The sequence below is a fragment of the Spea bombifrons genome, chromosome 5 (assembly GCF_027358695.1).
Source record: "Spea bombifrons isolate aSpeBom1 chromosome 5, aSpeBom1.2.pri, whole genome shotgun sequence".
In the NCBI taxonomy this organism is placed as follows: Eukaryota; Metazoa; Chordata; class Amphibia; order Anura; family Pelobatidae; genus Spea; species Spea bombifrons.
Window position 1 is genome coordinate 23,109,320 of NC_071091.1, and position 72,089 is coordinate 23,181,408.

The 72,089-nt window shown below is 36.6% G+C and overlaps 1 protein-coding gene and 1 long non-coding RNA gene across 3 annotated transcripts; both read left to right on the forward strand.

The window, feature by feature from the left end:
• Positions 1 to 581: 581 nt before the first annotated feature.
• On the forward strand, positions 582 to 16,357 carry LOC128497613 (uncharacterized). 2 transcript variants are annotated; one of them, XR_008354335.1, is made up of 4 exons: positions 582 to 699; positions 1,273 to 1,430; positions 4,228 to 4,357; positions 16,283 to 16,357. It is a non-coding gene; the product is annotated as an uncharacterized LOC128497613 (long non-coding RNA). The 2 variants fall into 2 exon arrangements; XR_008354334.1 differs by having other exon boundaries at positions 16,286 to 16,356.
• A 20,782-nt stretch (positions 16,358 to 37,139) lies between these two features.
• Positions 37,140 to 42,345, forward strand: EVX1 (even-skipped homeobox 1). The gene is made up of 3 exons (XM_053466919.1): positions 37,140 to 38,028; positions 40,081 to 40,319; positions 40,684 to 42,345. Exons 1-3 carry the CDS (start codon positions 37,422 to 37,424, stop codon positions 41,209 to 41,211), a joined length of 1,374 nt encoding a protein of 457 aa, XP_053322894.1. The 5' UTR covers positions 37,140 to 37,421; the 3' UTR covers positions 41,212 to 42,345.
• Positions 42,346 to 72,089: the final 29,744 nt, after the last annotated feature.

The following is a 72,089-nucleotide window of genomic DNA, read 5'->3' on the forward strand; positions in this document are numbered from 1 at the left end:
CAGAAATGTTTTATATTTAAAAAACATTGCTAATGTGCAATGAATCAAAGGTTAATTGTTTTTTCCTGATCGATCTTGACTTAATAATTGTGATTCTTTAAGAGACCTATATGCTATGACATTGAAAGCTCGTGTACTTTTTTTCAGAATATAGTTTTTTACAATACCATAATGGTGCGTAAGGTAAATGATACGATGGGTAACTTAAATAAAATAAATAATATCACTTAAAAAACAAAAAAACAAAAAGGCAACACAGTGGAAATATGAATTAGCAATGATAGATATAATCTAGACTGGGAGTGTTTCCAAGCACAGTGTAAAATGTATTGTTCAATACCTATATATTTTTAACATTCCGGCAGCCTAATTAATCGAAATACATATTTTCATGGTGCCATGAAAATGTAATGGGTCTGTCTTTAAATAAAAATTTCCATAATCATTGTGTTCCATGTTACTGGTTAAAAAATGTATATAATTAATGAATGCGAGGGAAATGCTCTTGTTTTGTACAAATGGTGTCTACACATAAGGTAATTAAACAGTGTGACACTTCCCTATAGCCTGAGACCAAAGATCCCACTAACGAAGATGTCTTTCCTTACAGGGTGACCACAGACAGACATGCTTCTTTTTGTTTGCAGTAGGTTTGGGCACTGGTGTCCATCTCTTTGGAAAGCAATATATGAGGTAAGCGTCCATACCATTATTTTTTCTTTAAAAGGGAATATATTTATTTTAGTCTATGATTTATATCTATATAAATCTATCCATATATATATATATATATATATATATATATATATATATATATATATATATATATATATATATATATATATCCATACACAAAAAATGCCCAATAGTACAATTAGCACAGTTATTCTAATATATATGAGCCGCATACTCAAACACACACATTATACATGTATATTTATAAACACTGTGTGTATAGAGACCTAATCAAGCAATCCTTGAAATGACAGCTATAAATACCCCAAAGCCAATAACTTATGACAAATAATTATAATAATAAACTGTGATTACAAATATATGTTACAGGTTGGCATTTCAGGAGTTAAGGGCATCATCTCAGTGTAACATTCAGAGAACTGAACCTTGTTTTCTTATATGCCATTCATAGACCACTCTCTTGTTTTTAATGTATCAAATCTATCTATCTATCTATCTATCTATCTATCTATCCATCTATCTATTACATCTGTGTAGCCTCCCTAAAACTGCCGCATATTAACTCTTCTTGCTAAGTTAAAGGTACATCAAGTGTTGGTGTGAGAAGCCGGTTTCTTCAAAGGCTTTCTCCAGTTCTGCAATTTGGGACTGGTTGTAAGAGATCTTTCTCTCTCTCGTCTGGTCTGGCCGCTTGTCTGAACCTTTGTTGCTGGGAACCTGTTTTTAGACAAAAGGTAATAAACACATATTCAGAACCCATTGTCATCTAGGGTTAATTCACAATATCTTGACCATTTAAACACAAATTAACTCATTCTCAGTAGAAAAAGTATAGCATAAACATGCAACCAAATAATAGTATTTCCCCATTTCCCCAATCTCTTTATATATATATATATATATATATATATATATATATATATAGATATATATTGCATCCTTTATAACATAGACATCGGTCGGACAAGCATATTCAGTATCTAGAATCACAATGTAACATTGTTGCAAGTCAAAACTGGAAAAAAAATATTTTGCTACATTTCGAAGGTTTTGTTTTGTTGCCAAAGCACTACCTCGTTTTTTTGGATCAGGTGCTCACCGATTTGTAGTATGTGCTTAGAGCTGTCCCTAATACAATTACAGTTTCTCAAACTATTATTTTATTATCAAATTATTGTTATTATTATTATTATTATTTTAGCGCCATCATATTCTGCAGCGCTGTGTAATGGGGAAACAGTATTTTAAAAGTAGTACATCTCATGATGGTTTGGACTTTCAGTAACAAAAGGTGAGGGGGGCTCTCCTCAAAATAATATTATGCTTATATAATTATATGAAGAAATAAGAAAGTCAGAAATAAATCTTGATTTCACTATTTTACCTGTGGTCCATGCGTGTAGCGTTCCCAGCCCTATCTGCTGTTGGAGAATGATAGTACAAAAGGCAATTTAGTCTTCAAACATGATTAAGTTTATCCTAAGGCAGAATGGAGGTACAGCAGACCTCTTTAAAATACAGGAACCAACCATTGCTGGTAGGAAAACCCAGCTCCCCTCTCAAACTAGCAGGTTTCTGGAAACTGCAGCTAGCTGATCCACTAATAGCTGCATCCCAGATGTCTGTTTTAGACTTATATAGTGTACAGTAATCATACTCGGATGTTAACACAATTATATTATTGAGGCACCAAATTGTCAGTTTGCCACCACTTCTGCACATAGAAATGCATTTTAGAAGCCTAGCCGAAGTGATAGAACAGATAGGATTTTGATGCCTCAGCACATGATTCTAAAGTTGGACATCAATAGCCTGTGAGTGTCAGTGGCACATTATTTGGTATGCTTCACTTGAAACCGAATCTGCAATTCAGCAAAGAGCAAAGACTGCGCTCTCACTTCTGGCCTGGTGTTAAATTCGTAATCATGCTGTGGAATAGAAGCTTTATGTATATATTAATAGTTACTATGGTTACTGGGCTGGAAATCAGCACTTTAATAATCAGAATAAAAAAAAACCAAAACAAAACATGAAATGGCTAAATGGTTCGAAAATGAATATGCACATTTGTAAAGTATTGTGTCATAAGTGCCATGTAATTTTACCCAGTAAAGTAAGGGAAAATCGAAACAGATTATATATATACTGATTTCTTAAATTTACAAGTAAATATTTAAATTACACTTATTTAAAATGTTATAATTGCATAGGGAACATTTTTCATTGGCAATGTGCCTTTTGTGTATATGTTTACATTTCCAAATCCGTTAGAACTAATGAAAAATAAAAAAAAACATATTCTTCAATCGATGAAATTACTGATGTTTTATTCTAAAGCATTTTTATGATTTATGACTTGTGGCACCTGGATTTGGAGATGTCGGAGATGAAGCATCCATTAATTAGTCGTTACATTAACCTGATGCGTATAGAGTTTACAGGTCAACTTCTTGACATAATCTGCCCGCGGTCCACCAGATACATAGGACATTAGAGTTTGGGGTCACTAAAATACGTTATGCCAGATTCTATTACTTGCGGCAATTATTCATGATAACAAAACACCTATAGAATACCTGCACTCCCACAGATCGAAATAAAAAGTGAGGCAAAAACAGTGATACTTGTTAAGTCGTGCACTAGGCATTTTGGATGTTATTTCACAACCCTGTGAGAGTGGAAGAAAACAGTTCAAGATTCACTAAATATATTTTAAGTAATTAATTTGATTATTTATTGTCTAACCACTTAGTAAGCATTTACTTTTTGTAGACCCTATAAAGGCAAAACTCGGTGAATCTGACCTTAATATGATATTTAGCAGAAGTAACGTCCTCTTTAAGGTTTCCACAAAATCCATAAAATATACTAGAGTATTAAACTACTGGAAAAAAAAACAACGAGTAATGCCTCCAACTTGTATTGTTGCACCCTTTAATGCTTATTGTTTATAGCCTAGGCAAGCCCTCCTCAGAACTGTATACATTTTTCGCATCATTTGTAAAGGCATGGAAAATTTTGCTTGGCTAGATGATGGCATTTAGTAGAAATATAATTTTAGTCCTTGTATCACAGCTGGTAGAGGTAACATAACTGCAATAAATAATTCCTTATGAACTTCTAGCACATATGACAAGTAATGGATTTGAATATAAGCAAATCCCCAGAGCTCTGAGCACATTGTATGCCACATATATGACATCACCAGGGATGCCACAAAATTTGAACAAGGTCCAACCAAAAATAAAAGTCTTGGGGGCAGATGGTGTTGAGAAACCTGTGCTTATGTACAGACTTTAGGTCTAAATTAAAACAGTTATATAAGCAATACGTGAAAATGCAACCAATGTGTGCTGCAAATCCCATCACACTCGACCATCTAAAACAGAGCATTAATCATATTTACAATGGTGAAGTCTATAGCAGCTGGGCATCCACAGATTAGGTATTCATGTGTTAGGGTGCAGAGCATCACCCTCCATCATTAACTTGAATTAGTCACCGTCTTTGCGTTTCTATTCTGTTTTCTAGTACACTGCAAACAAGTGAGTGTTTATATTTCCGAGAGAGGATGAAACATAACGTCGTTAGTGTTTGCTGTTTTCCAGACTTCATGGGAAAAAAGTTTCTAGAGCACCTAAAAGGTGGATTACATTAACCGGTAAGGAATCAAATCCACTTAATTTTATTTTAAAAAGGTAAAGTCCAGAGGCATGTTTTATGTGTATGGTTAAGCATGCAGGGAATGTCTTTAAACGATTATTTTGGATCACATGGTGCAGTTGCCAAAAGATTCCACTAGATGTCTTCAAAGATAATGGTATTAGAAGGTGCTCTGTCATTAGCTAGTTGTGGCCTGCAAGCGTGGAGAATGCTCTTCTTTCAAAGAGTCTTTGCGTAGATCCCCTAGGATATTTTTTGTTTCTTGTAATCTAAGGTGGTTAAGTAAGAAGTGGATAAAAATTGTATTCCTTAGAACAATACACAGCGTCTGGTCTCATTTTATGTATTTAAATGATATGGATGTGCATACTGACTTAGAGTTAATGTTTAAACCATGGCAGTCAAGGACACACTGGTGTTAAGTGCCTTTGACATTCATTCTGTTTTAACACGTTTTAAAGTCCAAGGTTTTGGGTATCCACATTAATCCAGAATTTGTCTGCTTGTTAGGCTAGACAGTCAGGTTGAATGCGGACCAGGAAGTGACCTTGAGGTACTACGAGATCCAATCATTAGTGGTTCTATGAATTGGAGGTTTAATTTTGCCCCTCACAAACCCTGATATTATTTTCTTAGGTGTTTGCTTATATGGTATGTAGTTACTTTGTCACTCACGAAAAGTAACCTAAGGCTGATCATAGAATTTGAATAGGGAATTTTATCTTTACCTAGTTTCTTATTGTGATTTATACTTAAATGTACTCAATATCTATCTATCTATATCTATCTATCTATCTGCCTATCTATCTATATGTCTGTATGTTGGTCCATACATATACATTTACACAGGTTTTCCATGTGTTATCTTTTAAAATTTCACGATTCTCCACTGACAACTAAAACGTTTCATTTATATTTTCAATAAATCATTTAGAAAACCATACCTATATTTAAAACATGTTTCACATCAGTAATATAATACACAAAACATGGCATCTAATCTATAAATTACATTTTAACAAACAATCATGGATAGACTTTGTTCCAATAGTACTTCTTAGTGGAAATAGTGTAGGCGTGTATATTTCAGAAAATATGTAGTCTTCCAGTAATAGTTAGAGATGTGACAGGTATGAAATATGCTGGGTGTGGTACAAAATTTAGTAATTAACATATTCCTTTCTATTAGCATTTGTAAAAAGTTGATTCATTTGGCTAATTTTCAGGATATTATCAGCATGCTTCTGCTTATCTTTCTCTGTTTTACGTATGGGACATTGAACAAAACATTTCATACGATTGCTGTTTGTTTAAATTGAAACATGGATAATTGCTGCAACAAATTCAGAAAATTCAAGTTAATTTGTAGCTTTTAATTTTGGTGCAGGTCACAGCAAAGTGTTTTATTAAATATTACATTTTAAATATGTCAGTCTGTAAACAATATATGTAAAAGCAGATAAATAAACTGTGCTTGCTTGATCACTATGGAATCCTGTTTTAGTTAGTTAAAAGACATGAAAACATGAAAACATCTATTGGTTGTCAATAACAAACTAAAAGAAAAAGACGGAATATAAATTCGAAATATAGTTTCGGATTCTGTTGATAGAATGTGCTTGCCCCATGGCCATATATACGCGGTAATTTACAGTAGTCGTTAACAACACACCAGAAATATAGCTTATACAGATAGTATCCCAGTACAACTGGATACTATTAAGTCCCATAACTCCCATAAATGAGGTCACTGTTCTGCTTATTGTATACATACTTTGCACTTTGGTGTATACAATATTTCTGATTATGCGTACATGATTTACTATAGAATAAATGGAAAGGATATTGGGATTACAATGAAATATCACTACTGTATTTACATAAATTCAAGATAATATTTAGCAGAATGTTAGCTAGAACAGGACTATCATTTTGTGAATCATGTTATATCTTCATGTAAAAAAATCAAAATATGTAATATATGTGACTTGTGAAATCAGATGAGATTTTAATGATTACTTTTTTAAAAAAAAGTGTTTGGCGTATAATAAGTGGGAAAATATTTATTTGCCATTCACAATTCTAGATTGATTGTAATTCCCGAGACTTCGGGATACTGTAAACGAAATCTGTATACCTTATTCCTTTAACTGGTCAGACAGAATTTTATCTCAATGTAACAGAAGGCGAAGTATCATGTATGTTTTATAGTAAAGTTCATGATGTGTTTCTTCCCTAGACTTGATTAATTCTATGCATTTATATTGTCATCATGTAATTGCTCATGCTTTTATGAATTATTAAGTATTATTATTATTATTAGTAGTATTAGTATTATTATTATCCACACCGTAAGAAAATATTAAAGCTGAGTCATTGAAAAGCTCCAAGTAGAAAATATACACATATTTAAAATAAGGATTTCTTATTAAAATATGATTTGATTAGAGGGACAATTCGGTAACAATGCGTTTTCAAAGTATCTTTTTATTTCAACATGTATTCACCCTAAACAGTTTTTTAAAAAATAAATAACCCATAGTCTACTAATCAAGTACAATAAGGGGGGAAAAAAACATGTATTATCTTGAAGTATTATTCACATCTTTACATGTGTACATAGTGAATTCATAACACACACATCTAGCACAGCATAGTGAACAAAACATGTGAATATAAAACTGAAACAAAGTAAACTAACAAAAAAAATAAATAAAGAGCAAATTGCTTGGAAGAATAGCTAAACTACATTAGAACATATTGAGAGAAATAATGCAAAAGCATTACACTTATTTATAAGCTGAACAGCCAACAGGTAATTTGTGAATAATTTTATTAAAATATTATCAAATGGTCAAAAGTTAGCTATAAATAATTTTAAGACAACACAAACCAAGACCTCATTACATTACATCTTATTTTTATTAGGGAGAAAACAAAATTATCAATAGCTTTAACATTAAAATCTTGAACAATGGTAGGACATACTGCAGTCCATTAGACTCCAGAATAGAAACAAAATTCAAGATTTTATATGAACAATCACTCACACAATATACTAATAAGAACAGAAATCTAAACATTATATTTAACTTATAATGTGCAAGTGCAAGTCCCTACAAATACAACTAAACCATGCCTCAAACATTATGCAGTCCATTTAATAAGTTATTATGTGCCTGAAAAATGAACTTTAGAACAATGTGTCCAGTTCTCAAGCACCTATATTTAATAAAGTAATGTTTTCATCAGAAGCTGAAATGGCACATGATCTAAATAAGAATTTTCTAAGTGAGGCCCATGGGCAAAGAGCATATAATAAAAAAAAACTGTTCTGTACCACAACATTAATTTTACAGCCATTATATAGCTTAATTAATAAGACATCTGTATAAATAATATAATTTGTTATAACAACTTTCATGATGTTTTGTGTATATTGCAACGAAAGAGGGGCAAAATTATAAAAAAATAATTAAAAAAATACTTAAAAGGATGTGCTGGTAATGAAGGTCAGAATTTACCATTTTGATTAAATTGAGCACTGGAACAAAAGCTGTGATTTAAAGCTAAAGGGTATAACACAAAAGGGTAATTTACAAAAGGACTGTTTCACAAAATGCGATATAGATGCATGGATTAACCTTAACAGCACACGTGGCTGTAAAACAACAGCAGAACATGAATTAATGGAATGTGTGGAACATGTAAAAGGTATTTCATGGGACAGTTAAAGAGGAACTGTTGCCATCAGTTATTACTGTAACTAAATTCATTAGGTAAAACTACTTATAGTCTGTTCTTTGTTTGCCAAACGGCCTAATTGTTTTGGTGATAATTAAAGGTTAATATCATGGAAGCAAAGATCTGTGTCTCATTGTGGCAGGGTATTCTTAAATTAACTTCATTGTCGGCCCCGATCAAAGCAATGTACTGGGGGCCCTACCCACCCCTTCAAAGAGCATGATGTGAAGTGAGGATTAATCAACAGAAATATGCATATATGTGTGTACATGTAAAGGAGAGCGGAAGAGGGCCAGCTGGTTTGAGTTTGACAGACAAACACACGCACATGGCATAGAAGAAGAGCCAGCCCTATCATGGGTCCAGATTGGTACACTGGACTCAGGCGGCACATAGTGGGCGGGATTGGTAGGAGAGCACTGCGCTCGTACGCTGATGCTGACCAAATAAAAAGTACATGAAAACATAGAGATCAACTGAATATCACATACAAATCCTGCATTACAGGTGTAGATCAACTGAAAAACATAAAAGTAATACCTATAACAATTTTTAATAAAGATTAACAAGATCTACAATTTAATTTAAACAAAATTATACATTTGCGTAAGAGAGGATGTGTATGTGTGCATGTATGTGTGTACTGTAATGTGTAAGTGTATAATGTTTAGAGAGGGTGTGTATGTGTGCATGTATGTACTGTATGTGTAAGTGGTGTTGGAGTGGCTGTGTGTATGTATAGACAAGCAAGTATATGATGTATGTATGTGCAAGCCAGTGGTATTGGAGTGGCTATGTGTCTGTATGTATGTACAAGCCTGTGGTTTTGGAATGGTTACGTGTATGTATGTATGTGTGAGGTGTGTATAGATGTATGAGATTGTGTGTGTGTGTGTGTTTATGTACTACCATTCAAAAGTTTGGGGTCACATAGAGATGTCCTTGTTTTTCAGAAAATCTAATTTTGTCGATTAAAAAACCATCAAATGGATTGGAAATACAGTTTTAATGTTGTTTTAGGGGCTCGGTGATGAATCACATTGCTGGCAGCAATGCAATTCACCATGGGACCTCTGGGCAACTGCCCAGTGTGCCCATTCATTAAGATGGCACTGGTCTGAACCAGTCAACATAAATCAGCAACTTAAAGATAGGCAAAAGATAAGTTATTGGGTGGAATACTTATGCAGATCTTGAGGACAAGTTAAGACCCTTAATATACATATCTATTAAGTATTCTGTATATTGCCATTTCATCATAGTTACCTTGGTTTATTTTTGAGTATAGAACTGCAAAATGTTTCATTAAGTGAAAGCTTTAGGTCAGATAGGAAAGTACAACACTTGGTATATGAGGTTGTTGGCCTTTCTGTATTATCAGATTCATTGTTTCTATGATTCTGTAGTCAAACATCCAGAACAGAATCAATGTTTAAATTATGCACTTAATAACAGCTATCCATAAATAATTACGTGCATACAAACATACATACATAAATGCTCCAAAAAGATGTCCAAAAATGGTTTAGGTTTGAATTGCTGTAAGATGTGTCACCAAAGTCAAATTAATACTATCATTAGGGAGCTGTTTTGTTTGTTTTGTTTTTTTTTTTGCTTATGTGTCATGAGGCACAAGTACCTTCCATATATACACCTGAAAATGCTTCTTTCAACTGTTCTCCCACATATTGTGCTACCTGCTTGTATGTATAAGTGTGTGCATGGATGTCTATGTATACGTGTATGTGGGCATGGACGTCTATGTAAAAGTGTATATGAGCATGGATGTCTATGTATAAGTGTGTGAGCATGGATGTGTGTTTATAAATGTGTGTGGTCATGGATGTCTATTGAGTTTTAAAACTGGGGACAACAGAGGGGACAACAGAGGACCAAATCAGATAAAGTGAACAAAGATTTCAGCAATGAAATAGAGACTATGTATTTGCAATGATGTAAGTATAGGGAAGTAATTGGTTTCTTTCTGGGTTATCTGCCCAAGCAGCAAGATTTGCACCTCCTGTTCTCTTGTTGTCCTACTTTGGACCACCTAAAAACCAAGGGTAATGGCCTGGCCCAAACTGGCCATCTGGCACACAGGGCAAAAAGCCAGTAGGCCATCAGTCGACAGCATCACACACTGGATATCTCCCAGCCACCCAGCAGTATGAAATGGGACTCTATGTAACACCTGTTCATAGGGCCAACAAGCACATTACCAATGGAAGTTCAGTTTGTGTTACGTTAGTGTTATGTTCAGTGATTTTAGTAATCTGAGGGCAGTTGTACTTTTCCGTTTAACTGGAAAAAAAGCTTTTAAAACCATTGTTCACTAGTTAAATTTGATGGTTTACCTTTATAAAATTAACCAAAATCCCAAATGAATATTTTATGAAGCATTCAAGCAACATACAAACAAATGTACTTGTACATAAGAAAGTACAATCAAATTTAAATTCAATTACAATCTTTACTGGTTTGTTAAACTTTATTAATCGCATATTAAAATTGCCAATGTGTCTGCTTTAAAGCAATAGACATAGAATTTATAAATGCTTTGGTATCGTTGGCAAATATCTTTGGCGATCTTTGTGCTAGGCAAGTCAGGCAGCTGCCCTTGGTGACTGAAAAGGGGGCACTGGCAGCTGGCATGGGACCCTTCACAATGAATGGCGTACACAAGACATCTATGTGACAAAGGGGGTTCTTGTCTAAGGTGCTATTTGGTTGAAGACCTGACCAGAGAATATCTTCATATACTACTGCTATCTTACAGTATCTCACACCCCTCACATTTTTGTAAATATTTTATTATATTTTTTCATGTGACAATACTGAAGAAATGACACTCTGCGACAAAGTAGTAAAGTAGTGAATGTACAGCCTGCATAACAGTGTAAATTTGCTGTTCTCTTAAAAATAACTCAACAGACAGCCATTAATGGCTAAATCATGGCAACAAAAGTGAGTACACCTCTAAGTGGAAATGTCTAAATTTGGCCCAATTAGCCATTTTGCCTCCCCGGTGTCATATCAAATACAAATCTTTCACCCCATACAAATGAAACCAGTTGTAGAACAGCAACGGCACGCTAATTGGAGTTTGTAGTTAGCTTTAATATATACCCTTGGAACCTGACCAAGGAACATGCATTGATTAGCATCATATTTCCACAATATCAAGTGCAATATAGTATTGAAATTCAATAATTAAACTGTGATTATTTAATACAACAGGTAAAAATGTTCATGCATGTGGCTTTTCACCATTATTCCCACAGTGTATAAAATATAAAACAAATGCATTTTGCAACATTGTTGCATTTGAACTAGCTAATCTAGGCACAAACTACGAGAATAAATAGAGGGCATTCAGGTATGAAACTGTTTGTAAACAAAATATGCTATCCTGAAAACATCCATTAAAGGTGTTGTTCCACTTATCCAAAACATTGGTAATTAATCAATGAAATATTTCTGGGAAAGGTTTGGACTTCACAGATTCGCCAGAATAGGTGAAATGACACTTTGAAATGTATGCAATATTTGAATGAGGTGCAATGTTTTTGGTATTAAAGAGACTGGGACGAATATAGGTGAAAAGTTCATCATAACTACCACAAGCCACTGTTGTCTTAATGTTCCAGAATAGGTTTGGGTCACAGTGAAGTTTGCTCAAGGCGGAGGACAATATCTTGTCACCTGTACACATACCATGACTTGTAAACATAGGAGTAAATGAACAGTCACTCCAAACAGTTCCTGAATACATCACAGTCTAAAAACCTAAAAACCCCACATAAAAAACATGACTTGCTAATATGTTCTAAGATCTTGGATGCTCAGAAATGTTCTCCTACATATACACTATATGACCAAATGTATGTGGATGCCACTCCTAATTACTGAGTTTAGGTGTTTCAGTCACAGCCACTGCTAAGGGCAGCTGCTCAGACTCTTCACTGGTTGATGCCAGATGAGCCCCCTGCCAGCGACCAATAGAGTCGCTCTTACGAATCCTGGTGCCGCCATATTTGTTTGCTCGTTATTTGGTTTGACATATGAAAACGTTACATCCGTGTTCATGTTCTCCCGAATACGAATGCACAAGTCTAAAAATTATGGTCTGGGGCTGTTTTTCACAATTTGTGCCTTTTAGTTCCAGCATAATATTAATGCTACAACATACAAAGACATTTTAGACACTGTATGCTTCCAACTTTTTGTGACCAGTTTGGGGAAAGCAAGGTCTATAAAGACATGGTTTGATGAGTCTGGTATGAAGTAACCCAACAACACTTTTAAACACCTTTGGGATGAGTTGGAAAGATGATTGTGAACCAGGCCTTCCAGTTCAACATCAGTGCCTGACCTCACAAATGCTCTTTTGTCCGAATGGAAACCCTGACAGACACCTTCCGAAATCTTGTGGAAAAGCTTCAGAGAGGAGTAGAGGCTGTTATAGCTGCAAAAGGGAGTGGAGTGTGTGGCGGAGTTAACTTCATGTTAACACCCATGGTTTTTAAATGTGCTGTCCAATAAGCTGATTGGCCAGGTGTGATGGTCGGGTGTCTACATACTTATTATAGAGTATATAGTTCTTATATAGCGTATATCTACAATCAGCAGAAAACCAATTTATTTTTCTGTTTTTAAAACATTAAAGACATTTGTGCTATGATTTTTCTTTCATTTTGTGAATATTAGTGAATGCGTGGATCTCACTTTGTATCATCTTGCCTACATGAATAAGAAATGTTCATAAAGGATTAAAAACAAAAGCCAATACTGAAGGCCATTTTGAGCTGTTCCCTGTGTGCCACGGACAAAATATGAACTAGCCGTGCTTCCATACATGCTTACCCTAAATGCTTAACCTTAAACATGGCTATATATTTGTGTATACACATTACAGCTACCATATACACCTGCAATAAAGACCTTTTACAGCATATGTATGATGTATAAACACTTGCAATATACACATATTGCTGCATGCAACTTTTATAAGCATTGCTTTTTATAAAGGGGCAGTAAAATAGCTTGTTGCACAAGGAAGGAGAGGGTGAAAGGTGAAGCTGGTGAGATAGTCCAATGTGGTGTCTGGTAATTGGGCTAGAAATGAAACCACGTAAGCTGCCAACAAGGAAGCTAGGATTTTACAAATGAATGTGTTATTTAAATACAAATTACATACATTGATGTTACAATTCAATTGAAAGAAGAATTCTGATTGTCATCTTTGTATGTTTTTATACAATTGAAATGGCTGCCCGGTGTAGCGATAACTGCCACTATTGTAATACTAATTATTACTTTTATATTTTCTTAAATATTTTAATAATTATTATTATTTTTACTACTACTACTACTACTATGTATTACATACAGGCCCGGACTGGGACAAAAAATAGGCCCGGGCATTTAAGCCTGAGCAGCACATTTTTATTTATTTATTTATTGTTAAAGCCCACCCTTCATGTACCATCTTTGCATTTACTCACTCACTCACACAAATCATTAACACATTCATTAATGCAGTCTCACAAATCATGCACCCCCCTCCCTCACCCTACTTACCTTGTTGCCGGAGCAAGCAGCAACTACGATCGGGCACGCAGCAGGGCCGGATTGACTTAGGGGCTGATAGAGCTGCAGCTCCAGGCCTTTACCTTAAAATAGGCCCAGTCAGGACCGGACTGACTGGGCCTATGCGGCCTCTACGGCCGCATTAACGCAGAGCCCCTTAAGCCCGCCGCAACTGCGACCGGGTCCGCCACTCTAAAGGGCCGGGAAGCCCCCACCAGGGCACAGGGCTTAAATTAAAACATTGGGGGTTTTTTTTTAACTTTATTTAACATCCTCCATGTTAAATAAAGTTAAAAAAAAACTTTATTTAACATGGAGGATGTTAAATAAAGTAAAAAAAAAAACCCCGATGTTTTAATTTAAACCTTGTGCGGCTGCACACACGTAAGGCCGGCCCTGGTGGGGGCTTCCCAGCCCCTTAGAGTGGCGGACCCGGTCAAAGTTTGGGGCAGGCGCCCCTTATGCCCTGCGTTAATGCGGCCGTAAAGTCCGCATAGGCCCAGTCAGTCCGGTCCTGACTGGGCCTATTTTAAGGTAAGGGCCTGGAGCTGCAGCTCCATTAGCCCCTAAATCAATCCGGCCCAGCCCACCGGGCAAATGCCCAGTGTGCCCGATGGCCAGTCCGTGCCTGATTACATACCATATTTGCTCAGTTATAAGACACAGGACCTGGATCCTCCTCTCTGTCAGTAGGTGAACGTCTGCGCGGTGTACGTAGACAACCTCCACTGCTGCTGGCCGTTACTTCCACCGGGGCTTCTGTGGTGGAGCACCGGAAGGTCATGTCATGCCAGCGTCCCGTCATAGAAACCCTGGCAGAAGTGCCAGCAGCAACGGAGGTTGCAGGCATATTGGCAAGTAGGGGGGAATAAGGCATATCTGGGGCAGAGTGGTAAATAGGGGGGTATAAGGCATGCCAGGGAGGCAGAATGGCATATGGGGGTATAAGACACATCAGGGGAGTCAGACTGGCATTTAGGGGGGAATAAGGCATATCTGGGGGGCAGAGTGGTAAATAGGGGGGTATAAGGCATACCATGGAGGCAGAATGGCATATAGGGGGTATAAGACATATCAGGGGAGTCAGAGTGGCATATAGGGGGGTATAAGGCATATCACAGGGGCAGAGTGGCATATCAGGCGCCTGAGTGGCATATAGGGGGTATAAGGCATATATGGGTGGCACAGTAGCAAGCCGTGGGACAGATGAGCAATCATCGTTTTAATTAAATATGAAAAAATAGTTTACATGTGAATTAATGTTAACAAGTAAAACCTTTTTCCTATAGGGTAGTTTTATATTCAGGCTTTTTCTTTTTTTTTTCTAAATTATTGTTAAAATTTATACATTAAACCAATTCTCTCCTCCTGATGGGAAGGTTCATGCTCTTCTTCTTTCCTCTTATACAACCACATGTCCCCTTGACCTGATACGTTCTCTTCCTAGCCCAAGTACTCATCATAATTCAATTATTCCATTCCCCTAGTAGCTCCTTTTGTCCTCTATCCAATTTCAAAACATCTTTCTTATGGATAGAGACCATAGTTGAGGTCTAACCAATGATCTAACCAGTGGTTTGTATAGTTACAAAATAACCTTTTCTGTTCTTGCTTCAATATACTTTTTATGCATGCCATATTTTGTTTGCTTTTGCAGCTGTTACTTGGTAGTGCACGTCATACGTAAGTTTACAGTCTACCAGCATCCCCAAATTTGCTGCACTTTTTGCTGCACTTGCTTTGTTTTCGGCCATTTTGTGGGGGATCTGGCCTCATTCTTGGAAATGAATTTGAATACACAAGTCTTCTTCCCACTCCCATGGTCATTCACAGAGAGGGAAAAGGACTACTCCCTAAAAGGAATCCAACAGTGTTATTCTGTTTTGGGGTCTGCATGTTGTTCATATGTTTGTGGAGACAGTTCAGAGGTTCATCAAGCTGGCTCAGGACCGAACCAGCCAATGGAATGCACCTATGGAGCCACATGAAAAACTATGTTCGGTAGTCTTAGTAAGAACATTGAGTATGCATCGTTTTTAAACTGGCAGAGAAATGAAAGGCAGTAGGATTCTCTAAGCTCCCCTAACCATGCATTACAGCCCTATACCAGTCTGATAGGAGGAGGACTGAGGTATATTACTGCATGTATGTGTCTGTGCTGGATGTCAAATCTGCCATCTCTACATATATATCCATATACCTGTCTAGTGGTCTGAGTTGGTTTCGGGATCTACCACCTGAAGCAACATTTGTAGCCATTTTGTTAATGCAACCCTCAAAACAGTGTTGACCAAAGATTTCTATTGCAACATAATACTAAAGGAAGAAACTGCAGTTACATTTCCCCAACACCATTATCTGTTGGAAGAGCCAACAGGTACAGAGTCATGCCATCTTTGTGGAGCGACCATGCAGGATACAAGGAGACAAAATAAAAAGACAGAATTTGACATTGTCCATAAAAAGTATGCCAAACTACACGCTCAGTGAGAATTGGTAAAGTGTTTTTCTATTACATAGATGTAAACAGAAAGTTTCATTGCAACCTCAGTATATGTGATATTTTAGAACTTGCTTTTTTTTCATCCAGCAGATGCCAACAAACTTGGTGAATTACCTGGCATGAAAGTCTTCTGCAAATGTCACAGACTGGTTTACCATGTGCGACTATAGTCTCTGTTGAAGCAAGAGGTCAAATGGTCAGAAATGAAGATTTTCCCATTCAAATAGATGAAACCAGTTTTGCCAGTCGATTGAAATACGATCGTGGGAGAACTTCAAGAAGCGATAAGAGGTGATTCAGAAGTTGAACATGCAGTAATTAACAACAGGAACCATGGGGCTACAGTTGATGGACCCTGGGTGTTCAAAACAGGAATCAGACAGCCTCTACTTAGTATTTTTATTTATTGTTTTATATCGCACTGTCATATTCCACACATTTTAAGGAAAATGAAAGGTGTAAGCTGACAACTCTTCCAATCGCATACAAAACATTTCTGCTGGAAAATTCAAGAAATAGTCAAAATCAAGATTTATTAATTTCATTTTTTACATGAAAATGGTATGTTGCTATTAAATAAATTTTGGTGTTGTTTGGTATTGTTGAAATTATATTGTTGAAACAAAACATGCATTTTCTTGTGTACATTATGATGAATGAGCTCGCAGAGCACAATCTGAGCAGGTGGATCACGTGTTAAAGTGTGAGCACACACTTAAGTGACGCCGAAATGTGTGTATCCGTGTCTCTGCATGGCAAATTTGTTTATATCTGTGTGTGTGTGTTTGTGATGGCTTGCAGGTTCTGTGTTAATGTACAACTATGTCTCTATGGTAGGTTTGACGAGTGTGTGCCAATGTTCATTTGTGTATCTCTGCACGTATGAAGGGTGAAGGTGAGTGTTTCATATATATATATATATATATATATATATACATGCTTCCGCTGACTCAACAGCATGTTTAAGCATAAAAATCCCTAAAACCATATATCTTCTTTTGTCACCCACAGCACTATACCAAGAGAAAAGAAGAAGGAAGGATATTTCAAAGGAGGAGAAATACAAATAGCAAAGGTCATAGTCTAAAACTAGAGAGTCAGAGGCATTCATGCAGTTTTACTTCACAGACAGGGCTGTAGATTCGCATAGTTTGGCATAGTGAGGGAAAGTAAAAAAATCCAAGGGACAGGCATGAGGTTGTCCTGAACTTAAGACCTAAGATCAAATGAGGTTTCAGTTGTTTAGATTAGGGGGAAATGGGAAATATAATTGGGCCAAATTATAATCCTCTGCAGTTAAATTGTATGTGTCTGTTACTTCCTAATGTTTTTTTCTGTTTTCCAGTCGCGCTGTTAAATATTCTTGTAACCTTACTCGTTCAGCACACAATGCCAGACTAGAGGGGTGTAGAGGGCATATCAGGGGTGTTATAAGGCATATCAGAGGGCACAGTGGCATATCAGGGGTTATTATGCATCAAGGGGATATAAGGAATATCTGGGGAGGGCGGAGTGGCAATTCTGGGGGTATAAGGCATACAGGGGGTATAAGGCATATCTGGGAGGCAGTGTGGCAAGACTGGGCTCAGATGTGCATAAATGGGGTGCAGGTTGGGAAATAAAAACAAGAAATGCATTTTTCACAAATGTTTAGTCATTCAATTATTTTAAATAAACCAAATATTTACATTTATTCTTTTATCCGATTAATGAATTAATCGAAAAAATAATCGGCCAACTAATCGGAGGAAGGAATGGGCCTTTTCAAAAGTGGAGGACACCTTGGATGATTATCATGATGGATCCTGGTGTGGTTGATACTGTTCTCTAAGAATTCAGTCACTTGTGTGCTTATATTTAGGAGTTTTTAAAATCAACCGACAGGACTCTTCCAATAATAACCATTTAATAGTCAATTTTATTGTAGTGTAATGTAGATATTTTGTAGCTAATGTGTGGTTCCTAATTATAACAAAGTGTTCTAATAATGAGTAGGGGACATGTTAGTTTATATGGCTTATGTTTTTGCATCTCATTTTCATCTGTCACCAAACAGTAGAAAAAATGCCCATTTCATTTTGTAACATGAATAGGCAAAATGCCTTATGGGGTAGCAAACTAGCTTTATTGCATGAAATGTTATTGTATTGTTTTGAATATTCTGATTAGATGCCAGAAGGAGCTTACTATAGCTATTCTTTTTTGTTGTGGAATATTATTCTCTTGGATATATTTAGTTTAACATCTACCTCAGGGCAGGTTATATCTGTGTCTTAATGCTGCAACTATTATCCAGGCACTTGACTCAGGCGCAGCTGCAAGGGGTGCACAGCTGCACGATCAGAAGCTGCAACCAGGGTTGGTTGGGGAGATCATGGATCTCCCTAACAAGCCCAACATTAAGGTAGCTTTCTAAATGCATGGGCACACTAGTCAGGTGCACAAGAGCACTGACAGCAATGTGATTCACCACAAAGCCCCTAAAAAACTGTAATGATTCTATAGGCGATGGGGTGAGTGGAGAGGCCGCCTCCCCTGGGCCAGTCTTCAGGGGAGTGCAGAGGCAGCTTCAAGATTGTGATCTCCTCAACCAGCTCCGCTCATCGGGCGCCCCTGTGGGCAGTGCTCACCCGGCCACCATAAGCGTTGGTCTGAGTAGGAGGTCTCCGATGAGCAGGGCTGGTTGGGGAGATCACATTCCCCCTCTAAGCGGCCCAACGTTAGGGACATAAGGTCTGTCACTTCAGACCTTGGCTTCCGTGCTCCCTAATCACTTTGCAAATTATGCCGTCAGGATATGACGTGGTATAGCCAGCGCATAGTGATAAGGGAGCACTAATGAGGAGGTCTGAAATGAGAGGCCTCGTGCTCCCACGACAGGATGGAGGATGAGAAAGGTAAGAGGTAGGGAGAAAGTGGTGTAAGGGCAGTGTATGTGTATATATCTGTGTGTGTTTGTAAGCTTGTGTGTGTATGGGCAGGTGTGTGTGTAAGAGCAGTGAAGGTATTTGTGTGTTTGTGCAGTGGTGTGCATATGTGCATATGTGTGTTTAAAGGCAGGTGTGTGTGAGGGCAGTGTATGTATATATGTGTGTTATGGAAAGGTGTGTGTAGGGGTAGTGTATGTGTATATGCGTGTTAATGAGCAGGTGTGTGTAAAGGCAGAGTATATAGGCAGGTGTCTGAAAGGGCAGTGTATGTGTATATATGCGTGTTAATGGGCGGTGTGTAAAGACAGGGGTGTGTAAGGGCAGTGTATGTATATATGTGTGTTATGGAAAGGTGTGTGTAAGGGTAGTGTGTGTCTATCTGCATGTTAATTAGCAGGTGTGTATAAAGGCAGCGTATATAGGCAGGTATGTGTTAGGGCAGTGTATGTGTGTTTATGGGCAGGTATGTGTAAAGGCAGCATGTGGGGGCAGTCATGTGCAAGGGAAGTGTGTGCATATGCATGTTAATGGGCCAGTATGTGTAAAGGCAGCGTGTATGGGCAGGTGTGTGTAAGGGCAGTGTAAATAAAATAGCATCTGTAAAAAAGTAGCTGGGGGGCACAATTTTTCATTCTTGCCTCGGGCGCAAAAGCAGCTAGCAAGGGTTCTGCTATTATCTAATCCATTTCCTGTCTTGATATTATCTCCTTTTACACACCCACACAGTGTTACAAATTAACAGTAGAGGTAACAAAACTTGAGGGGCAGGAACAATCATGCAGCTGAGAAACCTGTTCTCAATGTATATACGTAAGGTGTATTTTTTAATATATAAAAATACCATTACATAAGTTTATTGACTGTATACAGCCATAAAGATTATGATTTGGGAAAAAGTGACAAATCCACTTTGAAAAGGCTTGTGACAAGCACACTTCTTTACTTTCACCACTGGGTGGCAGTGTAATTGTCCAACCGCCCACAGATGACTCATTTGACAGCCCATTTGATGTATTTCACACTTTCTAAAATAAGTTATCTTGGCAGAATGGAAATGTATTTTCTGAGGTGCTTATGTTACATTTAAGTTGTTGTCTGTTGGCGCTATAATGTAGTGTCCAATATGTACCCCCAAAATATACTTCACTACACATATATCTACATACAAAAATATACAAAATGAAGAGTGTCGTGTAGTCCCAATACTAAGATTGTATCTAAAAAAACATATAAGCAAAAAGAAAGAGGTCAGTTTAAAGGATAAAGTAGCACATGAATCATTTAATTGACTAAAAGCTGAAAATTCACAAACTTAAAGAAGGACTGAAATTCTTTTCAATCCAATATTATTAAGGTAAAAAACAAAAATTGAAAACTTCCCACTTTCCTACACTTTTCAGCACTTCTTTTTTTACCTTTAGTTGAAGCTAACTTGGAAAAACTACATTTTTTTCCCAGCACCTTGTTTTATTTTCTGAACTTTGTGCAGTGGCGTAACTACAGAGGTCACAACTGCAACGAGACCTGTCTCTCTAGGGGCCCAGGTGACCTCTGGGATCGCTCGTTCCTGTCTCTCTGTGCCGGTACAGGTCAGAAGGGTCCTTTTTAAAAATTTTGAGCCGGCACAGGGAGACTGGAGCAACGTTATGTCATGTTACCCTGCAGTGAAAGTGAGGCTGCTCGTGGACCGGAAGCTGAAGGAGAGATAAGGAAGTACAGGTGGGAGGTACGGACAAATGGAAGGGAGAGTGTTTGTATGTTTGTATGTGAGCATGGATGTCTGTGTATAAGAGTATGTGAAGTCTATGCATAACTGTATGCGAGCCTGGATGTCTATGTGCAAGTGTAGGTGAGCATGGATATGTGTGTACAAGTGTATGTAAGCATTGATGTGTATGTGTGTGAGCATAGAAGTGTAAATGTAGGTGTGTGTGATCATGGATTTGTAAGTGTTTGTGTGTGTAAGAGGTGTGAGATGGAGTGTGTGTAAGCATGAGTGGTGTGAGAGGGAGTGTTAAAATGAGTGTGTACATATGTGTTTGAGTATGAGTAAATGTGCATGTTAGCATGAATAAATTAGTGTAAGTGTGTTTCCATATGTGTGCCAGAGTGTATGTTGGAGGGGGAAAGGGGCAATGATGGCACAAACAAGCTGTTTGGGGGCAGAGATGGCACAGACAGGCCTATTCTATTATTACCAACTCACAAGAAGCACCAGCTCAAGTCCTCATCAAAGTGTATTACCGTTCATCTTAGGCCCCTATCTTCCTTCTGTGTTGCTCATACAATGTTCGAGCAACCTCTCTTTTACTGCCATGGGGAGGCAGGAACACTGTGGGACCACTTAAGGAAAATTGCAATTTTTGTTCACAGCTGGTATGCCCACTTTACAGTTGAACACATCTGCACAGACTATGCTTCCTTTGTAATATATGGAACTTATATGCTGTATCCGCAAACTGATGTGTTTCTAAAACACATAAAGACGTCAATTCAATGAGTGCTGAGTTATATTGTTTTATTTTAATTTGCGTATTTATATCTCTTTACATCAACCATCAATATACAACCAACCATCAATATACAACCAACCATCAATCTGCAACCTACATGCTGTTTACATAGCATTTAGTTCAGAAGTTTTACAAACCAAATATTCTCTACATGCATTATCTTAGCACTATTTATATATATATGTGTGTGTGTGTGTGTGTGTGTGTGTGTGTGTGTGTGTGTGTGTGTGTGTGTGTGTGTGTGTAAAATCATTATCACTTTCATTGGTTACTGTACTTTTCCCATTGACTTTTAAGGCAGACAACCAGACTTAACATCAGATGTGGGCTGGGGATCAAAATCAACCCTGGCACTTTAAGGCCAGTGGCCAATACATGGTATTTTTGTCCTCACACTTTCACAGCATGCTATTGGATGCATTAAGTTATCAGCCGTAAACTAAAGGACAGGATCTGCCACAGAAGTGGCATTAAGGGTATATAGGGGCCAGTCTGGGCCTGGTGTATTTCCATGTTTTCATTAACATAGGAACATAGTAACTTGGGCTGAAAAAAAGATACAGGGCATCAAATTCAACCTTGCTGTTGATCCAGAAAAGCGCAACTTCCAACAGCACCTCAAAAAGTTGGGAAAAATATATTGTTTACTTTAATATTATTTACTTTTAATTATACTAACTTAATGTGGGTCTGTCTACTCTGTGATTTACTCTGCAGGACATTGAGGAGCACATATTTACATACAATCAACAAATTACCATAAATAATATAATATAAAAGATGCAATCCTCTAAGTGGGATGAAAAGTCTCACTATTGCAAAAGACTTGTAAAACCTAGATTTTATTGAATATATTTAAAAATGGGTAATAAGAATCGAAAACGTGCTCTGTGTGAAATGTGACAAAACTCATAAGTTTTATCTAAGTGACCATGAATAAGGGACAAAGTAAGGACCAGCTCTTAAAGAAATTCCTTGTTCTTTGAACAGGTCATCAGTGATCCCTGTATGTATTTGTATAATGCTGTCATATCCCTTCCAAGATGACTTCTTTAGCCTTCCTTTATAACTAAGATTAGCATTCCTCTTATTAACTTTGTAGTCCACTTCTGCACTTTTTCAAGCTTCATAATGTCATTTTTCAGAACAGATGCCCAGACTTGCACTTCACATTCAAGGTAGTAGTTACCATTGACTTATAACAGGGGCAAAAATATATTTTCCTCCCATGAGTCAACTGCCCCTTTTATACCTGTCAATGTATTCTTGCTCTTGCAGCAGCTGACTGACATTGACGTTTCCATTTAAGGAATAATTAAAACATTTATTTCTGTTCCCAAAATGCATAAGTTTGCATTTGTCAACATTAAATTGAATCTGCTACTTTGTTTCTGAGTGCTCCAATTTGACCAAATGTCCTCTTAGCGATGGCAACCCAACTAACTTTATTTTTTTTACTATTCTTATGTTGAAGTTGAAATATAAAAAAACAACATAAAACTGTAAAATAACTGTATTTGTAACAAATACTTTTTTATTTTCAGTTTCTTTTATGGTCTGGTTCTTTTTCTGTCATAATTTGTTTTTTTTTCTTCTTCTACATATTCAAGACAGCTGAGACTCTTTCTACAATGAAGCAAACAAGACTTACAAGATCATGATTTATGTGTTATAAATAGTATGGTCCAGGAGTGCAAAGCAATTAAACAAAATATGCACCAAGATATATAAAAGCTTTTCTGTTAATGCACTGAATGTTAACATAATGGCCCTTTTAGTTTTGTTTGTGCAAATGCCCTAAAACGCTAAGTTGAAAGCTGAAGAGAAGTAGAGGTTGCTTCCATGTCAATAATAGTCTGCTAGTGGACTACAGAAGTAGAGTACATAAACATGGGCAGGTGTAAACACCGGAGAACAAAGTACAGACGGAAGAAGTTAAAACATACGTGTCAGAAGCCTGTGGGAGAATTCACAAAAGAGATATGTATAGTATTAAGCTAAACATGACTGATGTATAATTAGAAAAATAGTTAAGTGCCTTAAAAATGAGGTCGATTGTCAAGGCTGAACATAATGATCATGTCTGTGGGTCATTCATGAATTATAATGTTACATGGATTACAATGGGTCCTCCCAAAACATGTAATGTGCAACTTAGTGTGTGTATAATTCAACCCATTACTAGTAATAGAAATAGTTCTGAAACAATTTCACCTGCCCATAAAAGTAAATATAAACTTGCAATCAGGGCCTGACTGGTGATCACGAGGCAGCCTTGGCACTTTAGAGCTGGTGGCCGTCTGATGACTTAAGTGCACTTAACACCATGACCACACGCTACATTCTTACGCTCACATAGCCAGGAATATCCAGCCACTGGCTGCACTTCTCCGCACAGAATACGCCATGTGCAATGATTGCTTTGAAGGACAACAGACTTCATGCTGCATGAACTGGCCAAAGGTGTATGTCAGACAGGACAGTATATCATAAAATTTTGCCACTGCTGACATAAGACTTCACGATCATTTTGTCTTGAAGGCAGCAATAGTTGGATTTGCCATTAAAGCACATTGTGTGGTATCTTTTGAATATCCATGAAGAAAAACAAAAATCAAAACAAAGACAAATACTAAACTAGGGAGGTCCAAAGCTATTGCAACAGCATCCAAATATTCTCTGGGTTTGACCTAGAGTCTCTCGGTGCAGATGAACAATTATTGGCCACATCCACTCTGTGCCTATCCCTCACCTGCTGAAGGCTGTCTGGGCCTAGCCCCAACCCTATGCTCGGCTAGCCCTGTTCCTTCATGAAGCCTCTTCCAGAGAAGAGGGAGAGCTCCAGGAAGTTTCTCCTCCAAGACAGGAGGAGCCAGGCAATAATATAAGACTGATAGAAACACAGAAAAAATAGAATTTGACTGCAGATAAGAATCACTCACTCCATCAGGTCTGCCAATGTTTCCTGATTTAAAAACATTAATCAGTGCTTGCTCTCGTCTTAGATATGCCTATCCAATGCACGTTGAGATTCCCCCACTGTATTAGCCCCTACCACCTCTGCTGGAAAGCTGTTCAATTTATCTATCACACTGTCAGTAAAGTAAAACTCTCTTTTCATGACAGTGTCATTGGTTAATGACAGAGTGAAGGGGGAGGAACAGCATTGGTGCCATCAGTTTTAGAGGGCATTCTGGTTCTCAAGGCACCTAAAAACATGAGGCTTAATACACAGTAGTAAGACTTTCTAATCACATTATACAATGGTCAGAAACAGATATCCACAAGTGGAAGTTGAACTAAACGTTCAACTTCCACTTGTGGATATCTGTTCTTACCATTGTATAATGTGATTAGAAAGTCTTACTACTGTGTATTAAGCCTCTTATAATGGCAGCCATTTACATTTTTATGACACTATATAATAACTATATGGTTTTGTTTACTAATTAATGATTTGCTTTTTTGTATGGCATTGATTGGATCTTCTGTATGAATTCCAACTTCGCATTTGGCTTTGCAGGTGGTTTTCTTCAATAGGTTTCTTCATGTCTTAATAAAATATATTGAAACATGAAAAAGTACAGAAAGGAAACAAAACGAGAGAGTGAGAAAAATCCAAGAAGTGTTATCACAAGTTAAAAAGATGATCGCATATAAAAGTAAAAAAATAATATGATAAAACACATATAACATTAATAGCAACACAATTTACTTAAACAAAGTATATGAAGAAACCTTACAGCGTTAGTGGCTTAGATTTTATTGAACTACAGCTAATATGTGACCCCTCTCACCTGGAAAGCCTCACATGATCAAAATGCTAAGTATACTTGCATATTTCCAGTTCTAAAGAGAGGTAAAAGGTTTCCTTGGTGAAAATGTATTCCTCTTTTTAATGAAAAACAACAAGTTTGATAAATATTGTTATAAAATAAGAAGCAGACTACATTAGTGATAAATCATATACACAGTTATCACATAGTTGATACAATATTTAGCAATTTACCTTATAATATACTATATACATCTTGAATTATACTTATTGACTTTTTATGAAGTTAAGCCAATCAAAACATCTTTACACCCGGACTGTAAACCCAGACCAACACAGAACACCCTAGACAATGAATGTGGGGTTGGAGGTTGAAGAAATGCACCCTGTAGAGCCTTCTGAAGTGGTGTCACAGATGCTCTGGTCTCCTCAGCTCTAGGAAGCTAATATTTCTAAAAGCCATTTGTATGTTAACATTGATTTCTAACCTTCACAAATCCTTGCCACTCTCTATCAATTTTTCCCCAGCATTAATAAAATATGTGCCTTTGATGTACGCTAGTGAGTCCTTTAAGGAATTAGAAGACATTTATAGGGATAGGAGATAGGAGTGTGCAATTTTCCCACAAAAAGTCCAGGTAAGGCACAAGGTTGAGCTCTTCTGATGCAAAGCCGTCTCTAACTCATAAATTGTATTTATTCAGTACTGTTACAAATGGTCTTTCTTAGTATATATGAATAGAGTGTTAAGAACCCTCTCGGCATCACTCTCTCGAGGTCTGATATCTTATAATATTTTTTCATCTTACATATTTGAAGTGATATTTTTGCGCATCTATGCAGGGTGGAATCAGGTTTTGGCTCATATGGGACATGCCCCCCCAAAATGAAAACAGGAAAAGGCTTGTGTTAGGCATGATACACCCACATTGTGTAGATCCACCCCTCTCTCAAGCCGGGAGAATGGACAAAAACAATGAGGTGACTAACAATTAAAAATGCTATCTTTCCTGCTTGAACACTAAACTGTGTGAGAACCTTTGCGGTTTTGAATTCCACTAGTTAAAAGGAAAATACATTAACAACTGCTTCTTTTTAACAACTCTGGAGACACTTCCTGTAGAGTTGTATGAGCTAGATTCTAACTTCCTATTGATGGAGTTACTCCTGAGAGTTCATGGGAAGTCATGGAGCGGGATTCGAAATAATGATTTTAATTTGGTGTCAGGTTCTTTAATTCATAACACTGAATAGAACCTAATATATATATATATGACTGAAACGTCGAATTTGTTTGAATAAAGAGAAGTTGTTAACTTAAAGACCTGGAGTGCTGACCATCCTTTGAGAGTGCTTTATCTATGTATATATATATATATATATATATATATATATATATATATATATATATATATATATATATATATTCAGAGCAGTGGAATTCATTATATCATGAAACAGGATATGATGTCATTTACTGGCACTTAGCAATATGATGTCATTTACTGGCACTTTCAAATAAGTATAATAACCTAACTATATTGCTTGACACATGTTTGGGTTTTTTGTTGTTTTTGTAGTGCAAAAGCAAAGTAAATGTACTCATTGAACACTGGGGTCAAATACAGGAAGCATAAAATAACCCACAGTATCAGTACCACCTTATTGCCAATGAGCTTCTGTTGTGGCAATGACAAAACTAGAATTGACTGACTAAGACAAACCCATACATTAGGCAAAGAGGGACCTGTTCTTAAGCTTGAAATCTAGAGATCTTTCCTTTGATTTACTGGATGTGCAGTGGTCAGTACATGAAAACAGTTCATGGCATGCTGTGCTTAAGAGATATGCACAATAAATTGCAAATGTGCATTTAAGCAGTTAGAGTTTATTTTTGTCCTGGCAGTTGAATTTGTAACTTACAGCAAGAACCTAATTCTCTGTGAAAGTCTATTTTTTAGATGGGCCTTAGAAATCATGCTTCTAGTTACTCGAGAAAAATGCATGTAACATACACAACTTTTGTCACTGGCAACAACAATTCCACAAAATTCCTTGTCCATAGATTGAAAAGTGGCCTTATCACCATAGCAACCACTGGATAATTCCATTATTTTCTATAGATTACAATCACTTCCCAACTTTACAATATTTTACACATAACCCCAATAACTCACCCTCAGATAACCTTACAGGATTTTGTATATTTTAGTAAGCTCTGACAGCTCTATTTTCATCTAGTTTCCTGCACTATCACATAATAAAGCATTTATATAGGTATAGCAGCTTTGGTTATGGGAGCTGGTGACCTTGCCTAGCCAGCCTCAGGCTTGCTGGGGCTTTTTAACAAGTCATTAATTACCCTAAGTTGCTGAATGGCTTTTCATAAAGAATCCCCTTGCTGTATTTTGTGTGTTATGTGCAATAGTGTCTGTATGCAGCTAATATAAACTTCAAAGGAACAAAGAACCAGCCACCTTCCACCCAACTCAACCCCAGCCCAGTGCAGCCTTAGGACACTCAGTAGTGAGCAGATGACGTCACAGTTATGGCGCCCCCTGCTGCTTTGTGTCGTCCAGGGAAGCAAAGCATGGCGCTGTTCCACCCAAACTATAGACATTTAGCACTTTTGGCTCCTATGGCTTTAGGTAATCAGCCCTTTTTTCATAGGGCGTACATATATATATATATATATATATATATATATATATATATATATATATATATATATATATAATTTTAGGATATGAGTATTACACATTTATTAAGAACTGTGAGTTTTCATTTCTAAGCTTGGGAGGAAATAGCATTGAAAGACATGGCCGTTTTCTATTGCCAGAATGCACACGGTGGCTGATAAAGGCAGAGGAGCTCACCTGATGTCATGTCTGCTGGTAACCAGCGGATGGGGGCGCAAGAAGACAGCGAATTGTTCATCCAGCTGGTCTCTCTGCTACATGGGATGCTACAGAGGCTAAAAGGGACAATGGGTGTATAACATACAAGAAACGTCACCTTATTCAGTGCTCCTCCAACAATGTTAACCATATTAGAGCACACAAATGCTTCATGTGTGCATGTGCTTTGGAAAAGATTACTAATCGAGGCAGGAGACAGGTACACGTGCACTTTTATTATATATAGAAATACATATGCAATAATGTAAATAATCAGACCATTCATACATAAATACATAACATACATACATAAATCACCGGTGATACCTGGTTAAGAGAAATCAGCTTGCTTGTCTGAATGCGAACATTGAACATTTCGGGTTCCTTTATTTGATACACGTCATAGCCGTGTGTTACATTGTATAAACTAATGTATAAAAATAAATATAGAGTACTACCGAAGTGTCTAATGCAAGCATTATTGTAATTATAATAATTCCACAAAAAAGCGTCATGTATGTATGTATATATAGATAGATAGATAGATAGATAGATAGATAGATAGATAGATAGATAGATAGATAGATATAGATAAATAGATATATTTAGTATTTTATTATGTTCTGTTTTTAAATAATATTAGTACGAATTGTCAGCCTAACAAAACTTGGTTAGCTTGATTGGTTAATATTTCATTGTATTTGGAATTATACGGCGTTATCCATTAACTCCACATTCGCTCCACTGCACGGATATTATAAACCACAAAAGCCAAGTGTTGTTGTCCTTCCTCCAAGAACAAGTGCGTTTTGAGCCAGATCAATTTTTCAGTAGCAACACACTGAAAGCAAAAAAAAAAAACTATCTTATTTAATTTTCCGAAAATTCAGCTGAAAATCTGAAAAATCTATTATCTATTGGACAAAGGGGTATAGTTGACTGTTAATGAGAAATCCGTTTCTGGGCTCTGATAATCTAGGCAAGGTTTGTTGAAATATTTTTTTATTTTTTTTTTCAAGCGTACATAAGAGAAAATGTATGCATAAAACATATATATGTTTAATAAAATGGATAATAATCTCAATGTCTCCTGGTCTCTGTGATCTAATGAAGCTACATTCACTTGACTATATAACCTCCTTGTCTGTTTTTTTATGATCGAAATTCACTGTGTATTATATAAAAATTCTTCCTGCCCCAGGAGGGGATTTACTTAACTACACTATATTCTTTCGCTTACTTTCGCTTCTGGAAGAACAGTGAATAACAATCATATGATTGATAGGCCGTCTGTGTACATAAAGAAAAACAGAATTTTAGGTTACATAATAAAATATTATTTTAATATGTTTTGTTGGTGATAAAATATTTAAAACAAAAATCGCTTAAAAAAATGCGGATATTTCTTTCCCATTATACATTCCCTGGAAAATGTAATTGAACCAACAGACTTCTTTTAGCGTTAACATTCTAATGCATTGCCATCCATAAGCCTCATCTAATTCATTACTGATCAGTGTGATATTAAAATAATGACTTTAAAGGGTTCTTAGAAATTTCTTGAATTTTGGAAAACATTCGATGCTACAACTATTGACACAAAATTTTGTTAAAGTAAGTAAAATAAATCTGATTGTTTTGACCTGGAATTTTAGGTTTAGGTTTTGTGACATAAAACTATAAAATAGTTAGAAAGGTATAACATTTAAAAAAAATATGTCTTGGTATACTTACGTGTACAAAGGAGCAGAAGTAAATGTAAGAGTACTGGCAAGTTTCTGTTTCTTATAATGTTAATGCCTACATGATCTCTGGTTGATGAACTGTATCTTTGCATGTGATATCCTAGGCTTCTGGAAGGCTCCAGATGGGTCTAATTTCTTCAAGTAAAATGTTTTCAGAATGTAGTGATCAGAAAGATCTGTCTTGTTTTGTCTCTCCTGTGGTCCGTCTATTGTCTCTATCTAGAACGGGAAGGTCAGCAGTATTTTACTGTTGTTGAGTTTCAGCATTAAGGTGTATGGGGTAGAGATAGGGGTGAGGTTAATGCACTTTGGCTATGTACAATAAAATCAGCCCAGGGGTATAATATGTAACTGATCAAAGATTGACTTAAAAAAATATCGTGTGGAAACATGTATTAATTTGGTATATTTAAATATTATATTAACATCTAGTTTGTATCCTGTTTTATACTGCGTGGAATATATATATATATATATATATATATATATATATATATATATATATATACAGTTACTTAATGTCATATATCTTAACTTATTACCCATTTGAATGAATCCATCTAATGTGAAATGGAACTCGGGTAAATGCTTACTTAATACATTTAAATATTGTGTTCAGTATGGCCTAACTTAATTCGCATAGTATTATAATATATGTGAACTATGAAGAAATATATATATAAAAAATATGATTTGTTTTCAATAATAATAGGCTGGTTTCCATGAAATTGTAATTACTGGACTTTTGAGCAGATTCTATGATTTTAATATGCTGTGTATAATATCTTTCTCTCTTTTTATATAGATATAGATATATAAAGATATATATATGTGTGTGTCTGTGGTGTGTGTGGGGGGTGTATATGTCTAGTACCACTTTTTATAAAATGTATAGAAGTAATACAATTTATCAATATATTGTTGTCGATATTTAATTATATCTAGTTTAATCCGTGTAAACCAATGTTTTTGAAAAATATTATTCGATAACGTCAAAGTTCCTATCCTCTGTGTATATTGTTACATTTTTGTGGAATATAATAATATTCAGTTAATATGGAAGAACAAATAGATAGATTCAATGTGTTGGTATAGTTAGGGCTTAGATTTTTCCGTATGCATTATATAGTTTCTTAACTGCAATTTTCTGAAATAAATATTATTTGTAATAATAATTGTAAGGTAGAAATTCTATACTTTTCGTTCGACAATGTTTTGAACTCATTACCTTTGGGTAGAAATGATTAAAATATCACAGCCTATCTTCCCATAATAAAAAAAAACATTTTTTCCTGGTATTGTGGAAGGTCAAGTATCTGCCCCCCTCCTCGTCCAAGTGCAGGATATCAAAGGCATTTGACACACACCTGCTTGTTTAGATCATCGTTTGGTTCATCCTGCCATAAATCCAAAAGTTATTTGTTGTAATGGAAACTGATGTAATAATAAATGGGACACGTTTATTTTAATGACTTTACAGTAAACCGCAGGGCACTCTTGAAAGTTCTTGGATTTCAGTATTTTAGGTCCCAATGGGTTCCAGGTGACTCGGGCGAGGTGAACATCAGCCAGACAAAAAAACTGAAACAGGCTTCTTTACAAACACCAAGAGAATACATTTATTGAGTATTAATGTTCACATTTTCATGAAGTCCATATAACCATATAAATTATACAATGTCCGACGCCATTTCATTCTAGTAGGCATATGCTGTGTGTCATTTATTTACAAGTGTCATAAAACACAAAGTAAACACCAGATCCAATAATAAACGAAGTGTTATGGATGTTTATGGATATATATATATATATATATATATATATATATATTGCACAGGGATATGTAATGCTTGTTATTTATGTCCTTGGCTGACCATATCAGGTTGTCTATCTCTGGTGGGAGGAGAAATCCGGGGAGTGGTATCCTTGGGTACAGTTGGACCACAAAACTCATTAAACTTACAATTATGTTAAATGTTAAAATTTGACTAGCATTTATTTTTGTAGAATACTAATAACTGAAATATTGCATTATTATATTATTACATTGTCATTGTGGTCTGTAAGTTCCATGGACCTCCTTTCTTCATGTATTCATTCCTATTGCACCCGAATGAACTTGTCTGTAGACTTTTGCTTGTAAAAAGTCTTGTACTTATTGTACAACTGAACTTATTGTATAAGAAACAATTTACTGTAATCGCGAGTCAGTACAACATATCATATGTTAATCCAAAAGTTATTACTTATTACTCCATCAGCTTGTTCAGATTTTGCGCCTGAAAAAGTAATATAAGACCCACAGTATATAAGCCATTTCACTTTGTGATTTTCTACAGTACCGGCTAGATCAGCTCACATTTGCCCTGAATAATAAAATAAATCATTGCTTGAACAGATATCACATGATCATATTTCATCCTATTTACAATTGCTGCATTCTATTCACAAGCCTAGTGTTTCTTGCCAATAACACAGCTAGCCAGTACACAGCCATATACCTGCTGGCTGTGTTTACAGTCCTTAGTTTCACATCTCACAAAGTTGTACTCAGCCCAATAGGGAAGAGCAGACTTTTACTGTCAATATGTACAGTACAAGGCTTGATGAAATATATTAATGTCCCTGATCAAATATTCCAAATGCCAACATACATGTATTATGTATTTTCATGATACAAGTCACACAAAGAATAATTTAAAAAGTATTACATAAAATGCCTTCATATGTGTATGAATATTATATATATATATATATATATATATATATATATATATATATATATATATAAAACACACGCATCAACAAACATGAAGAAATGAAGAATCCTATACACGATATACAAGAAACACTGTATTTCACTTAATTAAAGTAGGTTGCTGGATATACATTAAAACTTGTGTCCCTTGATTTAAACATGAATATATTGGATATATGCAGGATATTTTTAGTAGCACAAATTTTAGGTTTAGTTTATAGCAATCCTTGTGGAGAAACCTAATTTATAAAAACCTAACATTACATCGTTGACTAACGTAGGCAGCAATTAGATATATTGGAAGAAATTAGCACATTTAGCAATTCTAATCCCTCACTGTCCTTACACAGCTCAGCATAAATGTAATAGTGTTTCTAGTATAGGTGCAAAGGAAGAAAGTGTTTACCAAGACGAATGTGATATGTATGGAGCAATCATCAGAAACATTGTATTCGCTTCTTTGTATCAGTTTGATCCAGAATTGCTTCAGTTACGGCACCATAATAACTATGGTTCATACAGTAATTCACTTCTTATAGCTTAGGCTGGTGTAATTGACACTAATTATAGAGCTGAAACTCTCAGATCTAGAGTTTCAGATCCTATCCCTAAGAATACCAAATAAAACTTTGGCTGCCGCCTTTCCTGACAAGGAAGTCGTATGGTTAACATTAAAAGATTACCATTCAGATGACGAATGGAGCCGCTTTTTTGTATATGGCAAAAAAAAAATTAACAAATAAACTCTTTATGAGTGCAAAACAATGCAATGTGTTATACTCCAGCAATGAATGGGTTAAACCTATTAGGTAATTCTAGGAATTAGCAGACAGTCTCTGTCCTATGGCCTTTTAATACTGTTTGTCTCCTTGCATACGTTACATTGCCTGGTTTATTGTTTGATTACGTGGTTGTTGGTGTAATTAGTAAAAAAAACAATCTTGTAATTTTCCTTTCAATGATTAAATTGGCATTGTATTTTTCGTGACCGAGCTGTGTGTATCATACGGACATAATTTTCCATTCTCTATTCGTATAATGGCAAACAGTGATCGTATTCCATTGTATAACCCACCTTTGTGCCCAAAGTGCCCACAATAGCCGACCTCTGTTCATGGACAGCAGTATGTGTTTGACTGCCTGATACTATATCTCTGTATGTTTGATTAATTAACATGGACATATCACTTTTAAAGTACTGATGTGTTAGTAAATACAATGCACAGTCTTACTGATCTGGGTAAATCACGAATAGTTCAACAAATATGATTTAATCTCATAATTATCTATCAAAATGCCCTGATACCGAAAAAACGGTGATACATATCTTGGATAATACAGATCGCGTTTAAAGGTCGTTCTTTTTGAATTAAATAGTTAACTCGTTCGCTGCTATTTTGAATTTATTTTTCAAATACTTTCTTTGTGCGGTTAGATTTATTTTGCACACTGCGTGTGGATTTAACTGACATATTTGACGCAGGTTCTTGTTTGATTTCTACTAATTGTACATAAATATAATTCATAAATACCACCGAAAGTTGATATTACCGTCTGAACGTTGATATTACAGTTATATTGTAACCTCCTTGATTTTCCCTGCCTCCCTTCTGTGCTATACATTGGAATCTAATAGAATCAAATATACTATTGCACTAAAAATAACTTTCTTGTCAGGGTAGGGCTGGCAACATTCATTTTCCAGGGCAATTGCAGCCCCGTGGACTAAAGCAGCCTAAAGCTTATTTGAAAGACAGCTTGTCCAATCCGTACTATTTAGTCTTGTTCAAGCACATTATCAGAAAGCAAATGTGTTAAAACTTATAAATGGAGCACTGAAAAGATTCAGTCATCAAGTGAATTCTTCCTAAAGACATTTTGAGACTAGTGGTCGTATGAGGAATTGCAAGCAAAACACACAATAAAGCTTCAGGCCCTTCCCAGCTGTCCCATTCACATTGTTTAACATCCAACAGACTAAAATTAACGTTGCATTTATTAAGCAAAAAAGGAACAATTCTGAGGCTGAAAGATTCCCCCAAACTTGTGCAAAAACTTGCATCTCAATCTGATTATTTTTTGCCTTGATTTCACTGAGTTCATAAAGTGTCAACATATATCACGTTGCAGTAAAAAGAAATTAACATTTGTACAAAATAACTAGTAACAAGTGCATTAAAACATATTGTTTAGTGAGTCTAACTCACAAATCATATATTGTGCTGTGACCATGAGGCCGAATAAAGTCTAATATTTACAATGCAACAGCATACATTACTGGGGCCCCAGACGTGCCCCTGTTGTTCTTGATAACTAACCGAGAGTGAATGTGGATGAAAAGATAGTCATGGTATTTATCCAGTACTAGATATGCACTGGAGACACTAGAAAGTCTTTTCGGAAATTTGCAATTAAAATATGTTCCTTTATGTCTGAGAGTACACAGCAATTGTATGTATATGATCCCCTTACATTTTCAGATGCAAACTGTGGAGCCATCAGGCTAATATCCCGGTCATTTGTCTCCATTGACTCTCAGTAATTGGTGTCAGATATGTTTCTCTTGGTAATAACCATTGTTAACTCTTCCCTGAAAAGAGTGTGCAGCGCACTGCAGCTCCATTTAGTTTAATATTCTTTCTGCATTATTATTCGGAAATAAGAAAATAATCTAAAACGCATAAAATTAACACGAATTGAACAGACCATATTACATTTTCCATGACCAACATATCACAGGAAAAGTGCAGTATACTACCAATGAAAGCACCTAATTGTTACCATGGGACTAACAACAGCAATAATTAAAAAGAGGGTGTAAATCACTACAGGGAAAGATGAAAATGGAATCACACACAGAATTACATTGGGTCCAGGTAATCATTTCAGTCCTGGAGGAGTGTGCACATTTTGGAACACGAGGGCTAAATATTCTATTAACAGGTTAAACTAGAAATATGCTATCGATGAATTATAACTTGCAATTCTATTTCTTGTGATATTCCATCAGATGCAGACTGAGCATCATGGGATTTGTTATTCAGCATAGCTAGGTTAGCCCTAGATTGGCAGGCTTTTGCCTTTCTGGGTTTTTTTGTGCACCCTGCGACTTTCCATATAATTTTGTGTACAACTCCCATCATGCACAGTTGGCTGATGGGAGTTAAAATCCAAAAACTGCTCGGTGGGGTTCAGGTTGGCCAATTAACACCTGATATACTGAGCAGAAGTTTACAAGTCAGAACAATGAGAAATAAATAGCCATAAAGTGTTACCTGCTTTAAAAAAAAAGGAGTCACCAGCCAACTGACAAAGACCAGACACACAGTCGTCTTCTAACAAGGTGCTAAAAAGTCTCTTATTAGAAAAACACACACCTTATTTGTAAAATTAGGAGTCATTTTACAGCTTTAATCCCACAATATACAGACGATAAATAAACCGATTAGTGTTGTAGTTATGTATTTTAGTTATATCTGTCTTGATATTAATAATTAATGTTATGATCGCACTATTATTAAATGGTATGACCTCCCATTATACAAACGGCAATGCTAGAAACTACACTATTACAGGTATTATGATGGCTAGAATATGCTTAATAGAGTTAATAAATAATAATTATTATTATTATTATTACAACAATAGTAATACCTAAACTTTGCAGTTTTTTTGTGATATATATATATATATATATATATACACGTTCATATATAATATTACTTCAGCTATATTACATTATTACATTATATATTCGAATTTGTTATTATTAGTAGTATTATTGTATTATTATATGAATAAATTAATTTGTGTGAATATATATATATATATATATATATATATATATATATCTATGGGTATATATATATATATATTTACACTAATCACTTTATTTATATAATAATGCATAGAGAAAACCCATCTAGTTACACAACTTCATCCCAAAAAATCCAGCATCATTTTATTACCTGGAAAGCAGAGGTTGCAGTGACATGAGAGATGACAAGTTCTGGATAATCCGGCAACACAGGCAGAGATCTGCAACAAAACACAATTGCTTTAAACAGATTGAGCTACAACACTGGCTATGGGCTTCATTTTAAGAACATATCTTCATAGACATGATCAGCGTAGATTAGGTAGGATATGCAAAATATTCTTCTGATCACTTTCACAGGTCGACATATTTTTTGCAATTTTTGTTGCAATGCAAGTAGGTAGATTTACAAAATGCAAGAAATACATTCTGGTTGAACAGGTCTTCTCGTGTAAAAAATTCAATCAAAAAAAACAAAATAAAATGATGAAAAAATCATGCATCCCATGATCAATAATGGAACAAAGTTCCCTAGTTTAAAACCAAAAAAAAGTAACTAAAAGCTTTGCTAATGATCGTGAAGTGGGGAAAGTTATAAAATTCACAAAGTTCCCAATGGAACCCTAAGCAATACAATGTATCAGAGTCCCAGCTCGTTGCAGATGCATATCTGTCTTCACACTTTCTTCACCATCCGTGTTCATCTGGTGCATCAGTACCATAAACCATTAGCTCCGGCTTTCCTTTCATCTTGAAGGTGGCGGACGTTGCTATTTATCCACTAGCAATCAATGAGTGGCGTCAGCAGTGGTACTGTAATGACGATTGCACCATTAAGGATGACAGCTTACAAAGAAGAGGGCAATGGTGATCCCTCCCAGAGCCAGTACAGCACTGAGGAGTGCATGCATCACAGGATCACCCTATATCTCTCTGCTGCTCATCTGACTGTCTCTACTCGCCGCACCAGATCCTTCCTGGCTTTACTCATTAGACACACAATGGAAACCAGAAAGGACATGGTTATGTTTCTGGAGGGAGGTCAACTTGGCACTCTAGTTGGCAAGAGAATGTCTAATTTGTCGAACACAGTTGGAAGCCCCATTCAGGAACCGCAGGAGAAGATGATTCCCAGAAATTGCATGAGCCCTCGATCGTTGCCCCATGCGCCCAGAGACAGGGCAGAGGAAGAGGTAGAAGTGGTATCGGGGTCCAGCCCAGACAGCAGGTCAGCGGGGATGCGGATCTCCCCTCCTCTCCCACCCCCTCACTCGGACTCTCTGTCTGCTAAAGGACATCACAGCAGCTCGGACACCGAGTCGGATTTTTACGAGGAGATCGAAGTAAGCTGCACCCCGGACTGTACCTCAGGGAGCTCAGACTACCAGCACGGCAAAGGTACCGGCCCCATACCTCCGCTCCACGGACAGCGCTGTCACACGGCGCCCAGAATTGCGCCTTGTTTAGTAAACAGAGCCGGGCGACCGCTCATCCAGTCTTATTTACTAAACAATGCAGGGCGACCGCCAAGACCTTTTATTTAGTAAACAGTATGTGGAGACTTCTGATATCTACACACATATATATATCTAAATATATATATATACAGATAGATAGATAGATAGATAGATAGATAGATAGATAGATAGATAGATAGATAGATAGATAGATAGATGATAGATAGATAGATAGATAGTATATATATATATATATATAGATAGATATAGATCTGTTGGTATATATATACACATATATAGGGAGAGATATATAGATATATATCACACATATAGAGAGAGATCTGTAGGTAGATATACATATACGGTATTTATTATTAGGAACAAAAACATACGTCAATGATCATTATTTTAATTTTCACTTATGTAAGTTTTCTATTTTTTATTATATATATAATGATATTTATGATATTTATTTCTAAATGGTTTGAATGTTGTGAATGTTTTTTTTTTTGGGGGGGACAAGTTAGATGGGAATATTTTTGTAGGTTCAGTTAAAGCTGTGCCCCTATTGATATACGAATAAGCCCACCTTTCTTCCCTCTGTCATGAATGGAGCGTCTTGTCCGCTGTAGGAGACTTTGACACCTTTCCTTGTATAGAAGATCAAAGATGTTGTGGAGGAAGCCTGTCTCTGGTATGGTCTGCCTGGCCATAAAGACAATTGAGAGGGTAGCCTCCTGCTTCAAGGTGCGGCAGGGGATCCTCTTTTGCATGTTGCTCACAGGTCCCGATGATCTTCTCACTTTTTAGTGATAGCTGGCGCCAACTCGGAAATTGACCCTTACATGTAAAAAAAAACCTTTAGTGTCTGGCACAAAACATCGATTGCATTTGAAAGGGCACAGACTAGTCTCCGAGGCCTTTGGTGTGCCCGATGTCTTCCCATAACATGTCCCTTAAAATGAGTTTTGTTTTGGAATATTGGAGCAGTTTATAGTCCCTTACAAGACACAAGGACTGAACGCAGGATACATCTAAATCACATCTCCATCTCAGTATGTACTAAATCATGCTAACAAACTGATTTAGAACTCCTTATGAGTTCGTTATAGGATGCTGGTTGAAATTTGGGTTATTTGTGTGATTTACTCATTTGGTTCCTAAATTCCTAGATTATCTGCAATCTTAATACTTAGATTTAATTGCATTTCTCGCTTAAGTAAAAACTTCATGATAAATATGTGTCTTTTATAAATTAGCGTAAAATCTAAAACATTAGTGTACAGGTTATTGCCAATACTGGACGTGCCTCTGGGACAGGTGGTGGGACAGGGTCATTGAGACCTTCAAGCTTTCACTTGAAATGCCCTTTCAAGACAGAAGAGAACACATTTGTCATTATTTGAACTTCAGTGGGCAGCTTTCATCCTAAGTACCAGGTGCCACCAGCATCTCCTTCAGAGCCATCAGCTATCTTCACGGAAAGTCACGGTCTGTTTAGAACAGATCTTTTCACCTTTTAAGGAGAAATGGATTGTTACAGATAAATATAAAATATCGGATTAACTCCAATGCAGTCGGGGTCCATCCTTAACCAAACGATTCATCTAGGGCTGAGCAACCACATGAGAAGGTTGGACGTTATAATTCTATGTATACATGTATAATATTTATTGAGAATTATTGTAGAACATCAAATGATCTGATTCTGGATCCTGTGTTTTCTTGCACACCAGCGATATTGCAATATTTCTATTAAAATAAGAAATCGGCCTCCAGAATGCAACTGAGGTTTCGCTTTTGCTCATGCACATGCAGATCTGTGGCCCTTTTTACAGTATGTTCCAAGTCTTCCAAGATTTTTTTTAGAAATCTCCACGTTTCTTTTTTTTTAATGTGTGTCTGGCATTGCTTGTGCAGTAGGCTTATGGGATAATGCGCTTGAACTATAAGTATTTGACCTAATGCTGATGCTTGACTCTTGTGCTTGCAGGTCAGTGTTCTGAGGCTATGGGTGGCAGCCCTGTCAATGGGAGCGATTCATCAAAGGGAAGCGGTGGGTCCCAGAGCTCCTTGTCTTGTGCCGGGGATCAGATGCGGAGATACAGGACAGCCTTCACCAGAGAGCAGATAGCACGCCTGGAAAAGGAATTCTACCGGGAAAACTATGTATCAAGGCCCAGAAGGTGTGAATTGGCTGCAGCCCTCAATCTTCCAGAAACCACCATCAAGGTACCCTTTATTTACCTATATGTTAGTGTCAGCCATTTAAATCATTTTTCCCGTTTATATGAGTAAATACATACTGTGTGGCAAACACACAAAATTGTGTAAGATATGACCACGCAGTCTTTGTGAATAGCGCCATCACAGATAATGACCTCCAAAGGAGTGTCTGTTTATGGTTGCTGATGAAAACCAGAACGTTGACCGCAGCATTAACCTGTATCTGCTGGAAGTGTATTTTTACATACCCCACTTTGAAGCAGATTTTACTGCGTACAAACATCCTTTATCTGATATGCCATGGCTCTTCTGTTGTCCACCACGTTGCTGACATTTTCATGCCTTCTAACCATGCCATTTTCCTTGTTAGGTGTGGTTCCAGAATCGAAGGATGAAGGACAAGAGGCAGCGCCTGGCTATGACCTGGCCTCATCCTGCAGACCCAGCTTTCTACACCTACATGATGAGTCACGCAGCAGCCACAGGCAACTTACCTTATCCTTTCCCATCACACCTACCTCTTCCTTATTACTCCCACATGGGCATTGGTGCAAGCTCAGCATCAGCTGCTACTCCCTTCAGCTCACCATTAAGGCCACTGGATACATTCAGAGTCCTCTCTCACCCTTACCCCAGGCCAGACTTGCTCTGTGCTTTCAGGCACCCTTCTCTCTACGCCTCACCCGCTCATGGACTTGCTGCTGGTGGAAACCCTTGTTCTTGTTTGGCATGTCACACCAGCTCTGCCAATGGCCTGGCACAGAGACCAACAGGATCTGACTTTAACTGCTCATCCTCTTCTAGATCAGACTCCTTCCTTACTTTCACTCCATCAGTCCTGAGCAAAACCTCTACGGTATCTCTAGACCAGAGAGAAGAAGTACCCTTAACCAGATAAACACCATCTTTACCAAGCACCATCACCTGGTTTAAAATCGATTGCCATGTCGATGTTTCAATTAAATATGCACCTTTCTGGAAGGTGGCATTGGAACTTAGCAGGCCTTCCCTATACAGTCTTCTGCAGAACAACAAATAAACAATGAGAGCAAACAATAGGAGACTACCAAAATGACTACTTTTTAAAAGTGATTATTTTTAGAGCAATTTCTCCTCCATTTATTTTAATCTGTCTCAGAGAGAAAACGGATGACATGTACAGGACAAAGATTATTTTTCCGGAATACTTGAATGTTATGTTAACAAATATAAAAAAAATAGTGATGTAAAAAGCAACTGTGCATTCCATACCAGGTGTCTGATGCACCAGTTTCTGAAGAACAACGAACAGTATTATCCATTTTCTTATGAACAGGTCGGTTGTGCAGTTCGACCTTTTTCGCATCTTCACTGTAATTCTACTTAAATTATTATTATTTTGTTTATTAAATCGCCATAATACAATTGTTAGTTTCCCTATCACTATTTAGTAGGATCAGACACTGGGATGTTGGATACCAATCTAAGATATGTTGTGAATTCTAGGATTCTGTCCATAGAACGCCAGAGATGTATTCTCAGCTGCTGAAATTTGCGCACAGTGAATAAATTATCAAGTTTTGTATATGTAAAGAAGATTTTTTTTGAATGTGTAATATTTTTTCTCAGAGTGCAAACCCTCTGCTAAAGCTTAACAAGCCGCACAGGGAAGGGATTAGAAAGCCAAGTCTTTACAGGCAGCTACCCCATTTCAAATTAGGCTCTTCAATATAAATCTGTCTAGATTCACTCTTTTCACTTTTTTCGTTTCTATTGTTGTTTTAATTGTACTTGACGTTTCAGGGACCTTGTTTACATTTTAAATGTTTTATTTTATTTATATTTGCTTTTATTGCACAGGCAGGGCTAAGATTTTAAAATTGTCTACCTGGAGTTCTGTCTTAAATAGATCTTGTCTTTACGAACATATCACCACTCAGTTTGTTAATATCCTCAGAAAATTGCTGTTGTGAAAATCATTAAGAGAATCCAAAACACTGTTACCATATTTTATTAATTCGCAATAAAATTATCACAAGAACGTACAAATACATACCCATATGGTCCTCGGTGTTTTCAAACAGAAAAGCGTTGTTTTAATCATGTGTATGAAAAATGAGAGGGGATTAGATACGGGTCCCAATTATTTTCAATGACAGACTACAAGACCATTAATAGAATACCATTGTCATAGATGACACTTTGGGTTTTAGCTATCAGTTCCCAATTATTGCTTTTCCGCATTATGAGTTAGTTTTAAAGGACACACACACACACATACATCTTATGTATGTTATTTTTTTGGCTCAATTTATTTCTGTAGCAGAGAACTGTGCTTTCATTGTATTTTTATGCTTTTTATGACAGTACATTTCATTCCGCAAACAGAACACAATAAAATAATAATACGCTGTGAAGATAAGTAGACAATATAAAATGTATCAAACAACAATTAAATCCACTCCCACAGAGTTTGTTACCTAATTTAACAATGGGGATTTTTTAGTGGCAAAATAGAATAAGCAGAAGTAAAAGCATGTGAGTTTACATTTAGATAAATATATGGATAACTTACACAGATATACATCGTGTTACACATTTATAATTTAAATACTATGCCTGTGTGTTACCTATATACATATATATATATATATATATATATATATATATATATATATATATACTGCACAGCCATAGAGTGTAATTTAAACGCATACATATCATGCAATATATGTTACACATTATGATCACATGATGGGTATTTTGATCTGAAATTGTACCTCCATGTCTATTTAACCCCGTTTAATGATACTATATCTGGACTCCTGGATTTTCCTAATAGTGATTTCGTTTATTGTTTCCTTACTCGAGTGACATAAGCATTGCATTTCACCTTAGTGCTAAATGGCCTATGGCAGGTAAATTGGCCAATGCTGAGGCAGAGACTGGAAGAGATTCGTTTAACAAGAGGCTAAAATGAGATGTCTGAAACAATATTGGGAAGTAGAAGATCAATGATAAGCCCTTGCATACAATCAGCCGTATTTAATTGACTGTATTTTCTGGGTAATTGAGCCACCAGCTACAAATAGAATGCTGAACATATTACAATATTTCTGTCAGGAATGGTTTGCTTTATTTCTTATCCAGTAATAACCTTAACATCTAGGATAGATAATTTTAATGTGTTGGGCAGGCTGCTCTACAGAGCTGGAGCCTTTATGAGATACAAATAGACACAAGCACCCCCATTACACTTTTTTTTTAGGAAAACAGTGGGGTAAATTGGGGGCTTTTATGCCAACTTCTGGGAAGGTGGTTTCTGCGAGCTGAAAAAAGGATCTGGTGATTCTTAGCATTTCCCAAAGGCTCCAGCTCTTACCCAGCCAAAGTCAGCCCTGGCTGTTTGCCTGTGATTGATAGCCTTATTAAAGCGTGTTCTTGTAAGTGTGACCAAACTGATTGCAAAGTGCATGTTTAGAATAAAGCTCACGCTAACAGCCGAATAAAAAGGAGGGAGGATATGAATAGCTGGTTAATAATTTATCATCCCAGTGGAAATCTGGTTAACTAAATTTACACGGTGTACAGGAAAGTTCCTTGATGTTATCAGTCAGCCTTTACCTTTACATGTCACATTACAGGATAATCCACCAATCAATTGACTATTTGTCAGGCAGCTTGATAAGTGGTGTGTATTGTACACTAGCATATAAATGGACAAGTGTTGTGGTGCATGCACAATTATTGTAGTGAGCATTGTGTTGCTGTGAAGTGTACATTAGCAAGGAAAAACACTATAGTGAGTAACGTTCACTAATATAAGCCTTAGATATTTGGATACTAGTAGGGTACACTGATCAAACTAGCACATGCAAGCCACCATGCTGAGTTATACTGTATAATGTACACGAGTATCTTATACGTATTCTATGAAATTAAAGCGATATGAGCTAACTTCTGCATTGTGAGAAGAGGCAAACGTTCCTCCATTCTGACCTCTGTGATGCTGCATCTCTGTGCGCACAGTCTGGATACCTGACAGTACCCTTTGTTTTCAATTATTCTTGTGCTCGATTTGCTACATTATTTTACTGCAGTTGAGCAGTCACTGGAAGTACCCACTACCATATGTCAGCCTGAAACCACCAGCCTGCCAACTACAATGGTTTAATGAACAAACCCTGGACCTTTGTTCCAAAAACATGTCCACATTCATTCAGCCTGTATGTAAAGATGTTAATAAGATTTTAGGGTGTCACAGCTTTAAGGCAAATATGTACAAGCAGAAAGTGTTGTATCCAAAAAGATGGCTAGAGAGATACATGGAAATATTCATAGATAAACTTTGATAAAGATCATCAATTGTATTATAATGAGTAAATAAACAGCAAAAAGAATATACAGTCAATACTGTGCTAAATTAATAGTTATATGGCTGATAGCGATAGATAAATAGTCACAAAAAATAAATAAAAAATAAGGATATATATATATATATATATATATATATATATATATATCTACATATATATATATATATATATATATATATATATATATACATATATGATAGATTTTGGAAGCCAGAATAACTAATTTAAAGATATAGATGATATATATATCTATAGTTATTGAGAGATAGATAGATAGATAGATAGATAGATAGATAGATAGATGTCAGAAAAATAACGTTAAAGAGAGAGAATTCAAAAAAATAATCTAATTTACCATCCAGTCATCAAATAATTTATTTATAGGGAAAAAATATATATATTATATATATATATATATATATATATATATATAGTTGACATGGGTAGAGTTAACACATTACATAAAAATAATGTTATTTCACATACCACTATTTGCCAAATTGACTAGATATCGAACAAACTTGATATATTGTATCGTATTGTATTGTATATAGAAATATATTTTTCTTTTGCAATGTTTGCAAGTTTATACAGGAGTTTTCGTGCAATGTTATATTCTATGATTAGAATGTTTTAACCAAACTCAGTTCTCCAAGCTGATACAAGTTAAATAGATGTCTTCTCCACTGTGGTTATTTTGCTAAGTAATGAAAACATTGTATAAATATTTAAATCACAGCTCTGATCCAGACTGTTAAAAAAAATATGTTCCTATCCTTCGCAGCTGCTGATCGAGCTTAGTATAGAGCTGGACATTTAAATTCTGCCACAGTCTGATTTAAACGTTGCCCTGTTTCAGCAGAATGAGAAGCGTGAATAGACCAATCACTTTATAATGATGATGAATGAGGTATTAATTCACATACAAGCAAGGCAATTTAGGCTTTCATCTGTTTAAATAGCCTCCCCAAATTATTCGCAATTGCAGGTCATAGATTTAATCAATTGTCCAATCTTGTGAAAGTGATATCCTTACATCTCAATCTGTATTATTTATAGAGCAGCAGAGACCACTGAAATGTATTGTGTTAACAGGGCAATTACTTAAAGGAAAACTATCTTGAAATGGAAACAAATGTTTTGGCTATCAGTAAATTATATGAAAAGCAAAGGTTCCTCTTACTACCTTGTACCAGATAATAGTGTCGAGTGGTGTGTGTGGAAGGAGCCTGACAAATGCTTTTCTCTTAAAGAAGTTAATACCTAACCTTCAAAATACTTGAGAAACCATATTATCATATATTTCAAAATACAACAATGGAACCATCTTATATTGTATTATCTAAAAGCAATGCCATATTATCCATTTTGCCATACCCGCATTATCAACTGACAATGGGAATTGGATCAGACACCTGCTTTTCTATGTCCCTGTCTTTGTATGAGTGTGACATAGACTCACAAGTCAAACACAAGTGTCTGTATTCCAGTTTTGCAAAAAAAAAAACAAAAAAAAACTCATTAATACATCCTGAATATAATATTCTAATCGAATGCAATATTGTGTATGTTGAACAAAACACTGTTCTAAAAATCACCAAAATAAAGTGATAAACGTGACAGTTTAGTGATACTAAGACATGTTTTTATTTCTGTATCAGTCCATGTTCTTCGGAATTATTGATCTATGTATCAATATTGGCCTCAACCTTTCTTACTGTACAATGGAGCTTCCGTATGGCAAGAAAGCAGTAATACTGAATTCCATTATTTCAAAAAAATTACAATTCTAGGTTTATTTTTATCCTAATGAATCCACGTTAAATTGTATTATGTTATATATGTATGGGAAAATCTAGAGAATTAATCATTCAGATGCTCCAAATAACCCATTAATATCGAATGATCATTGTACAATGTTGAATGTTGCATACTTTTTACATTTTTTAATGGCATTTATTTTTACAAATACCAGTTTTATTGGGTTATAGGGAATGGTCACCAATGCCAATTTATTAAAGTGTTTTATCAGGCTAATGGTCAAAATTAAAAATTAAAAAAAAACCTTGTGAACTCTAAGGAACTGGTCTCAAGAGTGACTTTGATGTATCGCTGTCCAATTAGTGCTTGTAATTGGTGTCCCTTGGGATAAAGGGACCTGACACAAAGAAAATCCACCCTTAATCTGCAGAATAAACCACATGCATTGGCTTATTGCTGTGGTGCATTCAAGGCACCAAATATTTATTTAGAACTAAATATATTTACATCATATATGTTATTTAACTCTTATACTGCACATATGTACTACATGGATACACCCCATGCATCCACCACAGCCATTAAACTGTAAGTCAAACGCTGCCCAGCAGTTGCACCAGTAAGTAAATCATTGATCCTGATTGCCAAAAATGTTTATTTTATTTTATATTAGTTATTATAAAAACACTTGTGTAAAGTGGCATAACATTCTACATGGACACAAAATACCACACATTGTACAGCAGAAACTGAAGTAGTATAGGAGTGTAAAGAAACCATAAGCAGTGGTTTATTAAACTCTGACCTCTAAATATTTTCAGTGCTGCAGAAACCACATGATATTTGTTCTTATCTTGTAAAAACAACCATATTTAAAAAATAATAATGGTATTCAGCCCTTTAGTTAATGAAGCAAGGACACTAATGAGAACTAAATATTAAACTTTATTTGAAATATCTATCTATCTATCTATCTATCTATCTATCTATCTATCTATCTATCTATCTATCTATCATATAACCAATAATTTAATTTAGAACATTATTGGCTGTAAATTCATTTTGATGTTTAATTTTCAATTTTGATACAATTGATGCAAACCTTTAATACTAATATATTATAATTTCAAAACAGCCCTCACCTAAAGTAGTGTAAGGCAGGCCTCATAGCTTCATTATTTAGGGGGTGTTTGTGTGTGAGGGGATGTCCTGGGATATTCTAATTTGCTTCTGAACAATAATTCAAATTTAAATATGGTCTTCTCTAATACATATAAAATAATTAATATAATATAGAAGCCTCTTACAATGAAATTGTTAATTATTTATTTTGTTATACTTTCATAAAAGTATATGCATCATACAATAGATACAGCAATGTCCATTATGTACCATACAATATACATATATACAATACAATATAGAAAAATGGCTATTATTATCATAGGCTATCCTTTATGAATTATGTCAGATCAACAAACAGGAAAACACTAAAATTGTGTGTTATAATATATGATTTTATATACTATTCTCAATTGCTAATTGCCTTAATTGAAAAAAATAAATACATTAAAAACACATTTTAAAATATTAGGCTCAAAATAATTTGTGGTATTTTGGAAAATATTCCATAGAAACAGGGTATGATACACATCCCACTGCAAAGGAAGGGGTTAAATGGTTAGTGCTCTGTAAAGGTTTTTCCAGTGTTACTCACGCTGAGAAGCATTATGCTCACCCAGCACAAATTCTGTAACAAGAAACTGAATGTATAATTAAATGTATATGACATGCATTTGTATGCAAAGCTCTTAGGCCCCTGATACAACACTTTGCAAATATAAAATAAAATATGGGATAGAATGTGGAAAAATGCATAATGCAACTTTAATATGCAGTGAGTACACAACCCTAATATATCAAATAAATCCCTCATGGGAGGTCATTTATCAATGTAAAGGTGGTTCAAATACCTAAAATTTGCTATTTCTACATGGTGATTTGTACAAAATCTCTCTATAAAATGTAAAAATCTAAAAATACCTATGTATCCTTCTATCGCTCTTACCCTGTCTGTCATCAACACAGACTTGACAGGGCCCTAACCATGGCACCAATATACACATTCATGTCTTGACACTTATTCATGTTTGTAAGGGAGGGGTCACCCTACAGTGTTGTGAAAATATACTTGCCCCTTTCCAATTTCTTCTATTTTCGCATATTTGATAATCACACTAATTTTAACATTAGACAAAGATAACCCAAGCAAGCAAAAATGTTTTCATGTACAGAAAAAAAAAGCTATCCAACCCTACCTGGCCCTATGGGGGAAAATAATTGCCCCCTTAGTTACTAAATCAACCAATTAACCAAATGAATTAATAATTTTACTAGACACACCCAGGCATGATTACTGTCAGCTCTGTTGATTCTAAACATCAATTAAATATAACCTGTTTTGCAAACTGAAGTAGGATAAAAGGTCTAAAAAAACCAGCACATGATGTCGCAATCCAAAGAAATTTAAGAACAGATTAGAAACAGTCATTGACATCTATCAGTTTGGAAAGGGTTACAAACCCATTTCAAAGGCTCTAGGACTGCAGCAAACCCTGGTGAGAGCCATTATCTGTAAATGGGACAGTGGTGAACTTTCCCAAGAGTGTCCGCCTACCAAAATTACTCCAAGAGTGCATCAACAACTCATCAAGGCAGTTACAAAAGAATCCAGACTAACATGTAGAGAACTTCAGGCCTTAATTGCCTCAGTAAAGGTAAGTGTTCACAACTCTACAATAAGGAAGAGACTGTGCAAAACATGTCATCCATGGGAGAGTTGCCATAATTGACAACTATGAATTCTGACAACTATGAATTCTGCTCTCTACCAGAAAAACCAGAAGAATGATGTCCGGCCATCAGTTTGTGATCTAAAGCTCAAGCGCAATTGGGTTATGCAGCAGGACACGAATCCGAACCATATAAGCCCTCCAATGTGGATGAATTAAAACAATTCTGCCAAGAAGGGCTAACATTCCTCTACAATGATGTAAAAGATGATAATAGGCCTGGGCCTCCACATTTACACTTATGCCATCTTTATACCTTATTACAAGAAAGTGTGATTTCATATCCAAGTGATACACATTATCCAGTTGCATTGGTTGTAGCAAGGGGAGCTAAGAGTGAGCTCTGTGCCACAGTAGGCATAGACATCAGGCTCCAAGTGTACAACTATCTATTCCTTAGCTTTAAAGTATACTTAGTCTAGTCATTGAAATGGACATTTGTGGAACAATATGCAAAAGGGATGTGCCATAATGTGTACTATGTGTACATCTGAGAGACTGCAAAGAGAACAATGTACATGCTGTGAAAAACAACAGAAAGGAGCATAGTAAGATACTGCAAAATGTTACTTCAATCTGTTTGTGATCCACAGCATAATGAAAGAAGTTGTCACACAACTTGGTGGAGAACAAGTTAATTTAAATGGGTATGGTCACTGAGAGACAGGATGTGATGTGGTTTAATTACTCAAAGGTATGTAGACTGGAGCAAAATAAAGATCATGTGAAGGAAATGTATTATACACTTTCTAATATTAAAAGACATGTATAGAATTCCAACACAACAAAGAGCCTAGAAAAAGGTCAGCAAAATGACCAGGAGGAGAATAAGTTGTCACTAATTGACCCACTACTCGATTTGACCAGCAGCTCAATGAAGAAATATTAAAATGGCGAATTAAAAAAAGTCATTATATGTCCTATCTGGAGACATCTTTATAGAAAATCTTTGGTCAGTCGGTTAGAAGTACCATCTTTAGATAGTGAGTCAGAGTAAGTAATCCATACATTTCCAATTTTGAGAGTCAATTTTAAAAAAATTAGTCCCAAAATTGCAAATGCTTGGATCCCTGTATAAATATGAAAAGCTCTGAGGTCTTCAAAGCTTATGAGACTCTACATTATTACACAATATATTTATTTATTTAGATAGCACCATCATAACAGTGTAACAGGAACAGGCGATGATAATCATTGGAGCACAGTTGTGTGTGTGGAAATAAGTGAGGAGATGTAGGCAGGGGAACCAATATGAAGAGTCTTAAATCAAGATTGAAAATTGAATCATGTAGCGTATGACAGCAAGTGAGGGGATTGACAGTGGAAAAATGTGGATTGCTTGTAAGGGGGTAAGACAGGTATGAGGGAGACCAGATAGGAGTTGTGGTAGTCAAGACAGGAGATGTTGAGTGCATGAATAAGAACTTTATTTGCCTCTTGTGTGAAGAGGATGAGCTGTAAGATCACTGGTCTGCTAAATGGTATCACGTTTCTTTGTACTAGGCAGTAATACATTTATACTTTAGCTTTTTTAGGGATAGGTGCTTAAGTCCATAATCTGTCATCATATAACTATTTAATGCTAAGTGTTAAGAATGATACGTTCATACGGACAAAGTACAATTTGAATGTATATTTAGAAGTTGTGGCATCCCAAAAGACTCACACAATTGTAAAACAATAGATCTCAATGTATTACCAAGAAAAAATGCTGTAAGTGTATGTACAGAAGGGTTTTTCACATTCGCATGAAATAATCTTGGCTTCTAAAGGCTTAGCAGCTGGTGGAGTTTTATACCAGAGGTAAACACAAAGGGAAATGTCCACAAGGCGTTAGGAGCTGATCTTGTAGGAATATGCTTCATACACATTTAATAGTTCCATATAATAGATTTCACTCAAGAATGGACCGGTGGAGCTCTGAGCCAATACTAAACACATTTTATAGACGTCTTTTTTTAACCTTATTCCACCTTAAGGCCAAATTCTGTAACTCTTAGGGGGGATTTGATGTTGTTTTTGGCCAACGTGTCTCATGAAAAGACTGAACAGATGCTACAGAGTCTATAAAAGGTGGCCCTAAAACTCTGCTTTAAGAAATGGCTGCCGTGAAAACAAAATAACACATGTAGTTTTGTCATAAAAATATTGAACAATATGAAAGACCCTTTCTTGAAAATTACTACATCACTGGATTTGTTTTCATTTTAGGGATCAGTTTAGAGATCACTTTCTTGAGATTTCCTTGAAAAAAACAAATTACATAACAAAAGAGTTCCAACAAATTACATACCACACCAACATCAACTCAAGCAAGTGCAGACATGCACATTATTTAAGCATTCTTGTATCCAGTACATCCATATTCATGTCCCATCTTAACCTTGTCATACTTTGATCATAAGATCATATTACTGTTTTTTTAAAGTAACTTTTTCATTTTTATTTAAATTTTTGTCTTATTTTACTAAAAAGGCAAAGGGAATTCAAAAACCCCAAAACACTAAGATGAATCTGAATCTTTCTGGGATTCACATTATCTGTGGTGCTGGCCTTAGGGATGGGAGACCTGTGAGACCAGCTCTGCCAGAGGTGTTGGTCGTGGAGCTAGAAAGATCTCCCCCACACAAGCCCTCTATCTGCGGGGGTAAGGTCTGTTCATACAGACTTCTGTTTCACTGTTCTTTTGCAATGCATGCCGGCTTGATGCTGAGCATTGGGATGTGACATCATGTCCCAGCGGTTAGCACTGAAGACATGCATATTGCGGTGGAGCACCAAGACAGAGGTTTGCATGAAAAAAACCTTGCGCTAACACCATAGGACTTCAGAACAGTAATAGATGGGGAGAGATAATGATGAGGGGAGAGAAAAGGGAGATATTGAGAGAATGGGAAGATAATGAGAAAGAGGAAGAAAAAGGGGATAGATAATGACAATCGAGGGAACAAATAATGAGGAAAATGATGTCATAGCCTGGTGCTCCACCTCAGACAGATGCATGGTGCTTGGTATGAAAGCCTGCAGAGGCTATGCCTCTATAAACATCATATAGTTCCTTATTCAAAGCACTCTCCATACTTCACTGAATTACATTTAAGCCATTGGTCAACTAAGAAATTAAGTTTAATCATTTGTAAAAAAACATATTGGAAAAATTCATTTTCCATTAAAGGAAAAATATAATCATATTGTTATTTATTTAATGAGCATAAGATTTTTTTTGACAATCAACTCTCCTCTTAACTCTGAAGAGCCTGTAGGCTACTGTGCATTTTCCCTGCTTGCCTACAAACATATATGATCACTTAGACTAATAGCCCTTTTTCACTTTGATAAGATTTATTGCGGCAAACAATACCAGACCTCTGTCTGTGCTGGCTATAAAGAACTACGTGTCATAGATTATCTAACTGATATGGAATCTAACAGTGGGGGAGGGGTATACATGTCAATTTATAATAGCTCCACACACACACGCAAGCTTCTTGATTTTCAATGAAACCATCATTTCTGCACCACTGCCAACAGCACCGGTACAACCATCACTAACATTTCTAACTTACGTAGTGGCATCATATTCCTCAAGTAGTCCATTACATAACAACTTGGAGTTACAGAAACAAAAGTGAGGAAGTCCCTTCCCAGATGAGCTTTTTATCTACTCAGTAAGATTACATAAAACACATGTAAGGTATCGCCTTTTCCCCTTCCATTTTTTTTGGTGTGGGGAGAACAGTACTAGAATGACTGATTTCTAATTTAACCAGTGTACTGCAAATCACAGACTGGCAAATGAAGTTGCTTTGGTGGCTTGTATTAAGTTTGGTAGGCGTTGGGAAGCATTGTGTTTGAGATTTTAATTGTGATTCCTAATATAGCCAGTAGGTTGTCAAGTAACAAGGCCATTATTCAGTGTTGACAACATAACTGGATCCTAGCTGTGTTCCTTCGATTGTATTTCTACTCAATTCATTTTGGTGCATGAGATGTTACCAAAAAGGGTATATTAAGTGCATTTTCTGCAAAATGTGTTTTTGGACTATTATGCTGTACAATTTTGCTGAGCTTGTTGCATGAGCCTTTTTGTGATAGTGCTACACATAGCATGGGTGATGTTAACCAGGAGTAAAACTTATTACCAGTGGAGTTGGGAAGGCATCATTTTACTATTTGATATTGCATGCAATGCACGTGTTTTGTTCTTTTTGCTTTTTTTTTGTTCTTCTTACTTCCTTCATTAACAAATTAAGGGGAGTTCAAATTCCCATCCCAATTAATTAAGCAAGTAAGACATGCTAAATGAGTGGTTGATTAAGTGATGTTTTATGTCAGTCAAGTTCTTCATCCCAAAATCCACAGGCAACATACTAGTTCTAACACAGGATCATTATCATTCTAAGAAACATTGTGAACTTTGACATACCCACAACCTGTGGGCCACATGAGTCAGGCAGTAAAGACAGTTACTGGATCACGCAGCCCTCTACAAGTTCAAGCAGACCTCCTCAAAGAGGTCAAAGCTTTCAGCAAATCCTTTTATCTAGTAGTGCCTGTCTGTTTGCCTAATAAAAGTGTGTGTTTTTTTGAAATGTGTTTTCTCAAGGGGTGTAATGCAGATTTACTTTTTGTTAAGCAGGTTGAGCCAGTAATTATTGCAAACCAACAAGAAAAGCTTTCATCAACATTGTTTTATGGCATAGCCTTTATCATCATCAGATATAATCTGAACTCTGTAAAGTTTTATAGGAAATTCACCAAATACATTTTGCAAAAAGAAAAGGTCCAAGTGATGCCAAACACTTGCTTGGTTCCTAATGGATCAACAAAGCATTGCTATGACAGCAAAGGCCTACAACAAGTAAACCACGCTTGAGTGTTAGCCTCAGGTAATGTCCATTGTGTTCTTCTAGAGGGTTATATTCTGTTAAACTGGGAACCAGAAGCTTTTACTGTCAAACATTCTCAGCTTATAGCCCAGATTTCATGATCTGTCATCAGAGAAAGTATAATACAGTGCAAACAACTATCATTATTCAATCTGTAAGATACTAACAAAAATGTCATGTAGGACCATGAGAAAACAAAGGCTGAGTGGAAACATGTCTCATTAATTTGTGATATATATATATATATATTTATATGAACTCGTGTGATGTAATTATTGAATTTGTTGATGACATCGGTCAGAAAATGGTCACACAGATGAAATGGTGGTTTCTAATGGACAGCCTGATTAGTTAGATTTTTTTACCAATATAAGGTGAGACATTTTTTATTCTATAATTCTGAATTGCCTGTACATGTATTATGGTGCACTGTGTGCAAGTTACATATTTAAATAAGGAATAAAAAGTACAGAGTTTAGAAAAACATTGAAGTTCATGTTGAGGGCCCTCATAAGCCCACCATTCTTGCTATGAACTTTGTATGCAATTGAACAAAAATCTGTCTTAAATTTATTTTCCTGCAAATTATATAATGTGCTAGATGAATTAACACTTTTTACTTGTTGTAATAAATTGGTGTGTTTTTGTTTAGATAATTCTATGGAGGACCTTGACTTAAAAACTTCACACACCTTAGTCCTTTACTCATTCCACTATGATTCTTTTTTCTGCTTTAAATGTTTTAGAGGTCCATGACATCTGCTGCTGGTCTTTTGCAAATTGTAGACCCTGATTACTGGAATAGGGCATGGGACTTCTTCAATGATTTTGGCAAAGTAGTCGTTTTAGCTATGGAATCAGCCGATAGTACAGACATCTTAAGCACCCTTAATTTAACCCCTTAATGACAAAGCCCGTACATGTACGGGCTCAAAATACATTGCTTTCAATGGGTTTAGGGACCGCCCATTGTCCTTAAGGGGTTAAGAAGTACACATTTTTCACGTTCGCCAGCTGCGTACTTCAACTGTTGTGAGACAATATTGTTCTCTGGTGCAATTAAAAAAAAAAAAAAAACTTTTTTAATACGCTGGTGTATACTTTCTATTCTAAGCACGCTGAAAATTAGGAATGAAGATATCTTTTACAAAATATATTTTTTAAATAATCTGATAAAAGATGAAATAACACCTCACAAAAACAGAGAATGAAGTGGCGCACACTCAGATGGTGTTCATAATCTATAAAGAACCCAAAAACGCAAATAATAACCACTTCCTCAGGGGCATCTCTAGATGAGGAAATGGTTCATTAACCACAAAACACGCAAGGCTGTTCACTTAAATTTTTATTCTGTGTCTGTGATCATAGTGTATGAAAAATCCAGATTTTCCTCCATTTGCTACCCGTCAATGGAAGCATATACATTGTATCCATTCTTATGAAGTGCGTTTTTGACTTTTAACAATAAAATTGTTTGTACGTTATCACGCTAGTGGTGGTCTGTCTCTCTTTGTATTCAACCCAGGAGTGTATTGACTCTGAGTTCATACAACAGTCATTTGAGGAATCTGATCTGGTCGAGACACTAATTTGAATTATGTTCCAACGGACTTTGGGTTTAATGTCTCAGTTTTGAGCGATTCCTTTCATCAATTTACACATGCATGCTTAAGTAATAATTTATTATTTATATTCTCATTATCAGTTACTTCATTTCATCATATAGTGTTTCTTCTGATTTGTTTATAGCGCCAGCTCATTTGTTAAGTGGTCGTTTTTTTACCAATTCATTTATGTTTTTGGTTATTTTTTTAAAGGATGATTTAATCTGAAACATTTTAAAGGCATTAACCGTAAATTGTTTTATTTGTCTGTGAAACTTTCTTAGCTGCTAGATTTATAGGTAACATAAATAAAACCCAATTGTCTTATGTCCGGGACAGCATATAACCTACTAGTAGTTAAATTGTAGGCATTCAGCATAAATAAATATGCAGTCTATTGTAAAAAGAAAAGAAGAAATAAACTTTGGCTTGTGACACTGATTAGCACTGCCATAGACTCTAAAGTATGTTTTATGTCTCAAACTATCCAAAGTGTGAATTATAAAATATGTTCTGTAAGGTACCTTGTAACTTATTATTGCTTAGCAGATATAATCACGATAGGCCTTACTTATTCAACCTTTATAGTCACTACTAAAGCAAATGGAAATAGGGCTTGATAAGCAACACTAAAAGTGTAAAATGAAACAAAACATATGATGAAATCAAACGCATAAAAAAGGAAGATAAGCAATGTTCTATCCAACATCTGTTAATCACCTCCTCTGCCATTGTCCCAATTAACCTTTTATAATTCAACAATTTTTATTGATTTTTCCAAGTTGTAATATAAGGTAGGCCACGTCATACAGATATGAGAATCTTAGCAGACCAAATTTACACCACAGCTATGGCACCAAGTAATAGCACCATCATGCATACCTTGAACATTTCATTTGTCAGGCATTGACTTCACAAGTCAATAGTTTAGAGTCAATAGAGTGATTTATTTCACTGTACCATAGACACGGATTTCGCAAATGGGTGGTCATTAGACTTGTACATACAAATTCATACAAATTGCAAATGCACCAAATTCTTATGAAGCTTTTAAAACAAGGCCAGACCCTCCAGTTTCACTCTCACTCAGTCTCTCACGCTCTCATTCTCGTTCACTCTCTCTAATGCTCTCTAAATGTTTTCCTACCTTTTCTACCAACCACTTCCACTTCTGCCGACCACTATCACTTCTGCATCTTCTATCTTCTCCCTTCTCTCATCTATCTTCAATCTGCTATCGTCTATCTTTGTCCACATCTCTGAAGACGTAACCGTGTGAGAAATTCTGCCAACATGCCAGAGTTTGCGCTTGGCGTCCTCACCATAGTGCCCAAATGAGGGCAAAATCACGGTGCTTGCGGTGACTTCCTCTCCCTCAATTGCAGGATCAGGGACGCCACCGCAAATGCTGTCATCTTGCCCTGAGTACAAGTGAGGGCAAAATGGAGACACCATCTTCCTTAATTGAAGGATAGGGGAGAGGACGTCACAGGAAGCACCATTATTTTGCTGGTAGTTCCCACCTGGTTATAGTCCAAATTATTTTTGTCCTATTTGAACATGTCCTGCTTATGCTGGCACCTTAGGCTGATGTAGTATCTAACATGTCTATGCCCATTTTAACATAAAAACTCATTTTGTCTGATGCTCCTATAGATTAATAGTAGTCTCCCTTTTTTCACCTCCATCCTGCCTATGCCTTTATGGGGCTTTTCCCAGGTAATACCTGTAAACAGTACCACTCTGTGTATCGAAAGGTTTAAAATCTGATCTCTAATGTGTTTTTAATTTTTCCATGTATTAATAAAATTTACTATTTTACCTTAGTATCTTTGTGAGTTGCTCAGTTTACCCAGTCCATTCTGAACAAAAAGTAGAGCTTTGTAGAGCTAAAAATTGCTATTGTAGGGTTTTCTGGCCTCATCCAAAGTTGTAAGAGTGTTTTTCCTGCTACTGCCGCTGCTATGTATTCAATTCTATTTCTAGTAACATTGTGACCCTTTTTAACCCCCAGCAGAGCCATTTCTGGAGACAATCGAAGTCAGATATCTGTGCTGCCTTCAGAAACCCCTTCACTCTTTTTCAAGTCCATACACTTGGGCGCGACCACAGTTTATGCCAAATATCAGGATTCAGTTGATCTAGGGCATCTGTCGTCTACCCTTAATCCCATTCTATGAAGTTTATATGGGGACATATTGTATAAGCATTATGGGTAATTGTAGATGTCATTTCAGTTTAAGAAGCTGTTTGGAGGAGTTGTTTTTGTCTTAAGAAAATCTTTTAAGATGTCCTCTGGTAGCATGTGTAGAAATCTTGTATCCCAATATTTTGCTTCTGTTGTAACCATAGGTGGGGAATGCACCCTGTGGATCAGCTTATAGAGTCAACTCAGTGTGTATTTCCTTTGATGTTTTCTATGAGCATATCTAAGTCGTTAGTCCAGTCCCTATCCATAAAATGCTTCAACATCGAACCTGACAAAAAAATTAGTGCTTGAAGGTAGTCAAACCATGGCATTGGACGATTTGGAAAGTCATCTACACCCTGAGATCGGGTCTTGACAGCTCTCTTGGATGAGTCCACCAACAGCCATATATTGAGGAGGAGCTCAGTCTCCAACCTAGTTAATATAGGATCTGGCTCTCCCCCTTGGAATTGTGGATTGGACGTAAATGTAATGTTAGAAGAGTATTGCCAGTGTGAACCCTGGTGTATTCTAGGGAGTTGCCATTTTTTTATAATGGGATAACTAATAGGTTGGTCACCAAACCAACGATGGCACTTCTGTGTGGAGAGTGTGTAGTTGATTATGTAATGAAATTTATCATAAAGTTTGCTATTGGTAAGTGTTTTAATAGTGTCTTGGGTCTGGCCTTTTGCACTCAATTCTTTGTTATCTGGGGCCTTTGTATAGAGTTCTAAAAAATATTCCTGAAAGCTTTGATTTATAACCTTTGCGTGTAGTAGCTGCCTTCCCTGCTTGTTCATAATCATGGTAATGTATCGTTTTTCCTGTTTTAGGTGTAATATTCATCATTAGACTGCTTGGTTTGTTATAATGTTGAAAAAAAATGTGCTTCTATTGCGGTCTAAGATCTTTGGGCTCATTCCTGTGTTTCTAGTAATTGTTTCATTTGTGTATATTTGTGACGGTTAATATCTGTCGGTTGTGCCTTATAATCTGTGAATGCTTGTGTCACCTGGACGTTTAAGGACTGGAATTTTTTTGGACCAGTCTCTCCTACATCCTTGCCGCAAAAGGAATTTTGTGACCTCTTAGTATGGCTTTGGAGGCTTCCCAAAACAACAGAGGGTGGTCAATGTGTTTTACATTATAGTCCGCGTAATTAGCCCATGCCATAACTACACTTTAAAGTTATTTTTTTGTAGATAGGATGAGAATCTCCAATGTATATGTCGCAATTTATCTGTCAGGAATTTAACTAAAAGCCAAATGAGAACATGATCTGAGATGAGTACACATTTAATTTCCGTGTGTTGTATTATGTCTAAAAGCAGTGAGGAAACCAATATCTGGTCCATTCGTGACAAGGAAGCATGTGCTCTGGAGAGTTGTGTATAATCTTTTTTTTTTTTTACCTGGATTAAAATTGTACCAAGGGTCTATCAATTGTAGCTGGTGGATTAGTTGGTGAAAGCTGTCCAAGATTTTTGTGTTAAAGAAGTAAAGAAACAATAGAATAGTTTCATGCATAAACATTTAACAGGAGCATTTTTATTGAATTTAACGTAATATCTAGTTTACTATATCTGCCATTAGTGTCAAGTGTGGTAGAATGAATATGGAAGTCTAGTGTCCTATGAAACAATATGGCTATACCTCTTGGTTTCTATTGCAGGAGGATGAAATACATACTGGTGTAATCCTTTAAGGATAAATCAGAAGTGGTTTTCCAATGTATTTGCAGCAATAGCACCTGCTGAGATGCTAACATAGGTATGTTAAAATGTTTTTTGTTTAATGGGCGTATTAAGGCCCGCAATTTTCCAGGATAGCAGTCTGAGGGTGGTAGGTTTAAGCATTATGGTGGGGGTGGAGGGCATTTGTTACCTTGTGCTCACCTATTTACCTTGGTAGCATTAAGACCTGTGCCACAATGTATCTTAAATAACCTTTCTCTGTCCCAGATGTCCAGGAAGGAGGTAGCAATCGCATAGGCATAAAAATAAACTAACATAACCATGTTAGGTTTTGTAAACCGACCCAGTTGTAAACTGGAAAACAAAAACAACAAACAATAAACAGTATACTTTAAACCTGAATCACCTTTATACATGCCTGAATTTTGTGGAGCTGATTGAATTTACAAATGCATATAATGACTTTATGCAACATCACATTGACAAGTTCATTTGATTATGTTTTAATGATGATCTATTCCAATAAAAGTACATTCAAAGAGAGAAACACCAATTGAAGCCTTTCTCTACACCATGATGCCCCCATGATATATAATTTGGGCTTCTATATTTTGTCTGTGGTTGAAACACATCTACCTTGACCTATACCTAGCGTTAAGCTAGCCTAGATTGAAGTTGTAGTTCCACAATGGCTGTTGATCCAGGTTAGGGAAATTTAAGATAGGCCATGCCCCTAGTTGTCACAATGGGCTAGACTTTGTAATGGTAAAAAGTCAACATGGATGTTGGATATAAGTTTTAGTCAAGCGTGAGCATCAGTTGTCCCAATGTTCTAGCATGTTTGAGTTGCAATAAAGCATTAATACACTTAGATGAGATACACATTTAAATATTTAACATTGTTTTACACAATATATAAACATAATGACAACATCTCATCTTTTAGATGTGTGTATTTGGTAAATGGCAACATTTAACATGATCTGATTGGAGAGTGAATCTTTATGTTTATGTTTGCTTTAGATTTGATCCTCTACTCCCATTGGCTACACAGTGTTCTTTGGAACACTAGCATCCTGATACAAATATTTTCCATTTTATGTATCTAAAATAGATACATTGTTCATTTTGATATCTGCGGTTAGAAAAAGCTGTCCAAAAGCTGTAATTCAAAGGATAGTTTGGCAAATTGAGTTTTCCTGAGACAGCATCTTAGCTACTTCATGTGTATTTTTCTAAAATTACATGAATGTCTGCAGTTATGCCTATTAAGTCCATATTTCATTCAGATCCTTGCTCCTGGATGAAAAGCTTTCCAAGATGACAATGCTATGGGAATGTATTGATTTTTTCACCGGTGTAAAATATTTCTTTTAAAGCAAGTCTTACTATATAATGTGGTCATTCATCTAATCATTTTTTAGGATTATCATGGGTTAAGGTCACATTTTGATTACAACCTAGTGAACGACAACACATGAACTTACACAATTTAGTCATTTCCTCAAGGTCTAGCTTGTAGAAGAGTCCTCTAGCTGGTGGTTTGATGATTTCAGATAAAATATGAACCAAAGAATTTTGCACATTTAAGATATTTGCTAAATGACGGTAGTTCCACTTAAAAACACACGCAGAGCAGAATATCACTGATAGAAAAGAAAAAGGAAATTTGGCCAGATCTTCATAAATTGTCATTTAAACATTTCTTATCTGAAAGCAGCCAGCCTGGAGTCCATAATGGGGTTTTGCAATTACACCGCAGTTTTATTCAATTTTAAAATGATATGTGTCCTAATAGACATACTGATTATTTAATATCCATTTGTTTTATATGGGCTATCAACTTGTATTATTTTCATTACAATTTGATTAAAATATTCATAACCTACTTGAAAATTATTTACTAAACTTTTATTTACTGTGAGTTTCAATGTATCAAGTTCAATAGGCTTTTTAAGAGTTAACCCAAGCAGTGTTCTCCTGCAAGAAATTCCCTGTCTTGAATTTTCTCTAAATATTTTAAGTATGGATCATCCATTTCCAATTATAAAGATGAAATAAGATTAAATATTTAATCTTTTATTGAACAAATCCCATTATCTTTGACCTACTTATTGGCACTAACAAACTAATAACATTATCAAATATTTTATTGATTATTAGGAAACGCCATAATTTGCTTGGTCAATTAAATCTACATGTTACTTGTTTCTCTTTGTTTTTTTCAGATCAATATCACAAAGAAGTTGCCTAAAACCAGTTTTGTCTTATCTCATTTTCATTATCTTGATCCATTAAGATAGAAATCCCCTCTAGTAATGTTCTTTAACTTTCCTATGTTGTAACAGTGCAAACACCTGAAGTATCTTCTTCAGTAGGCCAGTAGAGCATGCATGAATATCCATTGTCTGCTGGATTTATGGCTTAATGGAGACTAGAAGATAAGTGGTTCCAGTGCCTGTATGGTTTAGTAGCTGTAGGTTGTGTGAGCTTATAATAAGAGGATCTGTGGGGTGTTATACATTAATATGTGTAAATAAACTGGTATTATAAACATTTACCAGGTTATATTGTTGTTAAAAAATATATTTAATATTGAATTGACTTTTGAATGCCCTATGACATGTATTCCGTGAACAACTGTCAAATATGTTCCAATAAACAAAAGTGCAAGAAATGAGGTCAGCAGGGGATGAGCTAAGTAGGGATCTCACTGTTTCGCACATTGCCACTCAGAGTTAAATTACACATCAGACATCTAAGTAATACTCCAGGGTCTGTGGGCAGTAGGAGCCCTGGCACTGGAGTCTATATTCCTTCCTGGGGTAAGTCATCACTTGGTAAGGCAGGTCAGTGGATCTCCCTAGACCTACCTACCATGGGCATGAAATGAGATTTAAGGAGCCCAATATTGGACATATTATGCAAGCTGTGCTGTTACTGGTTCTGGGGGATTTTTGCTACATGTATGATTGGTATTTTCCCAGCCCATCAAGCATTTTATTTATACATGGCATATCCTGTGTGTCATTAAAATAGAAATTCACTTGATTTTTTTTTACAATTTATAAGATGAAGCTGCATTCAGCAATATTAGAAGGCTTCCACCATCGGCAATTTGCAGAGAAACTGACTCATCAGTCCAGAATCACAGATCACTACCAAAATCCACCCCCCCACACCCCCCCGGACTTGTAAATTGACTTGTTTAACCATCGTGCCAGACAACCTTTCCTTTAGTCATAAAACCCGTCTCCTCAAAATGCCTTTACCTAATTAAAAATATAAAATTTTTACTCACGTAGCTTTATGATTGGATTTCTCTACTGCTTTTCTAATACTAGTTATTAAAAAGTTACTTTGTGATGAATTACAATTCTTTGCCATTTAAAAGAATTATAGACATTTTAATGGTCAATTTAACTTTTGCCCAATATACACTCAGATAAAAGTGTATGCTTTAGAAGAAATTCCCTATCCTCGAAATTACACACCTATCGGGTAAATTTCCTTTATAAAACTCTGTTTAAAATGGGTCTCTTTGTTCTCCCATGACTAATTCGAATGGTGAGAGTATTGTACCTAACGTACTTAATATGGTCCTGAATATACAAAAATTACATTCGCTACAACAGACTGCAGACCAGGTTAGAATGGACAGATTGTGGTTCTTATTGTCCATTAAATTCTATGTTTCTATGAGAATTAACACTTTCTGCACACTTACCTAATTATAACTAGACTCGTTTTTGTGATTCTGATGAAATTTTTGTTTAGCTTTTGCCACATTACATTTTCGGGCAACACATTTTGTTTTCTGGCCATTCAGTTCGCACGAAATTCAGAGGCCTTTTTTTATTTGAAAAGTACATTCGGGGCGTTCCCAAAGGTGAGGTCCCTGACACCTTCTGGACTCACCTTTCACTGGGCCTGGGTAAGCACTAGCAGACAGACACATACAGCCATTTGGTGCAGAACTGAGTTTCCACAATAAAGAAAAAATAAAAGAACTGATTTCACAGATTCAACAAGAAGGCAGATGAACAGCAGCAGCAGGGCATTGGGTATGGGGAGGCACTGGCAGATAGACACATCAAAGTACGTGACTGAATCCCACTACCAAAATTAGATAAAAAAGAGACTGAGCCACAGCCAGGGCCGGACTGGCCCACCGGGATACCGGGAAATTTCCCGGTGGGCCGGAAGGTCCGTGGGCTGGGCGGCCATGAAGACAGCCGCTGAGCTGCCCCCCAGGCTGCCCGAAAACTAATCAAAGCAGCCGCTGGGTGCTAATGCGGCCGGCCGCCCGGCCGGCATCAGCACCCAGCAGCCGTGTGCGATGGCCGTCTAGTGATGGGAGCAGTGTGAGGGGTGAAAGCTCCGCCCCCTCGCACTGACCTTTCACCCCTCACGCTGCTCCCATCACTATGCGGCCATCAGATTGCTGGGAATGTAATCTGAACGGCCGATGCGTGCTGATGCCGCCGGCCGCCTCTGCTTTAATACTTTTTTTTTTACTTTATATGGCAAGCCGATCCAGCTTACCATATAAATAAAAAAAAAGTGTTAAAGTAGCTCCGGCCGGCGGCATCAGCACGCACCGGCCGTTTAGATTACATTCTCGGCAGTCTGATGGCTGCATAGTGATGGGAGCAGCGTGAGGTGGAAGCTCCGCCCCCTCGCACTGCTGCAGCACCGGATGTCAGGTCAGTGGCATCCTGGCTGTCAGCATAGAGGAGAACAGTGTGCAGCTACCAGGAAGTCAAGAGAAGTAGAAGGTGAGTAAAATAATGTATTTTTTGTACTGTATAATGTTTTTTGTATTTGTTAAAAACAAAAAAAATCGGCATGTGTGTGTATGTAAGTGTGTCCCCCTATATGCCACTCTGCCTCCAGAAATGCCTTTATCCCCCTATATGCCACTCTGTCCCATGATATGCCTTTTAACCCCCTATATGCCAGAGTTGCATATAGGGGTATAAGGCATTTCTGGATGCAGAGTGACATATAGGGGGTCAAAAGGCATATCTGGAGGCAGAGTGGCATAAAGGGGGTTAAAAGGTATATCATGGGGCAGAGGAGCATATAGGAGGGTATAAAGCATATCGGGGAGGCAGAGTGGCATATAGGGGGGCATAAGGCTTTTCTGGAGGCAGAGTGCCCCATGATATGCCTTTTAACCCCCTTCATGCCACTCTGCCTCCAGGAATGCCTTTTACCCACTATATGCCACTCTGTCCCATGCTATGCCTTTTAATCCCCTATATGGCAGAGTGGCATATAGGGGGTTAGAAGGCATATCATGGGACAGAGTGGCATATAGGGGGTATAAGGCATTTCTGGAGGCAGAGTGGCATATAGGGGGTTAGAAGGCATATCAGGGGGCAGAGTGGCAAGCCTGGGGGCAGAGGTGCATAACTCGGGGGTAGGTTGTCAAATGAAAGGAAATAAAAACCAAGCATGTCTCAATCATAGCTTTTATTAAATATGGAAAAAAATAGTCTACATGAATTAATAAAGAAATAAAAGTTTCTTACCAGAATATCGTGAAGAATAATGTGATCAGTGTTTTGTTCCACTGAATAAAATGGAACTCTTTCATCTAAAAATGTTCGCAGTAGTAAATGTTTTGATCCCATTATGTGTAATGTATTTTTTATTTATTAGGGCCCTTTAACACTTTTGCTTTCTGGCATTTTAATACAAATAATGAGATAAAAAGAATGGCACATAGTGTGACTCGGGTGTGTATAAGGGGTGCGTGTGGGTATAAGAGCTTCACCGTGAGATAAACTATATGGGGCTGGTCTCCAAATTTTTCCAGGGCTGCTTTTCAGTCCCAGTCCGGCCCTGGCCACAGCAGCAGAGGCAGGACAGGGCAAGGCACAAGACAAAATGTGACTAACAGACACATCCAGACTGTACAGGACTAAATTCCCTGTAATATTAGGGGAAAAAGAATTGATCCCCAAAGTAAGAAAGAGCATTCAGGCACAAGGTAAGGCACAGGTACTGGCAGAGAGACAAATCTAGCTACAAGATAAAATCTCTTCCCTGACTAGAAGAAGGTCTCTACTAGGCTTTTGCATTCGGACTCTTAGGAATTGCAAATTTACTGAATTTTTGTACAAAGCCTTGAAGACTAGGCCAGACCCCCCACAAATTGGACGACAACAAAGCAAAAAGCTCAGAATATTCATCCGAAATACGTGGGCCCACATTCACTTACACTCTCATACACTCTCACTCTCTTATTCTCATTCACTCTCTTTCTCACACGCTCTAAATGTTTGGCGGATGCCAGAAGAAAGTTACTTGCCTGACTGCATTGTGCCAAATGAAATGTTTTGTGGAGGAGGGATAATGATATGGGGATGGGGAATGTTTTTCATAGGTTGGGTCTCTTACTTCAAGTAAAGGAAAATCTTAATACTTCAGCAGACCAAGACATTTTGGACAATGCTACCCTTTTATCTTTGTGGGAACAGTTTGGGGAAGGCCCTTTTCCATTCCAGCATGACTGTGTCCCAGTGCACAAAGCAAGGTCCATAAAGACATGGTTGGATGAGTCCAGTGTGGAAGAACTTGACTGGCCCACACAGAGCCCTAACCTGAAACCCATCAAACACCTTTGGGATGAACTGGAACAAGGATTCTGAGCCAGGCCTTCTCCTCCACCATCAGTGCCTGACCTCACAAATGCTCTACTGCATGAATGGGCAAAAATTCCAACAGAAACACTCCAAAACTTTGTGAGCACTGGATATATATTTATGTAACAGAGAAAGGCATTTAGAACAAAATGTACTTATTTTATTTACATAATTTAATTTATAAACACATTTTGTGCTCTTTAGACATAATTGTAAATTGTATGGATTTTGGAACACCAGAATACCCTAAATCTACCACACAATTTGAAATAATAGGAAGGAGGGACATCAGACAAAGAGCGAGGGAGGAGGTAGAATATAGATACATACGCACCCACACACCACTTTATCTCTTTTCCATAACCAATGATATATTATTTGCATTATAAATGTATTAAAGAACCATGCCCTACATTTGACTTTAAATTCAATAAAACCTTGGCAAGATTAAAACATAGTTATTAGTAATAAAGATCTTACAACAAAGTTCAAGAAATGAAAATAAAGTACACATCACTAATGGTACTCTCCCACCATTTAACAGTAAACACTGTGTACACATTCCACAAATAAGACATTTTATTGGTGTTTGCTCAATGTGAGAGAGAAATATGGGCGAAGCACCCATGACTTCATTCCCAGTGACTTTCTGGAGCTGTCTTCCAACTATCAGCTTTACAACTATGAAAACGTCCACTGTTCTTAATCGTAATGTTTGCAGAACAGTCGTGAATATGCTAGAGAAGCTCAGTAATTTGACAGGCTGCAATGCTGATAATTTTATGTGAGTTTATCCATCAGTTTATATGACAGAAAAGAAAGGGGAAGTTTAGAATAAGATAAGTTCTGTTTGTAACATCTTTCTAATAGATGCCAATAGGCCATTTAACTAGGCTCCAGTTAATGGAAATTTTATTGTTTCCAGTCCTCCTTCTCTGGAGCCCGAGTACTTTTCTCTTGCACGCATCTAAAACCCTGAAAACATGTAGTCAACGACTCCCCTTAGGCTTTTCACAGCAGGGTTATGAACACTAGATTGGTGGCTACGTTTCATTGTCCTTTGTTGTAGACCAGGCCCGAGTGCCTTTGATCATTCTGACAATGGCAAAATTTACAGCAGCATACTGAATTTCATTCCACGTGTATTTTTTTTTTTTTTTTTGGAAAATATAATGTACCTTACAAGAAATCAATGATAAGCTGTTAAACTAAAGAGCACGGTAACATCTACAGCACAGTCGTTTAATGGTCTTCAGTAGATAGATGGTTACAGATCCGATCATAAAAAATGGATAAAAGATTACATATCACATACAGCGAAACTTTTAATAACTCAACTTGACTTTCCTTAATGAGTTTTATTCATTTTAATCATTAGAGTGTCAATGATGATTATAGCCTTATTAGATTCTAGTGATTGAGGGTTTTGTTTATAACATGTTTGAAGCCTTCACATTGAGCAGTCTTGTAGATATGAAATGTAACTGTTAGCTGGAAAAGTAATTTCAACATTTCAGTTTACGTTACTGTTGTACAGTGACCTAGGTCATAGTTTTAACATGACTGCTATTAAAATGTTTCAGTAAATATTTAAATATTAAGGTAACTATTTGGGAGGTGGATAACCCAGTGAACTAAGACTGTATTTCCCTTTGATACAATAAAGGATTAATAAATGAAAACAACATGTATATCTACATTTGTGTATCCCCAACAGTACCGGGGTATGACCGGTACTGTTGTACCAGGCTCGAATAGGCAAGGGGGCTGCAGGGAAGCACCTCACCAACACCCCCGGACATACTGCTGGCCTGGTCTTGCGGGGCACACTTCTTCAGGCCCAACAAGCTGAGTCTGAGTGCTGGAATATGACATCATTTCACTGCACTCAGACATAGCATGTCAGCATCCTGAGGGAGGAGAAAAGCTGGCACTGTCCTACCCTCTCCTGAGCTAACAAATATCGGTTGTGTGTAAGTGTAAATAAAGGTATTAGTATGTGTAAGTATGTTGCTGTATGTGTGTGTATTTTAGTATGTGTGTGTAAGTTAGGATGTTAGTCTGTGTAATTATGTTACTGTGTGTATGTATATTACTGTAGTTGTGTAAGTATGATTCTGTATGTGTGTATGTATGGTAGTATGTCTGTGTAAGTATAATACTATGTGTAAGCATGTTAGTTTATGTATGTGTTATTATGTGAAAGTATGTTGGTATGTTACTGTGTGTAAGTATGTTAGTGTGTGTGAAAATATGTTACTGTATGTGTAAGTAGGTTACTGTGGTATGTTACTGTGTGTGTATAACCATGTTACCATGTGTATTAGGAGCTTGGGGGTGTGTAAGTATGTTACTGTGTGTATGTTAGTATGTCTGTGGGAGTAGTCCAGTATGTTACTGTGTGTAAGCGTGTTAGTTCATGTGTGTGTTAGTATGTGTAAGTATGTTTGTATGCTACTGTGTGTACGTATATTAGTGTGTGAAAATATGTTACTGTATGTGTAAGTAGCTTAGTATGTTACTGTGTGTGTAGGAGGAACTTGGGATCTCAACTGTATGTCTTGCAGGGGGGGGTAGCATTTTGTGTTACACCACTGAGTATAGAGGGAGCAGTGTGTGCGTGTATGTATGTACTGTATTGTTGAGTTAAAGTCTGCATGTATATAAATTGTTGTGTGTTGTCAGTGTGTTTCTTTATTTTGTATAGCATTTTGTATATAATGTAACACCATACATACTGTATATGCACACACATATGTTTTCACATTTATTTATTCTTGAACATAAGGTAAGTAGAAGGGATTGTAACTCCATTTTTTCCCGGATCACTGGATGACAAGTTATCTAGGTAGGGTGACCCTATTTTTTAAACCACAAAGCAAACTGATTAGCAGTAAATGTTGTATAGCCCTACATACTATATACATGGGACCCTCATTTGTGAATTAAACACAATTAATGGAGCCTAATTTGTCAAAGTTAATGTTGTAATGTAAAAAAGATTTTAAAAAAAAAGGAAATCAGAGGGTTATTGATCTATAATCCAGGTTATGTTCAGTTTATGTTATACAAAGCTTGCTTTTGAAACATAGAACAATCATTTGAATATCTATGAGTTATACAAGATGATTTGTATATAAAATGTGATTCTTGTGCAAAGTTTAAAAAGTTATTTTATCCCCATAGCAACCAAATGAATGTTCCAGCTGACTCCATTGTTTGCCATGGTGATAAGACCATTTTCAAACTTTGTGCAGAAATAATGGTTATAATAACCCCAAAGGTTTCACCAACTGTACAATCATAGCACTACCTAAACATTATGTAGTATCCTCTTAGGTGAGCATTACTGCTTAGTTTCCTGAATGTCACTTTAACAATATTTGTTATTGGACCAACAAGAAACATCATGATGTTCACAGCTGATCTGATATTTACGAAATATTGTTAATAGTCATCCTACTGCACTCGCCATCACTGTAGCAAACAAGGAACTTGACAGATGGGCCCTGGGGAATATTATATCTGTTTGATATTCCTCTACAATCAATATCTGCACCACATACTCTGCTCATCTCCAAATTAGTATTCGATGACTGTAACCTGTTGCAAGATATTTATGCTTTTAGTAGCAGTTATAACACAACATCTTAATAAATCTAATTAAAACAAATTGGACACAGCAAATGACCTACCTGTGGATACCAATGTGCGTTCAGCTGTGTATTAAAACAATGCAGTATTGCTCTGAAGCAGTTACCAGGGAACAAGCTAAGTGACAAATATAATTATCATTCCATCCATGTACGTAGTTTACCATATACTTAAAGTCGCTTAGAACAATCAGAGAGACAACTATATATAAAACAAAGAAGTGGTAAGTGAGAAAGGTTTCAGAAAATGAATAGAATTCATTAAAATGGTCTGGCATATGAAGAAGGAGCTACCATGGACTCAGCCTTCACTAAAAGTGGACAGCAAGGGTAAATTTACAAAGGAAACCATAGTTTACAAAGGAAATTGTTACGTAAGCTGCTTGACTATTTCATGAAATTACACATATGTGTTTAGTCATATGACCACAGGAACGGCTGAGCTTGCGTCAAACATCTTGAATAATTTGAATTCAATAAAAAGCTATATCTACATTGGACCATACCAAATCACTTTAATTCGTTTTTTCAAAGTAAAGATATTTTCAGCACATTAATTTACTCTTATTATTTATAGTGATGAAAATAGTTATTATGAATTCCTTTGTTACATGCGCATTATTTTTACAACTAGGTTCTGTGGTATTCTTAATAATTTGACTCATCTCCCTAGATTACAAATTGGGATTCCAGGTTTTTAAGGGGATCGCAAATTCATGCTATTTCCTTTAGCTGTATTTTAAGGCAATTAACAACAGATCGTTTCATTGAAAGATCCCAATAAAATGAACTTTTATTGGTATAAATCCCTTTGTCCCCTAACCTATTATTAACACTTTTTTGTTAGGTAGGAAGTACTTTGTTTAAGGTCCTGTTTGTGAGATAAATGTTATAGTGATTTCATTTTTCTCAGCCACAGCAGGGTTGACTGCTTGAAATTAGTGTGAAGGAGACATCTCCAAAGAAATCAATGAAAGTGTAAGTAAAAGTAGAAAATTTACATTATGAACTGTATTAAAACGCTAAACGTATGAAGCTTTGCTTCTTGAAAGCAATGATTTCCACATTGGACGAAGCCAACCTGTCCGATGGTTCCCGTGCAATAAGCTGTGGGCTACAATGAATTATCTATGCAGTGGCTCTCCCTGTGCTAATTAACATGACATATGCACCATGGCTGGTCTTGACCAAATAGCAGTCCGGACAAGAAGCTTCTCTGTCACCCCACCTGACTCATTTCAACATATTGGGATAGCTATGTGTAGTGCTTGTTTAGTATTTCTGGACAACAAGTCTCCACCTATATGAATCAATGGAAATAGCTCTTATCATATAGACTCGGAATATATGCAAGGGGCACAGCAGATCAATTTTATAAACTCTATAAATAAACATTAACTGACAGTCACATAAGCCAGTGTGTGTGATGCTGAGGAACTCAGTACATATTCAATACAAATGGATCTGCAGTATCCATATAAGTCATAGAAAGGCACTTCTACTCAAATCACAATGGAAAATGCCGTACCAAAATGATGGAATCAGCAATATTGTATGTTCTTCAAATCAGCGATGTTGTTCTAATGTTGTTAAATATAGCATGTGACAGCCAGCAACCCACAGGTAGTGGGGTCCGGATCAGGAACGATTAGGAGAAGGAGAAGGAGTTGTTGGGACTTCCAGGAGAGCGGAGGTTTGGCAACCGCGCTGGCTATCTCGTGGTCCTTCCCGGGGAAACTTTGAACTGTTGTTGTGCGGGGTCCCTTTGGCCTATCACGTTGCTTTTTGGACAGGAAATCCTCAGGACCCCGAGCTACCCATCGGCACCCCGAGATAACCACCGCGTTTCAACCGGATGCCAACGCAGAGCAGTGTGGGGCCATCACTCGAGGACGAGACCCGGATGAGTACAGTTAAACCTGACATTCCCCCTGACTGTTTCCCGACGACCACTACTTTGACCTGGGCCTCCCCCGCTGACTTTGCCCAGGAGACCTTGCACTACCCAACATTACAGGGCTATAGAGCCCGAGCAGGGGCGGATCCAGGTGGGGACAGAGAAGACAGGATTGAATCGGACCAAGGGCTATTATACCGACGGGCAGGGAGAGACTCGTGAGC

Coding starts and splice junctions, on each gene's coding strand:
- EVX1 (XM_053466919.1), top strand. CDS start 37,422: ATGAGTGGCGTCAGCAGTGGTACTGTAATGACGATTGCACCATTAAGG. Junction 38,029..40,080: donor AGACTACCAGCACGGCAAAG/GTACCGGCCCCA, acceptor TTGTGCTTGCAG/GTCAGTGTTCTGAGGCTATG. Junction 40,320..40,683: donor TTCCAGAAACCACCATCAAG/GTACCCTTTATT, acceptor TTTCCTTGTTAG/GTGTGGTTCCAGAATCGAAG.